This window comes from Vidua chalybeata, chromosome 2 (assembly GCF_026979565.1).
Source record: "Vidua chalybeata isolate OUT-0048 chromosome 2, bVidCha1 merged haplotype, whole genome shotgun sequence".
Taxonomy (NCBI): Eukaryota; Metazoa; Chordata; class Aves; order Passeriformes; family Viduidae; genus Vidua; species Vidua chalybeata.
In genome coordinates, this window is record NC_071531.1 from 59,208,267 (window position 1) to 59,280,355 (window position 72,089).

General features: G+C 37.7%; 2 long non-coding RNA genes across 2 annotated transcripts; one reads left to right on the forward strand and one right to left on the reverse strand.

The window, feature by feature from the left end:
- Positions 1 to 20,561: 20,561 nt before the first annotated feature.
- LOC128784130 (uncharacterized) lies at positions 20,562 to 35,487 on the reverse strand. The gene is made up of 3 exons (XR_008429370.1): positions 35,413 to 35,487; positions 28,076 to 28,163; positions 20,562 to 20,920 (listed from the first exon to the last, which is right to left on the reverse strand). It is a non-coding gene; the product is annotated as an uncharacterized LOC128784130 (long non-coding RNA).
- LOC128784129 (uncharacterized) lies at positions 35,465 to 45,656 on the forward strand. Its single transcript, XR_008429369.1, has 3 exons — positions 35,465 to 35,535; positions 37,989 to 38,173; positions 45,451 to 45,656. It is a non-coding gene; the product is annotated as an uncharacterized LOC128784129 (long non-coding RNA).
- Positions 45,657 to 72,089: the final 26,433 nt, after the last annotated feature.

Here is a 72,089-nt window from a genome sequence, read left to right on the forward strand (position 1 = left end):
TAGAAGAAATTAACCTCTCTCCAATTCTAATTGGTATACAGTAGCAAAACATGCAATTCTGTTTGTGTGTTATGAAATAATAAAAAGATACATAAAGAAAAGCATATTTCTAATGGTAATTTTAATTTTAAACTGAAATTTTGTAAAATATTGTAATTCTCTTTACAAATGGCTTTGGGGGAAACTAACACTTAAAAAAACTGGCTCAGAGAAAAATGGAAAATTTGGACATCTCCTGTGAAGTAGAAATACTCAGTTTGAACAACTTTTTTTCACTTAACACACAAGTATTTGCATAGATTATACTAGGGAGTGATAGAAATACTGTTCCTTAAAATCAATCAGTTGATGATGTGTAGGTACAAAAAAGATTCTTTTTGTGTGGTTTGCAATAAAAGAGACCATGCAATTTTGTATTTTACACTTAAAGACACTCAGCTGAGAATGCCATGCACACATTACCATCCATAATTTAATTTTGCATGTAATTTCATGCGCTCTGTGAATCCATCTCAAGCCTACTGTGTCTACAGAAATATCATATTTTGTAAGCAAATATCACTTAGGCTGCACACCTCAAGTTATTGTTAAGATAACCAATGAAAAAAATGCAGCCCAAAGACACATGTACTAATTTGATAAATTACTTCCACAGATGTATGTATCCCTTGACTAATGAAGACTTTAAACCCCTAAATAAGTGAACAAAGGAGTAATGTTCCCAGAAGCATTTGCCTAAAGTAATTTGAGGTTATTTAGCACCCAGCACAATGCACGAAGTCACTGTAAATTCAAGATTGCATGCTGGATTCTGTTCAGACTTTACAGACTGGCAGGGAACTGAAAGAGCAGTTCATCCCCTGCCTCAGTGATTTCTTATGGGCTAGTTTGCCATAGAGCTTGCAGGATTTTTTAAAAAGGTTTTAAACCAGAAAAAAAAGTTAACCTAGCAGGTGACATGTATTGAGGAAAGTACTGAAAACCATTGTGCTGTATCTTTCTTTTCCTTCCATTTATTTCACTTACAACATTAACACAAGGCTCAGATTTTTAGTAGATTGGCTTTGTAATATATCACCTGCCTTGTGACTCCGATACAAGGTAACTCTGCTTCCAGCTCCGACTCTCTGTTTAGATGGAGTTTAGAAGTGTTTGAGAAAAGAACTGCTGGTTAATCTGTGCAGATCCATTGGAGTAGCCAACATGTCAGGACCAGATTCTACCACAGGCATCACACCTGCCTGTATGTCCAATAACATATGCAGCCTTGGACTCTGCATGGAAATCCACTGAGTTGCTAGATGAACATTCACTGCACCATCCCAGCAAGCCTGCTGAACCCAGCTTAAACTTCCCCTACTGCACATGCACGGCTGCCTTGCAGCCACCATATGTTTGTCCAGGTGAATGGAAATTCACAGAAGACAAAACAAGTCATCAGAAGTCCTTGATGCAAGAGCAGGAGGCAGAAAAGACAGTTTGCGGTTTCTGGTAGTTAAGAGGTGAGGTGGCTTCACCTCAGAAATGGCCCCACTTCACAGACTAACCATCAACTTCACTGCAGTTGGGAAAACATTTGATATGTTCAGAGAACTGGAACTAAATAAATATTATGTTGTTTTTTTTTTTTCATTTCTTAATTAGACATGCTTAGGGAAACAATTTAGATGGACTAATTATAAACTAAATACTGCTTCACCAAGACGTTTTTGAAGTAAGGGAGGACGTTGTGATGCAGTCTGAAGTAATTATCAAGCATAATTGCAAAATTAAGAAGACTAGAGAGAATCTATTGGTTGTGAAGGTTGGAAGCTACAGTGTTAAGCAAAATAGCCTCTTCTAACATCTTCACATAGAGAACTGTTAAAAGGACTGACCCTTACCTGAGAGGAAACAAAAAATACCTGTAGATTGTAAGACTGAAAGCATGCATGAAGAAATCTGTAAAAAAAAAAATAGTAAGAAAATATTCTTGGAAACCTACTCAGTGAATAGCAACTAAATAATAGAATTTATTTAAACAAAAAAAAAGAAAACAAATATTTTATTTCTAAATAAAAGTAGGCTTCTGACATGATAATTTGAAAATTGTTATCAGTGTGTGAATTTCCTGTGAAGCCAATTTAAACTCTCCTCACAGGAATAAAAAGATTATGTGCTCAGAGTAGGAAAATACACACTTTCTTCAGCAATCAAAAACCATTTCCAGGTTCATGGTTTAACAAACCTATTTTAAAAGGCTTACAGTCTAGTGTAAAGAAAAAGTGTGAAAATAGGTAATTGTCTTTTTTCCTCTTCCCCATATATATATGAAATCTATTCTGTAGGGTGCAAAATTAAACTAAAAATTAGCTAAATATAATTGTAAATAAAAGTAAAGCTGCAAGAGTGTTAATAACACATTTTAAATACACAAAATACTTAATAACATGGGAAGCGTGGTTCACTTGGCAGATGCTGCCCGCTCATATGCAGCATTACTGCTTCCACTGAAACAAACTTGACAAGCAGACCTGATCTCTTGTTTAGATAACTATAGTATTTTCAGGGAAGAAAATATTTCTTCATCTTTTGGTATAGAAGCATCACCCTTAAATTTAGAAAACCAAGATGTATAAGTTTGTGGATTGCACCTCAGGCTTTGACTGGCATTGCAGTTCAAAGTCTGGTGCTCTGAATGCCAAAGTAAGGAAATTAACTGCACATTTAACATGCAACATTTTAATAAACAAGAAAACAAAGAAAAAAAGTGCTACTTTGGTAAAAATAGGAATCCATGGTTGGAACATGGTTGCCTAGAGAAACTGTGGATGTTCCCATCCGTCTCAGGTGAGGTTGGACGGGTCCGAAGCAACCTGGTCTAGTGGGTGGCATCTCTTGTGGCAGGGGAATTGGAACTTGAGGATCTTTAAGGTCTTTTCTAACACAAGCCTTTGTTTGATTCTCTGAGTCTATGAAGGAACAGGTTAAGATAATTAAAAACTCTGTCCATGAGCTAAGCCTTCTTCAGCACCTTGTTCTGGTGGGAGGGTGGTGTCAGTCCTTCTTGACTTTCCCCATGCAGAAAATGTTGTGACAGAGGTACCTGGCATAGAGCTATGTGTGGCCATAGGATGGCTACAGTTTTAGTGGCTAGCTCACTGCTCTTTGGTTGCCTTGGGATCCAGGACCCCTGAAGTACCCCTTTCCCTTATCAGCACTGGAGAGAGGCAGGAAGCTTTGAAGGCACAATAAGTCAAGACACCCAGCTTGGAATCTTCCTCTAGAAGTTTTTAAAGGCCTTTTCTTCATCAGAACTACTTCTCTAGATGTCTAAAATTTTTAACGGAAGCTCAAAGTCAGTGTTAAATGAGCTGGTTTTCCCTCTGGCCTTGTCCCAACACTCCTCATTAGCAACAGACACAAAAGTAAGGATAATATCTACTGTATTTATGTGTTGGAGATACTGTCTGCTAAAATCAAGAGAGGACCTTGAGAGCTGAAGGAAAGCTATAGAAAAAATATACATAAATAATGTATCAGAGAAAGTGCAGATTTAATAAGTAGAAAAAGTCATAGATAATAAATTTGACTTTTAAACAGGAACAAAAAATGTCACTCTTACTTGAGTTGGATTTTAATGCAATCTTCAAGGTGTAAGAAGTGTGGAAAATCAATAGCAAATCCCAGTGTCCTTATGCTGAGATATTCAAAATGTTAGCTCTAATGGGAGTGATATAAAAGCAGCCATAAACCAGTGCTGATCAGTTCACACATGTGCTGTAAAGAGATACAGTTCAGAATTTAAATACCTCATAAATCTTTTGGAAAAACCTTCCCCCCACTAAAATAGTAAGTTTAAAAAACATTGCAGTCTTTCTCAAAACTGAGGCCACAGATGTGAAGATAGATAATTTTTGAGAAATTATTTTCTCTTCTTGGGTAATTATCATTAATGAATGAAAAAAAAAATTCTTAAATCCTAATAAATCAGAGGCAGAATTGACTGACCATGCATCCAAATTGCTGCATTATTCACACTGGAATTACTCCAAAGATTAGCTACAAATTGAATTTATGGTTTCATTTTTCATAACTACTGTGTTGTGACAGATGAGAGGAATCTCTGAGAAAAATGACAGTGATGGACCCAATTTCTTAGTGCTGTATCTCCAAGACAGAGCTAAACTATCTCTATTTACTGTTAGGTTTTGTACAATCTATTTTGGCAAGCATAAAAAGCTTTTATGAAATACAATATATTCTATTTTATACATCAGTCAGTTAAAAAAAACCAGAGAAAACCTCAATATTTCATTTGAAAAAGGAGGCCAATCAAATTAAAGTGAAGTTTCACAGACACTGTGTGACGAAAATACCACTTTATATCTATTTAAAAGCTTGTACTCCATCATCAGTGTGCATTTTACTCTCTTCCAAGGGATCCTCAATGTCTGTGTAATACATAGAATATGGAAGAAAATTAACATATCAGTGTATCATGAAGGGGCCACATCACAACAAGGTTTGGGATCTTTGTGAGGGGGTTGTTTTGTGTTTTTCTTGTACTGTACCTAACAGAAATGGAGCTGGACTGGCCAGGGTATTGTGGCAATACAAGCTATAAATAATAATTACAACAATAATCTCCAAGTTCAACAAAGCTTCTGGGCTCGTACATAAAAACTGAAATACTAGACTACCAGATATTAGAGACAAATGTTTTGCTCTGAAATGACTCTTATGTATAACTTTTATCAAACAGAAAAATAAAAACATGGATTTTTTTCAGGTTTTCAAACTGGGTTTGTATAGTCCAAGCCTCTTGGGCTAGAAATAATTTAAAGCAAGTTTGAAATTACACTTAGGTCACAAACACATTTGATGCCTGAAGCTTTTCAGGGACAAAAAAATATGGTAAAATTTATAATGTAAGTTAGATAAAGTCAACACAAGTGCCACAGAAAACTGCAGTTTAGGTATTTCTAGCACGCTAACTGAGAACCTGATTTTTTCTTTTGTATTAGAAAAATATGGTTTAATAACAGCACTAACAATAAAGGGCCAGAGTCTTTTACACTTATATTAACACTCAATATCCTTTCCAAGTAATATCACTGTCTCTGGTACAATCTCCTAATTTTGAAAAACAGGATAATCTATCCCACAGCACCCACTGTTCATGGTGCAGGGTATGTTTTTGGTGTGCTTTACTTTTCCAGTACAGAGACTCATCTAATGATTCCATTATGAGTACAGAAATTCCAGCAGATCCACTAGCTTTCAGAATTTCTAGTTCTACTCCCATAATTCAGCTAAAAACATCACCAATAACAGTAACATTCATGATAATTTGATAGAGGTTTTCATTATTCAGTTCTCCAACTGCATTGGTATTTGTTCATTTTAAAAATACCAAAAGCCAGGGATAGAAAATACTTTGCTCAGAGTAATTCTGCCAAACAGAACCCACATCTCCAAAGTCTCAGTCCTATTCACCAGGGTCCTCTAAAAGTAGATATCCGGAGTATATATAAAGTATTTTATCCGGAAATTCATCCTAAACCATGGGGGTGATGAACCCCATCATGTGTTTCAAAATGTTGGTTTCCTGACTGTAGAAATAAATGCATCTGTTGAATGTACTTTGCACCATGCAGTCATATTTCTTCATAAGATAGGACAGAAATCTGGCAGGGGAAGACAGAAGATAGTGCCTGCTCAGGCCTTGCTCAGATGTGTAATGAGTCCATGGTGTGCACCCTGGTCCAGCAGCAGGGTAATTCTCCGTTCCCCTGAATACTCCAAAAGTTCCTTGTCAACTCCAGATACATTAAAAAAAAATTCCATTTGCTGTCCTGATATCATGATAAAATCAATGGCATAAATATGCAGCAGGAAAAATCAAGGAAGAAAACTTACCTGCCTTTGATGATAATTATATATAACTGTCAAAAAACTGTGTGGTTTTCAAAGCACTGCGCAAAAAAAGTTAAACTAATGAATCAACCCAACACCATCCTAGTTATCACAAAGCAAATTAGGTAATGTTAACTTTGTTTTACATAAGAAAAATAGAAAAGGAAGGACCTTATGTTTTAAACTTGGCATAATTAGAGGAGCAGCACATTTATGATTGCACACACATACTTTCTCTATGGAAAGAGTCCTAAATTGCTTATTCAAGGTCACAAAGAAAGTTTAAGGCAAAACAAAGAATAGACCAGTGCTCCCCCTAATTTTTAGGCCTGTATTTTAAATGAAAGGCTCTCCCTCAATATGCACATAAGAAATTGCTAGTCTTATTCTTTTAAGTTTTTCACTTTGGCAGATTCACAATCTATATGCAAATAGTTATGCACTGTAACCGCATAAGCAATGATTTGAACTGGCTGCATTAGGGAGCAGAATGAATTTGGCAACGGAAATTATAGATGTAAACATTTTCATGTCCACTCTGTCACAGCCTTAAGACCCTGGTTTGGCACAATGAAACCAATGGATACTGAATTCCAGTCAGAGTATGAGATGGACTGTCTCCTAGTTTTCAATTTGCTTTCATAATGAAGCATTTTTCATGGAAGAAACATGATCAATTTGAAGCAGGGATAACATTAGGTACCTCTAACTAGTATCTTATTTGACCTGACTGCTCTTTGGTTTGAACTTTGAAAATGTGGTTGTGTTTAAACTGAACTCTTTTATGGGAGCATAGTTTGCAAAGAAACACATAGAAAAACTTACAGCATTTTCTAATTTTCTCAGTTAATTTCTACTGTATCTAAAAAATTGGCAACTTCATTAACCATTTTTCAGCCATTTACTTTGCTATCATTTAATTTTCTATAATATTTTTTAAAATATTGAATATTAAACTGTTATTAAAGCAAGTAATGTTACATCATTACATGATTGCGCACAGTATATTGTCTGCTGTGATGTTTCTCTACGCTTACTAACTGTATAACTTTCTAATATTATTTGAAGCTACATATCTTGATATCCAACAAAAAATTATGTAACGCTGAACAGTTTAGAATACTTGCTTTTGTAATAGTTTTATGAGAAATGTACAAATTTAAGCCTTTTTATTTAGTTCAGAGGTGAAAACTGTATGAAAGGATCAATAAGATTAGAAGAATGGAATACCTCTCTCCTGTTCTCTATCTAGCTCCCTTTCAAAGTGCTCCTAAGAGTTCTCTTTCTCACTTTACAAGTTCCTATAATGAGTAAGAGCATCTATGGTACATGACTCTGAGGATTATACACATTTGCAGATCTGCATAACCCCATCTCTGAACAATGTGCTAGAACTCAATATCCTTTGTTAGGAGAGAAAAAGATAAAAATAGAATTATCTAAGTGGAAAAGTAAGCATTGAATGGTAGTCCCATTACAAGTCAGAGAGGGAAAATAAACACAAGTAACTTAACCACTGCGTTTACAGTGTCTAGACACTGCAGCATTTCAAATGCCTAATTTAGAATTTTGCTCAGATAGAGGCAGACTGCTCTCATGGCTCTCTGTTTCTTGAGCTGTGCTCCTAATGGTTTTTGCAGTTTGTAGCATTAGACTTTTCTGTTTTGTTCTGTTTGTGAGTTAGTGTGGTTTTGCTGTATTTGTTCCTGTTCACAACAATAAACACCAAAATATCATGGCAGCGGTTCCCAATGTGAGAACACTTGGAGCTATCAGTCAAAAATGTAACAAAGTCTTAGATTAAAGCCTTTACCATCCAATTTTTGAAACTCAGAGGAGCTGCACAGTTTAGATAAATCACACAGACATCTCAAGTCCCTGTCTGTGTGTGTCAAAAATGAACGTGAATTGCAAAGCTTTTTCAAAAAGTTACTCAACCAAGGGGTTCAAATGGTTTCAGAAACTAGCAGATTTCACCCCACAAAAATATGGTCACTGAAAATGACCAAATTCTGAAAGTCACATACCTTCCTTTGAGCAGAGTAGCTTGCTGTAAACACCAGTACTGACTCTGGATCATGTAAATTAATCACTGTAGTTCTGGAGTTTCCCCAATTAAACCTCCATTATCAGTAAAAGCAGCAGTTGCCACGATAACAGGATTATTTCCATTGTTTTCAATCTCTAATTTTGAGGTGATTTGTTCTTTCAGATCGTACTACATTTCCTCTTCCTTTAGCTTCAGAGTTATACATGACAAAAAAAATAATACATCTCCACTCAGAAAGTTCTCAAAATTGTTTGCTAAATCTCTGGATAAGTCCCTGTGTGAAACATAAACAACATATGAAGCCTTGAGTGAGCCATCTTTTTTTGGAGGAAATTCACAGTGAGAACAATGTTCCGGGACAATTCTCACAAGAATAAAAGTTACTGACTTTTTATGTGGTTCTCATTTTCACATATCCTGTCTTACTTCAGTATATCACAGCATGGAATTCCACTGTGTAGAATACTTTTCTAGTCAGTGTACACACAGTTGTTCATTAATTAGAAGCTCAGGATCTTCTTTGCCCCAACAGAATACAATTTAAGAATTTTGTACTATGGAAATGTGCTAATGAGAACTATAAAAGAGCAAATGCTGTGATACTCACTGTGCTTTCAATTTTCTTGCATTTATTGTGAACTAAAAATATATTTTAGTCTGTAAGAGCCTGGTTTTACTTTTATTAGGCCAAGGAGAGATTGGAGATTGACTTCAGTGACATCAGACATATTGTCAAATGTGAAAAAAACAAAGATAAACAAACTGAACTTTATTGATGGGAATTCACCAGTAGAGAATCAAATATAGTGCCTTGTATGCATAAAATGTATTTTAAATGCATTATACCATGTGATTAATAGACTACTTCCATATGGACAAATTTTTCTTTTTGCAAGTATAACCAACCTCTTAATCTCACCATTTCAAGTAGTTCTGTTTTTTTTCATCTAAGAGGAACTGGAAAAAATGAAGTCCTTTTCTATTAGGATCCAACATGCTCTGCTGTAGTTGTCCTATAATTGAAAGTAATGCTGAGTGAGGGCAGCACTCCTAGGTTTTGCTGCACTGTGTTATTCATGGATCAATTAAAGTTAGCAGCAGAACATTTATCAAAAATGTATCCAGACCAGTAGAAATTATGTGTAGGGCAGAGGAAAAAAAAAAAAAAAAAAAAAAAAAAAGGCAGTTCTTCATTTTTTAGGGAATTAATAATCAATTTTTATATCTTCAGTTAAATTAGGAAATCAATTTTTTCCAATATCTATAGATGTCATTTTGACATATAGAAGCATGCCAAAGTAAGACATATTTTAATAATTAGCTGAATTATTCTTGGCATGCCATGAACAATTACAGGATTAATAACTACCCAACCAAATAGTGTTATGTTGGAATAAATTGACCGACAAGGGTTTTCGGTTAGGAAATGAAGCTCAGATGGATCATCAATAAAAACTACTGCAGAGAACAGACTTTTGAGAACTTCAGTGTTTTACGTTTACAAAATATGGATGTGATAACTGTGCTTAATGACTGGAAGAAACAATTTAAAAATTCATTTAGATTATTTTGCTCCCTTTAATTGCCTGGTCAAAGCCACTGTCTTTGACAGACACACTAATGTGCCATGCAATCTATATTTAATTTTGTGTCCTGATCAAAATAAGAAAACCTGACAGAGCCCTTAATTAACTCCCTGGCTTCTGTACAGTTTTTACATTTGCAATTCTGCTGAGTTTACTGCAGGTGACAATGGGTTACTTATGGCATGCAACACCCTGACATAGAATGAAGCACTGTTTATTAGGAAGAGTGCAATATGCAAACTCAGACTGAAATTCAGCAAGGTATTTAAGTACATTTCTAATTTAGTGCTTGCAAGAAATCCCATTTGCTACAACATAACTACTACTACTTCCAATGAAGCCCACAGTTTAATACATAACTGAATCAGGATGTTAATTCACAATATTGGAGCTTTTCCACCTTTTTGTAAGAGTTAAGATTTATATCAACAGCACAGGAGGTTAAAACACATATTAAAGCATGGATGTTGGCACAGCATAAAAACTAGAGCAATACAGGTACACTGGAATGCTCATATGGACTTAGAGCCATGTTTTAATTGTTTCACTGAAGCTAGAAAAAGGAGTCTTACGCGAGGTGAACATTAGTCCAACCCTATAATTTTATAGGCCCTCCCAAAAAAGGACCACAATTAATTTTTACAACCATGGCTTTTTCTTTTTTTAGCCTATGAAAGAACACTCTCCAGTTTTTATGCTGTTTTCAAAGGGCACTCTTTCAGAAATGAATAAAAGAAAACTTCCATTAACTCTCAATAGCAGGTCATATTGACCCATTATGTCAAGAGGAGTCTCTGAAAATGCTGCACTTTTGTGGGCTCAGAAAGCTGACACAAAGCAGGCTCTTGCAATCCTTAAAGCTGGTTACTACACATCCTGTTAAACACAAAACTCTTGGTAGGGACAATGCAATAGGATCACAAGACATGACATTAGGAGGCTGGGCAGAGCCTAAGGACTTGCTGATTCAGACTTTTGTGGAGGTGGTATCAGCTGGACAGCCGCATGGACCACAGAGAAAGGAGGCAGTTGGACTGTGAGGCTGACTTGGGAAAGTTTCTCTGATGGCTGATCCGTTAGGGATGATAAAAGGCCTATAGTAGGTGGTAGTGGAGCTCCACTTCATGACAGGAGTCCCACTGAATAGGGTGGCAAAATCAATTCACAGGCAAAAGCAGTAGTGTCAGTAACTATATGCAAGGACAGCTTACTTACATTTTCACTTTTTTTCTGTATTTTAGATCTTTTGGAAAGGAAAGATATGCAGTCATAAATTCATTTTTCCTTCAATGTGTCCTTTTCCCCTCTTCTTAGGGTTCTGCCTCAACTCCCTACCTAAGATTCAGGCAAAAGTTAAGCATCTTCATTACTCAGATCAGACTGAACATTAAGTGCTTAATCATATATTTTCTTATGTCTGTAAGAGCAAACTGTCAGGCTATGCCATACAAATGAACTTGGATACTTTTCAATTTATTCAGACAAGACTTCCATAGGCAGCTGCATTGCTCGTTTGTTTTTCTAAGCCCACCTGCTATCCCAGCACTACCTAAATTTGAAGTCTTTATGAGTTTGATTCTTCATGTCTTCTATGTTCTTTGGAACCATGTGTTGCCAAGATCACTACACCTCCTAATCTACAATGTGACTTCCCTGTAGTTTAAACAGATAAGAAACTAGCACCAGAAAAACAAAAACAAAAAAAGAAGCCACCACACACACATGCACACACAAACTCTCCACCAAACAAAATAACCAACTCGGTTTCCAATTTTGAGGGGGGAAGAGGCTGGAAGATCACATGCTTTTTTGAAAAAGATTTTCATGTGACTCCCATATTGTATCTGCATGCTGCTATTATGCAAATAATAATGAAATACTACACCATTCAGCTAAGAATCCATTTACTCCAACAAAGGTCAAGTTCACAATACCCTGCAGACAAGATATATATAAAACTGCTATCATATTTATTTCCCTTCTAGATCAGTCCATTGAATTGACATACTTAAACAAACCAGCCAGCTAAAATTTGTCTCCTCATCTTTGCTTCTTTATAGTCCTCAAAGGAAATTATTTTAGTTTCACATTTTATCCTGCATATCCAAGCATATCCTCACCTTGTTGCTGTAGATTTAGAGACCATTATCATGCATGGTTATATACCTGCTAAATTTACTTTAGTCTTTCAATGTGATCTAAATTGTGTTTAATCTGCTCCCTTAATACTAATGGTGCTCTGAAAGGTGAGCATTTCACAAGCTGAGGAACTTTAATTTGATGCCTTTTGTAGAGCCCAAATATTCAAACACATCTTTATATGGATAAACGCTCTGTACTTTCTGCATCAATATTGTCAATGTATGTGTAACCTTTAGAGCAATCTTCCTGCAAAATTATTATTTTCTCCACAGGAAAGACAAATCACTCATTTGATTATGCATTTACCTGCTCAGAATTGTCTTAAGCTGTGGGTATATGACACAGCAGTTTTGCCACATATAGCATACTCACTGGTGGGGTTTTCTGGGGAGGAAGTTTTTCCACAACTTTTTTTCCTTTGGGGTATTTCTACTCTGATGGATTTGAGAATACTGTTCCCCAGTTTTTCAGTTGTAATCTCTTTTCTTGTTAACATAAAGGGGGTAATATTCTTTCCTCATTATTATTTCTGTCCTCTTTTGTCATTTATAACTTTTGATGAACACCTAAAACCCACGTACTTAACACAAACTACCCAGACAAAACAAAGATTGGAGAATACAGGGGTAAAAGCTAACTTTGAATCAAGTTATCTTTTGCTCTGCAACTCAACAAGACTGCACTAATTATTTTCAATCCCCTGCTTTTGTGTATTTTATTGTTTGTACAACAGCTGTACAAAGACCTCTTAACCAACAAGAATCTACTGCATACATAAGAGCAGGAGGGACGCTTTTGTTTGAGCAATTTCCAATAGAAGGGAAAAAGAAAGAAAAATTTAAAAACACTAACATGGAAAATTAACCCTGGTTAAAAAAAAATCATGTGCTATCTTCAGCCTTTTCCGCTCTAAAACGTATATATATATATTTAAAAATAAAAAATAAGGCACTCATTGGTGAGATTTGTGGTGTCAGAGAAGTACAGTTTTCTTTTCCTAGAAAGAAGGGACTGATCACCAGTGGGGTGGTGGTAAGCTGTAGGTGACTTTGAGGTATTGGGAGGTTGCAAGTGAAATATATATCATTGATACTTTAACATCCCAGGGAGGATGAAATCTAGATCCTGAAACTGGAACACCATTGCTTTAAGCCAGTAAGCTACAATGCCTGATCCACCCTGAAACATGAAAGGAGAACATATCTGCTCCAGCCACAGAAAATCTCTGGAAGCAATTGATTCCTTGTACTCTTAGCACAGTTTTTGCCATAAAATAGCTATCCTTAAATAGTGACTTAAAATTTTGAAAAGCTCATTGCCATTATTTTGCTCCAAAATATGTCTGGCTTTGATTAAACAAAAGGAAACTTCCATTGGCCTTTTTTTCTTTTTTTTTTTTTTTTTTTTTTCTCTTTTCACTCTGAGCCTGGAAACTTAAATTTTCAATACTTTCTGCTGTGAGTATCACCTGCCTTAGCATTCAGCACACTGTCAGCAGTTGTTAGCCCCCCTTGGCATATTTTTGTTTAACTTAGCTTATCATTGCCAGCCTTGAGGTTATGCACACACAGATGGCTTATAGGTCTCAGTTTTCCTTTTTTTTATTGTAATTGGAGCTAAAGAAGAAACTTGTAGCAAGCAATTTATTTTAAGAATTTCATTTTTATCCCCATCCCTTCTCACTGCCTATCCACTGATCTTGAATCTAGCCATCATTTCTATTTTACTGAATACATTCAGGAGAAAAAATTGTCCAACAATTGGATTGTAAACAAGTCAGTGGCACCCTTTGCTTTGCCAGATTCTAGTTGTTAGAGAAGCAGTCTGTTCAAATATTCCACCATTACTTGTTTCTTAGGTTGGCTTTAGGACTGAGTGCCTGGAATTGTGTGGAAATGCTGGCATTAATAAATGTGAAAATTTGCTTTTGTCATAATTTTTCTACATGTACTTAAGCTCTCTTAGCCTTTATTCTTTCCCTACAAGAGTCTCCCTATTTCCAAAGTTTTACTCATCCGTAGGGTTATGTTAGGGGTTCTACAGTGTACCTTGATGGGTACAAGAAATAAGAAAAAGAGGAGTACATCATGCCTTTATAAATAATGTCTAATATGTACAGTATATATTCACTTGACTCAATTTACTATTCTGAATGGGTTCCATGGCTTTCAAAAGAGAATGAAGCAAATGCAGTTTCTTTGTGAAACTATCACTTTTGCCTATGACTGCATTGCTTTTGCAGCATAATTCCTTTTCTGGTACCAAGAACATCTTAAATCTAACCTGAGTTTTAGGGTGGGCATGATTAGTGGCAATTCATGCACAAAAAGTCACTTGCACTGTTGACTGAGCCTACTCTTCCTTTTTTTATTATTAGCAAATTATTTTAGAATATTGATGTATTCTGCACAAAGAAATGAAGGATACATGCCAGTGAGTAAAAAAAGAAAAAATCCACATTAAAAAACACTAAAACCAACAAAGAAACAAACACACCCTATTACAGAAAACCCACACAGAGCTTTATTTGCTCCAGCAATACCAAAATGCTTGTCACAGAACTTTCAGAGTGGAAGAAACATAACTTTATGGAGTAGGAATCCATTTCAGAAAAAAGAAAAAGTAACCACCTTCTTTGGGCTTGAAGATCCCAGAAGAGTGCACTGTGGGAGGGAAGGGAGTCACTGCAAGTAGCTCTCCAAAAGAAGGCCTACTTTCAGTGGTAAAAAACTGTCTCTTTCCCATGTGCAGCAGCCAGTAATGGCTCTTGTAATGTGTTAGCTCTCTCTCAGAGCTACAAAGTGCTTGTTAGTGTTTTCCTTCTCCCTCCTAACATATCAATGCACATGAAGCATAATTAGTAGACTAGATCAAATAAAGCTCAGTAAACATGTTGTGATTTGCTATATATCTATCTATATCTATATATGTATGTAGATATATATATATATATATATATATATATGTGTGTGTGTGTGTGTGTGTGTATGTATGTATGTATGTATTTGAGTGTGCAAGTATGCTGGGCTTATTTTAAAAAAAGCTTTTCTCTTTTTTTCTCCATCTCTATTCAGAATATACTTCAGACTCCCCACATGGAGTCCGAAATATATTCTGAATAGAGAAGGAGAAAAAAAAGAGATGCCCCTCTGAGTACTAAAGAAATACACAAAGGGTTTTGAAATAAAAGTAAGATTTTCCTTCTTTCTCCTGAAGCCACTGGCCCTACAGTTTGGAAGCCTTTCCTTCCTAGAAGTCTCTCTTTCTTTCACTTTTCCATTGAAGCATTTTTTTCACTGAAGCTCTCAAGTTTTTTGTGTGTTCTCATGCTAGAGGCTGCTGATGACAAGTAGCCAGGATGTCTAGGCTATCACAGGTCATCCTGAGATCAGCGGACATGCTAATAACCCTTTGTTTAAGACAGATGTCAAAATAAATTAAATTATTTAGTGGCTTAAACAGTAGGAAATACCAGACAATACAGTCGGACCTCTGGAACTATAGGGAAGGGAGCAAACAACAAGCTGAATGGATATTTTGCTCCAACTGTGTTCTACTCCAGTGCTCCATTCCTTTCCATTTCATTAAATCACCTGCTGACACCAACTCCCACAAAATTTTGTAGGACTAATATGACATTTTGTATCTCTTCTCAAAGTGACAGAGACAGAAAGAGTCATGTGCATTTCACCATGGACAGAGGCCACAGGCTCTACCTTCTTTATAGTCTTGCTATGCATACCAGTCTCTGACCCCAATGTACCAGAATCTGGCCTCAGTTTTAGCATAAACAGGATTTGCCACTGAAAACAGGATTGCCTTTTCCTCAAAGCTTAGTTTTTTGTATACATCTCATAAGCCCAGAGATGTATAAATACAGATTTGTACATCTGACCACAAATTCTGTTTCTAACTACTGTTTTTTCACAGTAATGAAGTTATATATAATCTTAGGAAAAAAAAAAAAAAAAAAAAGAAAATGTTACCTTAAACATTTTTAGGCAATAGAATATCAATGGATATTTAGAACCATATTTCTCACATGTGCAAGAAGTTATCTCTTCATTGTAACACTGCTCTGACAGCCAAAACTGGCCATTAGCTCTGCATAAAGTAATTTGGGTTCTAAGTAATCATTATATTAATTATTTTATATTCACACAGATGACATCAGCCTTCAAAACAAACTTCTGCTTGCAGCTCCACCCAAAATCTGAACATAGCAGCAGATGTCGATGCATATTAGCATATGAACAGGTGATGCAGCCACTAATTCTGGAAGCCATTTCCAGACACATGAAGGACACGGAGGTGCTCAGGAGCAGTCATAATGGATTTATGAATGTGTCCAACCTGATAGCCTTCTGCAGTGATGTTACTAGCTTAGCTGGTTAGGGAAAAGCAATGGAAGTTATTTATCTTGACTCCAGTAAGGCTTCTGATGGTGTCTCCTGTAACACACTCATAGAAAAGTGGATACAATACAGGTTAGGTAGGCAGACAGTGATGTGGATCAAAACTTGACTTAACAGCCAGCTTAAGCAGGTTGTGAACAGTGGCACAAAGTCTGGTCAGGGGTTAGTCAGTAATGGTGTACCCCATGGGTCAGCTGTGGGTCAAATAGTGCTTAACTTCTTCATTAATGACATCAATGATGGGATCAAGCATGCACTCAGCCAGTCTACAGACAACATGGTACTGGGAGGAGTGGATGATACATCAGACTTGGTCGGGCTGCCATTTGAAAAGACCTCCCTAGGCTGGAGAAATAGGCAAGCAGGAACCTCATAGAGTTCAACAAAAGAAAATGCCAAATCCTAGATGGATAAACCCAGGCACCAGTATATGATGGTGAACAACAGGCTGGAATGCAGCTCTCCAGAGGAGGAATGGGCATCCTGGTGGTCAAGTTGAATGTGTCATCAATACTGCTTGCAGCAAAGGCAGGCTTATACTGAGCTGCATGAGGAAGAGCACGGCCAACAGGTCAAGGAAGATGATCCTTTCCCTCCTTTCAGTTCCATAGAGGCCACACTTGAAATCTTGGATCTATTTCTGGGCTCCCCAGTATAAGAGAAACATTAACACCGAAAGAATCCAACAAAGAAAGAATCCAACAAAGACATTAACATTAACACCGAAAGAATCCAACAAAGCACCAGAAGACGAGTAAAGTGTGGCAGTCTGTTATTTTACAGTTGGTTCTTCTGTAATATGCTTTGATATTCCTTGTTATAAGTTTGTAATGGTTCATTCTATGTATCCCATTTGGCTTCCCTAATGGTTCAGTCCTGAGTTGTTTACCAGAGTTTTCCCCGCCAAAATATATGTCAATCTACTTGTCAATCCACCTGTATACCTCCCTTGTTCCCTTGTGTCACCCCTGTCTGTCAAAGATAGCACACTCCTTTGGTTCTGGAGTGTTCCCTGCCTTTCATCCCTTCCTTGAAGCAGAATTGGATTGTAAGGCTTGCTCCTTCCCCATGTTGGCTTCTATTGGGGAGCCCTTACCCTGCATCCCTCCCCTAATGCCCTTCTATTGGTCACAGGTTGTGTCCTCCCTGTGTTCCCTCTACCCTTTAAAAGTAGCCCCTTCAGGTTCAGATATGTCATTTGCTCTGCCCCCCTTCAAGATTAAATCTTTGGAAATTCAGACAAGTGTCCCTCCCTTATTCCTTTGCCTCGGTTTCCCCGTGCCCTGTGCCTCTGCTGTGCTACCCACGCCGCAGCAACAGATTCGGCAGAGACTCGGGGGCAGTCACTCGCGTGTCTGCCCTGCAGCCACAAGCGGGACAGCGAGCCGGCAAACCTCCATCCCATGGCCACTGAAAGCCGGACACATAAGGGACTGCATGGAGCACCTCTGACAAAAGGAGAGGCTGAGAGAACCGGGAGGACAAAGCCAGGCTCTTCTCAGTGGTGTCCAATTACAGGTCAAGAAACAATGTGAAAAAAAATAAAACACAGGGGGTTCTATCTGAATGTCAGAAAAAGCATTTTTGCTGTGAGCATGACCAAGCACTGTAACAGACTTCCCAGTGAGGTTGTGGAGTCTCCATCTATGGAGACAGTCAAAACTCGACCCATCCTTGGCTATCTGTTGTAGCTTACACCACTCGAGCAAGAGGGCTGAACTTTGTGACCTCCAGGGGTACCTTTCAAGCTCACTTTTTGTGTGATTTTATGATTCAGTAACGCTGGTTATCAAAGAAAGGAGATATTGTAGAAAAGTTGGAGCTCTTTGTGCACCTTTTCCTATTGTTCCACACAGCTTTCTGAAACCTGTGAGCTTTTGAGAGCATGGTTTTAAGGTATTAATAAAAGAGTCCCCAGGACTACATTTTTACTTCAGATTCATTCTTGACCTGGTCAGTCCCTAAGCTGATGAATAGTGCAAGGAATCCCTGTGAATGGCAGACAAGCCTTGCAGTGAAATTTCCCCTCCTCCCTGCCTGTCTCTGAATTCAGACACTGAAAACAATCATATCAGCAAAAAACCTCACTCTGGCCAGTGCTACCTTGGCTCCAGCAGAATCTCCATAATGAGTGCTAATATCTGCTCTGATTTCTCACCTCTCCCCTTGACAACCAGGAGGGAAAATATTCAACACTTTTCCTTGGAGATGTGTATCTCCAAACTGTGGGAACCCAGAGGAAGAAAGCAAAAGCATCTCCTTCCACATATGGGATGGGCTGAGCTGTAGGTAGAACCACAGTTGGTCCTCCAAGTGCTAAAGGTATTTTGTGGGTCAAACCAGATACATACTGTACTCTGCCTAGTAATTTGGGAAGGCTTATTATCAGCAAACCCTTGCCAGACTATTTTACACAGCATCCTTGCCCAAGTTCTTATTTATCTTGCACATTTTAATTAAATCATTTCACTTTCATATCAGCACTAATTCTGAAAGAGGAGTCAACCAGTATTTGTTTATAAACAGCTTGTTATAAGCAAAGCACTCATTAGGCTTTGCCTGATAATCTCCACTGTTCATTATCACAGGGCAATTGCTATTGCTGTAACATTAAGCTTTAAATACTTTGCTCCCTTTATCTTTGTTAGTGATACATGTTTTAAATTATCATAAACGTGACACATCTTATCCTCCTTAGCTGACACAAATGCCATTTCAGAGACTTCTGCTATAATAGTAAATATCCTCCAAAAAGCCTCTCTGAAGATCATATCTTTCTTTCAAAAGCCTTTCTCCACATACTCATTAGATGAGTGAACTGAAACATAAACCACATCTGTTCTCCAACGGGAAGCCACAAATCTCTGCTGCCAATGAGAATCATATACTTTCTTAACAAACCACTTACATTTATTGATTTAAGGAATTATCCTTATTTTGAAAACAGTCTCCATAATATACATTATTAGTCATTTTGGAAAAGAAATGGAACAAACTGATTTTTTTCCACCTCCACACAGTATATCCCTATTTAGAAAACAACAGGCTTCATAAAACCTTTTCTCAGTGGGAAGTCCTCAACAAAACGAAAAACAAATGTTCTTAAAAGACACTACTGAACTGTGATTTTTCTTGGAAAGTTTCTATTTTTCTTTTATTGTACTGGAACAGCAGTGAGTTTATCTGAATGACACAGATAGGTGTAAAAATTGTTTAGGAGGCTGCTCTGGCATCTAAGTTCACATAAGCAATGAGTGATCCAGAATGGCTGCCATCCATGGCTGCCAGACCTTGGATCCTGACACAGCCAGTGCACAAAGAGTTAGGATACCTGAACATTATGCTTCCACCTGAATACAGTGTCTATTTCTCTCCTTTTTGTATAATACCCCTCCAGGCAGATTAACTGCAAAGCACAGTCTCCATATCAACACTATGTGTATGTAGCTTAGCAGAGAGCATTAGAGGAATTTCCATAAAAAACATGGGTGAAAAGTAAGATGAAGTAGAATAACTCAAAGTTTAGCTTCCTCAACTGATCACATATTTTACATTCAACAAAATCTTTAGTTAAAAATAGGTATGCTCACTGGCATAGATGTCTAGAAATGCCTCATCATGCCTTATCTGTCATCACCTTATTTAACCTTGTCATATCTCAGTATGCCCCTTTTCTACCTCAACAGGCAGTCCACTGCACCCTTGTCTTTGCTGCATTGCTTTATTTTGGGCATCTTTTGCCATGATTAGGAACTTGAAGGCAAAAATACACACAGGTCAATGAGCTAACAATAACTATTGGTTAATAGAACCCCACCAGGAGAGATTAGTCATATATTTGCCACCCCTGCCACAAGTTACCGGGTCAATCTCTTCAAGACAGTTGGTCACATGGGGAAGCATAAGACCATATAGACCTGCAGAATAGGCAGATCCTCAATCCTGCTGATGTAATCTTAACCTCAGTACATTTCCTCTCAGAGTTTTAGACCTTTTCAGGTCAGTATTCTTCTGAGTCCTTGACTTACAACTACTAGCACAAAAATTTTACTTCTCTCTGCTTTTGTTTTTCATATTTTGAGTGGCTTTAGTGTATGTATTTTTTCACAGCACAACAACATTTTTTCTCTGTAAATCTGAGCCAAGGTCACACAGCTGTGCTTCACAAACCCAAGCCCTGGAGCACAAACAGCTGAACCTGTGGGCTACTCCACAGGGTTACAAGCTTATATCTTTGCTTGCTTGTTTACTGAACCAAATGCATAGCTGGAACAAGTTGAAGATTATTTGTTCCATACAGACATCAACACAGCCTCCACACTAACCAGGAGCTGATTATCCAGAGAAGAAAACAAGCAAATCAGAAAACCAAAACAAAGAAAGAAGGGCACCGCTCAGCAAATTCGGCTAATAGGCATCACACAGATACACTGGAAGGCTCATAAAAAATAAAGACAGATACACAATCAATAGTATGACTCAGTAATTGCTTTATGCATGTGAACAATGTTTTCAAAAGTCGAAAACAATGTCTGCAACAGAGATGTTAGCAAGATGCAATGTTAAATTCCTCATATTCTTTAGTGAATGTCATAGTGCTGGGTAATGAATTATTCTTGACACTGCTAAAGTCTTCTGTTGTCTGAAACCTTTTATCTTTGGCAGTCTAAAGTAAATGGCAGAATGGAAACGTGTGCTTCTCAAATGTATCCTGGCATCTTCTTGCAGGACAGAAATCGGCATTTTGTTGACAATTTTCATAGAGCATTTCATACTGCATTGTCAATACTCCATCTAGTGAAATGTCCTGCATGCAAAAGTGACCTAAGCTGAAAGAAAATTAATAAACAAACATAATGCATCTTGCTGATTCTGTTCCCAGATGACACAATCCCTACCCTAAAGAGATAACCCTTGATTTTTTAGTAAAGGATAAGGTAAACAGGTGCAGCAGCCAGGCATTTACCGTATCAGAGGTTCTCAAACTGCTATCTGTGTACAAAAGGCCATGTGGCTTTGGACCTTCTGTCTTATTTTTTCAACTGCTTAAGCTCTTCAAGAGAGAATTAAAAATAAATTTTCTTGCATTCAACAAAAAAGAATGTTTTCCTAAAATTGCATTTACACTTGCAAAACAATTATTTGCAAGCTGAAATACAAAATGGGAAAGGAGTGGGTTATGGATCTATGAGTGAAACACATGTCTCACAAGACAATCTTAGCATGATTTCATTTACCTCTGATTGACGCTGTGAGTTCATTTCTTCCCAGCTTCCTGTGAATAAAGCTGCAAATAATTCTATGCTTTAATGTGTTGTCTCATGTGGGTACCTATACTCTGCCGCAGTGCATGCTACTCCAGTCAGTTTTACAATCCATCTGCACAGACTTTTAATGGAAAGAACACAAAAGCTGGATGCAACATTCATGATGATGAAGTGACAGATGCACATTCTCTTGTTTGCTGCTGCTTTGTGTGAAGAGCTCATTTATATGAAATCCTAGTCTACCTCCCTTACTCCCAGTGACTAGAGGAGTAGTTTTTACATTGATTCCATGGGACTAGTGCATATAAACATTTGTGTTTGAACATGTACAACTCAGTGTGACTTGCTGGCAGAAACTAGCATGAGGAAGAAGTCATCTGTGACTAGGAAAGGCTAGAAAACATAAAGCAAATAATATATACAGAAGGGAAAAAGAAGAAAAAATGGCAGAATCGTGAAGGAAGCATTTCATCTTCCTGTATCCATTCACAAGCAAATAATTAATTTCATGTGTCAAATGTGCATAGGAAGTCTCCTGGACTGGTTTTCACTTAAACGGTTTCAGCTGATATAGGTGAACATTTGTTTTACTGCTTGATTTTCAGTTACCACTTTTTTTTTAAGTTACCAAAAACATGTTCATGCCATTGCTAACCATTTAGTTTTAAGGAATTCTTTTTGAGTATGTGTAGCATTCAGTGAAAAAGTGCTTTAAGTACATTATCCTTCTGACTTGCTGTAGTGTGGTTTTTGCTTTAAGTTTGTGTTTGCCCACTATTCTCCTCCCTAATCTCCTCTCCTCCCGAGTTACCAGTCTCCCCAAGCCCTTCCCTAACTTCCTCCCTCCCAAGCTGTCTGTCCTCCCTATCTCTACCCCTTTTTCCAGAGTGTTCCTTGTTTATCTTGTAGTATTCGATACCCCATTTGTTGCTTTGTATTATCCCCCTCCCCTGCTCTCCCTGATAGGTTTATAGAATGTTAGTCCTGCCCTAGATTCCTCCCCTGCCATGCCCTCATTGGTTAGTTGCCCTATACCACTCCCCCTATAAAAACCTCTGCAGACGCCCCTGGGCTTTGTCTTGGGGTCCCAGGTTGTGGACCTTATAAATCCATCCAGTTTTACCCCAAGTCCCGTGTCGTCGTTATCTGTTCCTGTGCCGGACCAAGCAATAACTGGGAATAGCAGAGCTCACAGGGGGAAGGTCATGCCCCTGCTGTCGCTGCCCAGCATGGTACAGTGCACTGCAACACTGATTCTTCATTCCTTAGCAAGAAAACTATGAAAAATATCTTGCCTTTCAGAAAATCAGCTGAGTTAACTCTCCTTCATAAAGAAACTACTTAATTCTTCTGCAGATACCTCTCTTAGATTTTCTTTTGATATGTATTGAATTCTTACGCTGTCCCTTTCTCTATTCTTTTACAGGTAAAAGTGTTAAGGTCATAAATACATCTAAATGCTTACATACCTATCTAAGCACGTATTTGGGAACTGTTAGTATTTTGGCTTCATTTGTGTTTCATAAATTTTTTAATGGGAAATTCTATGATAACTTTTTTTCTCACAATTTTTCAATCAGGATTGAAACCTTTATTGTGTATTTCCTATCTCAGTTTGAAAAGGGATTTAATGCTGTTTAAAGGTGATGTAAGCACACCACTGTTCTATACCCCAATCAATTATGTCAGTGGAAAAACTTACTTCTGTTGATTTGGTGGGCTTTGATTAGATGTCTACAAAAACAAACAAACAAACAAAACAACAAACAAACAAAACCCCAAACAAAAAAAAAAAAAAACAACAAAAACAAAACAAAACAAAAAAAAACCAAAAAAAACCAGCAACTGTGACTTAAGAATGTCCAATACCACCAGTAGGCTAATCTTCACAGTTCATGACCTTACACTGTGTATGATATATTCAGCTGTATGCGCCAGAAGTTATTCAGTTAATTATATGCCTAAAAACCTCTTTGGTCACAGTTTCCTCCATTAGGCTCAATATAAGATGTAGGTAGTGATCCTTTTCACAGAGGACATATTTTTACAGATATGCTTAGTTTGCATATAAAATAAAGGTGTACTTTGATCTGTACATTGTTTCAACAAATGCAGAATAAAATGAAGTTGAAACTTGATGTTGTGAACAGTGATATAAGTCATGATCATGTATTAAATTGTAGTGTCCTGGAGCCCAGTGTGGAATTATGATGGCTGTCAATTAGCTGCTTTTGGAATCATCCTTCATGTGCAAATACAAAAGGTCCTACACTGCTGTCTTCTTCACGTTAAAGGCATCAAGCTCGTGCTGCATGGACACATTTGTGACAATCTATGATAGGGAAAAAGCCTTAGAAAACTTAATGAATAAAAATAATGTTTTCTTTTTCTCTATAAAATATTTTATAACTAATTTTGTAATAAAATAATGTCAAAGCTCTGTGAAGCTGAAACCAGAACACATATAAGCATATGCCAAGCCACTAGAAAAAAGCCCTCCGTGCCAGCAGAAATTAGAGTAAATAGGGACAGGTGACAAAAACGTACAACTGTTTCTGTAGCACTTTTCAATTTTCAATGTTTTTATAGTTATTACTGAGCTATCCTGCTTGGCACTGTAAGGTGTTAATGGCTACTAGCAAGCCTGTCTTTGAACTGCAGACAATCACAGACATCATTAAAGCTATTGAGAGTGTTAGGCATTTAGGCTTAAGCGTAAGAAACCACTCATGTACTAAAAGTGCTGAAACAGTAGATGTGACTGTCCAGAGCCAGACAGAAACCTGTGATTGAACTAACTCAGGGAAAATGAAAAAGCCTCCTTTCTCCCATAATTTTAAATCTAAAGTCTGACCAGCTGCTTCCCTCAAGCTTTGAGCAGCACAACCATGAAAGGAATGTCAGGAGACACTGAGATAAACATCTCAAAGCAAAGCCACTAATGGAGGGAGAAGATGAACTTCTGGGACAGCAGGATTCTCCAGGAAACACGGGCAAAAAACCATCTCACATCACCTTGAAAGAAGTTGGAGGTTGAATTTGAAAAAAGGCATTAAGTCTTACAATAAATCCCTTTTCTAGCACATCAGAACAGGAAGGTTGCTGAAGAGCCTATGCCTACATCTATTTCAATCAATGAGACTGACAGCAGGGAAGAAAGGTCAAACACTGGACTACTGTAGTCTCTACTCTTTAATTCCTTGTTCATTCTTTGACCCTGTTTATATTTTCCCCAAACTACTATCTCTAGGACTAGTGTTCCCTAGGGCCCCAATAAGCAAGCTGGATGTAAGGCAGTTGGTACAACTTAGCCTTGGAACATGGAATTCACCTACTAGGTTTTGTCTCCTTTCCTTAACAAAAGGCAGAGTCCAGAGTGTCAACAGAATCAAGGAGTGCACAATGAAGAAAAGTCCAGAGAAAAAAATAGTTAAGGAATTTTCTGTTATCTACATTGCAGTGTAAAGGAATCCGAGGAAGTTTGTGTTTCATTCCACTTTTTATTCAGAAGTTCTGTCTTAGATCAAGCAATTTGCTGATTTTATTAAGAAAAAAGAGGTTATGAATCAAATGGATCAACTGAATAGTCACATATCATCTGTCTTAAATGAACTCAAGTTGCAATAGCTGAACAACTTACCACTGCATGTCAATTTTCATTTAAAGCTGCCTTGTTATCAGAAGTCTTGGGAAGTAGCTAATATGGCATTAGTTTTAAGAAGTTACTGGGAAAACCTGAAAACTACAAACCAATAGATCTAGCATATTCACTGAATACATACAAGTAGAGCAATTAGGCTAGTTTATGGGTACACGTGACATGTTCTAAAACAGAGGAGTCTCTTTTATAAGAGACTTTTATGTCACTTATAATGATGACAAAATCCACAGGAATCCACTGAGGGTGTCCTAAAGCAAGTAGAAAACAATCTAGTGCAATTCCCAAAAGACATGTGTCAGAGTCCTTTGCCAAAGGTTGTTTAGGAGCCCAGACTTACATAACAGAGCAGGGAAGGTCTTCACTTATATAAATAGTTGGTAGAAAGGAAGAAAACAATGTGGGAGTAAATAGTCAGCTTTCCCAGTAAGAAGGAGCATGAGTTGTTTCCCACAGGAATTTGCACAGGTGCCTGGACTGTTTAAAATATTCATAAACAATGTAGAAAAAAGGATGAAAGAACTAAGTTCACTCACAATATTAGGTATTCTAGATTTACTTTGGAGAATAACAGAAGTGCTGCATGGGTATTATAATACACCTAAATAAAACACAGTGAGGTACTGTTTCCAGCCCTAACCCAAAAGGTACAGGCTGGTAGTAACCCGCATAATACAGTACTTTCAACTGGCTTTATCTGATCTTCTTATAGCTACCTTAAAAAGTATGAATTGGGTTTGTTTCTTTTTTACATTTATGTTCAAAGGGAATAAAAAATGTGAGGGCAGAACTAGTTTATCAGAGTGGAATTTCTGTAGCAAAAAAAGCACATACTGATTGTACACTTGCATTTGGCTTGAAGGTAGGTATGGATGTTGCAGAGTAAAAAGTCTGTATTATATACTGCTGAAAAACTATGTGGGATGGAGTGAGCCAAAACTAGAGTTTTTTCTTCCAGCACATACTGTCTCCAAACCTTGAATGGGCTTTAGTTTGGAGAGTACTAGTTGTAACAGTTGGCAGGAACCATTTTCTGACATGCTAAAAGATAAACAGTGGCCTAATTTAGGGCTCTCATGGCCTCAGACCATGGCTGATGCTTTCCTGCTTTGTCATTTGTCAGCATGGTGTGGTGACCCCCGACACTCTTTTAGATAAAGCATGGTTACTGTTTGGAAGGGAAGACAATTGAGCCAGGATGCTTTCTAGTATAAACCAGAAACCCAACTGATGCTGTGAAGACAGCAAGGAGGACAGTAAGAGGAAGAAGGCCAGCCTTTTTTTTTTTTTTTTTTAGTAAGAAAAGAGCTTAGTTCTATTTCTGTAAGCAATGCCCCACCTTCAGGGACAAGTGATCGTATTGGATCTATTAAGTTTTCCAGCATAGATAGATGATAATCCCAGGGGCACAGTGTTTGAAAGATTTTGTTGCCCTGATTCATGTACTAGGATAAATTCAGAAGGACTACTTGACAAGGCAAGGAAGTAGTAAAATCCAATATATGTGACTTTAAAGGGAGGATCATTGGAGGAGGAAAAGGTCCTAATTTTATGTATGAATGAATGAGTTCAGAGATGGATAATAATTACAGAGGTATGAGATCCTGGTCTTACAGACCCAGGGCAAACTCACCTTTGTGTTCAGTCGTAGTTGGGGGTAAGGAAAAAAAAAAGTAAAAATTAGGAATTATTAGAAAGGCTGATAGCAGTCTGAAAAACACATTCAAAGGTATGAAACAACTTCTATACAGCACTGGAAAAGAGAGTATGATATGACATAAGTCTGTAAAACCACAAGTAGTACAGGAGGATGTCTAGGATAAGTACAGCTAGCTCTTCTATACCAAATCTATGGGTCATCAAATGAAACGAGCATGAAATTGGTGCCTTCAGAACAAATGAAACAGAGTGCTACCACTCAGTCTATGGGCTTTAACTGCCAAAACCTTGCCCCACAGCCCTCACCATATGCAGGTTCAGGAAGCAGCTGGGCAACCTCACTGAAATCTCTAAAGGAAGTCTTGTCTCTGAGCCACAAATTACTGGTCAGTAGGAGAGTATACAGGGAAGTATCAAATATACTTGTTCTGGTCTTAATCTCTTTTGCAGGCCTCTGGTTTTGGCTGCCATCAGGCACTATGACAGATGGACTTCTGCTGTGGGTTGGAACAACCATTGCTACATTCTTGTACTGTAACTGGGTTTTACTACTACGTTCAGAGGTGCAGGACTTTCCCCAGACTCTTTTCAAATAAATAGGACTGGTTTTTGTACAAACACACAAAACTGATGCTTGCAATTGATTTCAGAGCATCCTGACAAAGGTTAAAATATTGACTAACTCCTTGAAGCCAAGCAACTGTACACACTTTACATACACACAGATATACACAGGTGCTGGCTCAAATGAACTCACTAAATCTGTGTATCTTTGCTACAATGCAGGGAAGCTAATAAAAATTAAAAAAAAAAAAACAAAACGAAAACAACAGCTGGCATATTCTAACAATAGGTTTAAAAACACTTTACAAGTTTTAGTATCCTCTGAATGTGTTTGCAAATATCTTGCAGGAATGTTTAGCCAAAAGGACTTGATTTTTATCAGACAGGGAGTGAAGCCAGAATGTCTGCCAGTGTGGTAATCTGATGGTTGGGCAATTTTTGTCAACCAAATGTGTGTGAAGTGAATTTGAAATGTACAAATTCAGAGCCTGGCAAGAGTTTGAAGTCATGTAACTGTCACCACTTCCAGTAAAACCTGAGCTGCTCACATTCGGCTGCCAGACACTTTGAATAAGCTGCTGCCAGACAGCCAGCTATCTGAGACACCTTTCCATGCAAACACTGGATCAGAGATTTCTAAAACAACACGATTATTCCTGAGTCTCAGCAACCTCAAGGTAAGAAACACAGAACAAAACAGACATTGCATTAGAAATAAAACAGCTCCAGATAACAAGTATGGTAAAAGACATTTACACCTTGCAGTATATTCAGCTGATTCAGTGCCTCTTCTGCATGTTATAATGGTGCCTGTCTGGGGCAGAGAGATCACTTACTTGTTTATGCAGGATTCCTTTCAGTTAAAACCTTGTCTTCTAAGGAGGTTTTTGCTACTTTTCATGTATTGTAGATATGAGAAGAACTCTGAGGAGGAAAAAAAGAGTTCAGAAAATAAGAGTCAGTAGCTGCTAAGTGTCATGTTTTAGCCTTTTAAGTGTACCAACAAAAGACCTTGATGCCTAAGTAGGTGGGAAAAGAAATTTCAGGAATACCGAATCCTTCACATTTTAGCACAATAACATGACAAAATGACCTGTGACAAATAATTTTGTGCTCTTCTAATGTGGAGTCACTGTGATTAATAGCCTTTAAAACCTTCCATTTCTCTTACATTTGATAGGGGTGCCCTAAGGGGTTGGTTTTAGGTTAAACCACAGAGTGACACTGACTCATTTGAGGTCTCTTAATGCCTGTCTAGAAGCTGCTGGGTCTGGAGCACCTACTGCTAATGCTTAATGTGCTTTGCATTAGCACCTCATGTCAGGAGAACCTGACATTGGCAGATAAATGGATGCTTTACAGTGCAATGTTCCCTTCTGCTTCTTAACTAATCAGCAGCAGCAGGAAAGGCAATAGAGGGGATTTGACAAGGTTTAATCACAATTCAATTTGAAAACAAATAAGTATAGCTTGAAACCTCACTGGCATAGTTTTTACAATATCTTCTAAGCCTCCTAGCCTATGGAAAACAAACCAAGGCAATTCAAAACAAGTAAACTAATGATGATAGAGCAGCTGGCATGTGAAGATTAAAGAACACTTCACAACTTCACAAACATTACTGTCAATATTTTGCTGAAGTGGGAATTATCCATGGTTCATACATAAGGAAACTTATGGCACAGTGGAGTTGGAATCATTTTTTGAAAGGAAATCCCCAGTGCTAGACTGCATACAACCACACACAAATGTGGTAGGCAAATTGCTTACTAAAGGTAAAATTGTCACTTGTTCACTTTCCATGTTCTCAACTGAGAAAAAAATAAGCTTCACTACAGCTTTTTGTTCCTCTTCTGGCTATGTGAATTGCTGAATGCAGTCTAGAGAGATGGATATCCTAAAAATGCATAAAGGGAAAGGATACAAAATTGTGCAAGTGTCACCTTCAGGGCACTCTATCATCACTGCCAAACTGGATCGCTTGGGCACTGGCTGTCAGTACCAAGCTGTGATTTATTCAGAAGGCCAATGATTGGATGGTGCTTTTAGGCCTATTTTAGGAAAGTTCAGTGTTAAAATCCAGCACTAGAATGAGGTAAAACTGAGTTTCTTGGTACAGAGTTTGAATTTTCTGGGTGTCACTTCTCTGCTTCATCCTGTACAATGACCTCCCACCCTTTTTCTTAGTTCAGCATGAAGCGATATGCGGAATAAATAAATAGAGTCCACAGCTTGGGGTAGTGATGAAGTGGATATGTATGTCAGTGCCCAACACAAGTGAGATAGCTCTCCAAAACTTGTGTCCCAAGCCTCAGTTTGACCCACACCTTTATTCCTAAGGGTGTTCCATATGCAATACATTGCACAACTTTTTCATGAATATTTAACCCCTGGCCCTGCCTGTCCCCACCTCTCATGCTAAATAAGTCCACGCCCTTCTGGGCACCCGTGGTTTGCTGTGGTGGTTGTATGGGGGTCTCTCGGTGGTCCTGACGCTGAAGATTGTGGTCTTCCTCATGACTGAACTTTTGAACTTTTCCTCTCTGCGCGTGCGCTTTCGGTCCTTTGGTGCTTATCCAAGTACGTCTGTCAGTCTTGATAGGCTTGGAGACAGAGGAGCTTCTTTATCTGGGTTCTTTGCCTCCTCTGGTATTGTTCTTTATGCAAGAAGCTTCAGAAATTTGCATTTTCTTATGCCCTTTGTGCCAGGCAGAGGTTTCTTAAGTAAAAGGTTAAAATTCAATACATAACTCTACAAGCTAAAATGTAAGTGCTTAGTTCATTTTGTTAACATGAGTAAAGTCCAAAAATCTCTATTTCAGTCCCTCCTTTTCTTACAATATAATACATTCTTTTAGTACAGGGGTCCCGATTTAAATTCTGACTTACTATCATGACAGTCTTCCTTTAGCAGGATTTTATGAGTTCTAGAGAGGGAAGTTAGAATGCTTACGCATTTTAACATATTTTAATTTTTACATGAGTGTTAAAATAGACATCATTAAACTTATAGTAACTAAAGTTAATAAAGCTATAATGGGGTGACATAAAGTGTTCTAAACAGTGCATTTCACTAGTTATGACTTGTGTTTATTAGTTAGTGGGATACGATTGGTGCTGAATATACAAAGTTAGTAAGGGGCACTTCGTGCGGTCTCTTGTATTGTGGTTCTAGGGCTTTTTTGTAAGAGACTTAACACATAGGAGGTTAGTGACATGTCTTGGGTAGACATTTCCTTCTGCACCCCATATGGTTTCTCATCAAGCAATTCAAAGGGGCTCAGCTTTTCTTTAGTCTTGGGTTTGGTTTGAATCCGCAGTAGTGCTAATGGGAAGCACTGAGGCTATGACAAATTAGCTTCTTCTCCCAATCGTACAATTTGTCATTTGATCAAATGATTACTTGACCACTTGATGGCGGGTTATATGGGTGTGAAATTTTCAGTCTATGCCAAAGTATTGGCCAATCTGTTGCACCAATTTTGCGATAAAATGTGGTCCGGGACTCCAAAGCGTGGTATGATTTCCTGTACCAATACCTTAGTTACTTCCTAAGCTTTAGAAGTCCTGGTGGGGAATGCTTCTGGCCATCCTGAAAAAGTATCTGTTAGTACCAGTAAAAATTTATACCCCCCTTTTCTTGGCAATTCTGTGAAATCGATCTGCATTGCTGTCCCGGCCCATGACCCTTCCCAATCTGGCCAAGTTTTGGTTTGGGAGTATTTTTGGGGTGGGTCTGGAGGCAAAGGTCACACACATTGTCAAGTCACTTGGGTGATAGTTGCTCATAAATGTCTAGCTATGATCTTTTCATTTAGATATTTATATAGAGCATCAATGCCCCAGTGAGTTTTCTGGTGTTCCTCTCTTATTAGGGACCATAATAAATAGGAGGGTATAACTAATTTTCCTTTTATGGTGGCCTGTCCCTCTTGGTTATAGTCTCTTTTTTCAATTTTTTGTCTAATTTGTTGTATTTTGGCTTACTTTCGAGGGAAATTTGCCCGTCTGGAATCAGGGCTGCCTCAGTTATTACCTCAATTTTTGCTGCTTCTTTTGCTTCCCTATCCGCCAGCTCGTTCTCTTCTTCCAATTCTGAGTTTATCTTCTGATGTGCCGTAATGTGTATGATCACTACTTTCTCTGGCAGCTGGACTGCTTCTAGAAGTCACAGTATTTCTGATGCATGTTTAATATTTTTCCCTTGAGAGTTCAGCAGTCCTCTCTCTTTCTAAATGGCTTCGTGAGCATGCACTACTCTAAATGCATGCTTTGAGTCCATGTATATGTTTATTTCTTTCCCTTTTGCCAATTCTAAGGCCCGAGTTAGAGCAATTATCTCGGCCTTCTGCACAGAGGTATTCGTTGGTAGGGGCCCAGATTCTATTATTTCCCTGCATGTAGTAATTATGTACCCGGCATGCCGTTTGCCACTGATGATATAACTGCTTCCATCAGTAAACCAGACTTCTGCATTCTCGAGAGGGGTGTCCTTCAAGTCAGGGTGGCTGGAGTAGGTGGCTTCGATGGTTTCCAGGCAGTCATGTTCCACTGGTTCCCCTTGTTTTCTACTGAGGAAGGAGGCTGGATTGACAATGTTAGTCATTACTATCTCTACATCATCTTGCTCTACCATAATAACTTGGTATCTCAGGAACTGCTGTGGGGAAAGCCAATGCCCACCTTATACCTCTAGCACTGCAGACACCGTGTGAGACACTAGCACAGTCATTTTCTGGACTAGGGTGAATTTGCATGCCTCTTGGATATTCAGCATGACTGCTGCAACAGCTCTGAGGCATCCAGGCCTTTAGCTGCTGCATCTAATTGCTTAGAGAAGTAAGCCACTGCCCTCCAGTACAGGCCGAGGTCCTGTGCTAAGGTGATTCTTTGCTTCTCATGGGAGAACAAAAGGAAAGGCTTACTCACGTCTGGCAATCCCAGAGCTGGAGCTGACATGAGGGCTTTTTTTTCAGTTGGTTGAAAGCCTGCGTAGTTTCCTTTGTCCATTGGATGTCCCTGCTTTCAGTTGCAATCCGGTCATATAAGGGCTTAACAAACAGTCTGTAGTTATAGATCTATAACCTGCACCACCCTGTCATCCCCAGGAAAGTTTGTAGTTCCTTTACAGTCTGAGGTTTTGGGGTCTGGCATATTGCCTCTTTCTGGCTTTGGCCCAAGGTACGTTGTCCAGCACTGACTTCGTAACTCAGGTAAGTTACTTTCTGTTTTAGCACTTGGGCTTTTTCTTTGATACTTGGTACCCTTGGAGCCCCAAAAAGTTCAAGAGGCTTACTGTCCAGGCCACGCATGCTTCCCTTGTCCGTGTGGCTATCAGGATGTCATCTACATACTGTAGCAGCTTCCCTTCCTCTGGACAGGCTTCCCAGGTCTCTAATTCCTTTGCAAGTTGTTCTCCAAACAAAGTGGGTGAGTTTTTGAATCCTTGTGGGAGTCTGGTCTATGTAAGTTGAGTTCTTCGCCCACTTTTAGGATTTTCTCATTCAAATGCAACAATTTTCTGGCTGGCTTTGTGGATAGGAAGGCAAAAGAAGGCATCTTTTAAATCTAAAATGGTAAACCAAGTTAGTTCGGGTGTTAAGCAAGTTAATAATGTGTAGGGATTGGCCACTACAGGATACAGATCCTCAGTTACCTTGTTCACAGCTTGCAGATCCTGTACTAACCAGTATGACCCGTCAGGTTTGTGAACTGGTAGGATAGGGGTATTAAAATTGACATTCTTTTATTAATATTTTTACATGCTTTTGATCATTTACCTCCAGAGTAATTTCCCTATTTTTAAATGTAATGTTGCTTGTAATTGTCCCAGCAAATCTCTGCTTAAAAGTGGCGTAGGGGAATTGGTCATATATAGAAATTTGTGGATCCCCTACTGATTTCCCAGTTTGTATTTTAGTGGCTTAAAGAAAAATGCCTTTTCAGTTTGGCCAGTTGCTCTTCTAACTATAGTGTATTCATCTCCTATGGGCATCAAGGCTGTATTTAGAACTGAGTACGTTGTCCTAGTATCAACTAGGAGTTTTACTTCTTTCTTCACTTCTCCCAGCTTTACAATTACAACTAGAAGGCCTGCTGGGGTAGTCTCTTCTGGTCTCACTTAAATAACATTAGTTGTAACAAGGTATTATATTCCAATGTACCTATAGGAGGCTATCTTGCCTCCTCCTTTAGACAATATCATGGTCATCAATGGAAGCAATATTTGATTAAACTTTTTTTTTTTTTCCCCACACCCCCTTTGCTTACTATTTCTTTCTAGTGTGCTAAGACACATCTTAGTGGGCAGGTCTTGGGTGCTTCTTTATTCTATTTTGCTCTCATTATGTCTTTTGGAGCAAACTTAACTTATTTAGTTCTGAGTGTTCAAATATAAGTCACAGATAAAAGGAAAAGAAAACCTTTTCTCTTTTTTTGTTAAAAAAATTAATAATTATTTAAATTAAAATATTAATAAAATTTATAGTTATTCAAATGGCTGAATTAAAATATTAATAGCCAAATTAATAATCAATAGTACTTCTAATATTGAAATATTATGGTATTAATTAATTAACCATCATTTGTTGTTAATTTGTTGTTTGCCCAGTCCCACATAAATTTACAAACTCCTAAGGGTCCAATCCAAACTACTGGGGAGGAAAGAAAAGGAGAAAAAAATTTCCTTAGTTCTTCCTTTTAATACTAAGGCTGTGCCACTCCTTTATCCTTTCCCAATCTTCTTCAAACACGTCCCAGGTTTCAGGGACTAGGTGGCTTTTCCCACAGATTAAATTCACTATTTCACACCTTGCTTGTTCAACCCCTGGGTTATAGTATCTCAGTAATTCAGGGGTACATGCACGACATGTGGATCTCCGTCTATATGAAATACAATACCACCTCTTCTGACACTTCAAGCATTGGAGGAGAACCCAAGCTGTGTGCCAGTCTGGCTTCCAGCAAAAGGTTGTCAATCGACACGCGAAACAGGGGATTACCCCTTCCAGACCCTACCTCAAGGGGTTCCTAAGCGCCCATTCAACTGGCGGTTGTTCCCAGTCAAAGGCTAGATAGCAACTTGTTGAACTTTGGTATATCCCTCCCAAGAACACTCTGTCTCTCCCTCCATCTTCCCGTTCTATGACTACCCAGTCCCCTGATAGATGAAGAGACTGACTTGGTTCAAGCTGAAACCACCTGTGGAGAGCCTGTCTGGGAGGCCGGGCTCCCTCAGCCTGGGCTTGGAGTTCTGTAGCCACTGTGGGCAGATTGCCTCTTACTTGTAACAAGAACTAAACAGCAAACCCTGTAATGCAAAGGATCTCCCACTGACAGCTTTTAACACTAAAGGGCAGTGCTATCGCACAACAAACACTTAACTCTTAGCCCAGCCAGGTTCGCTGGCTACTTTTGCAAGCCCTTTACCAACCAGCAATGCTTGTAAGTGGTGCTTGTAAGTCCTAACTTGTACTACGCTCCCACTAGCTGCACTATCAGCTAGAGGTGTTCAAAGCAGCTCCTCAAACCACGGCTTGTGCCTGCGCGCCCGCTGCACTATAATCTAGGCTGCGCCTAAAGCACTTTTGCAAGCCCCAACTTAAGCCCCGCGCTGCGCTCCCCCCGCTTGTCAGAGACGGCCCGTGCCACACATGCGCACTGCCTGCTCCATCAGGCAAATGTGCCCATCTGCTCCATCAGACAGTGCCAGCTGAGAGCTGCCCCGTGCATGCACTCTGCCCACTCTGTCAGGTAGTGTGGGCTGAGAGATGCCCCACACATGCGCTCTGCCTGCTCTATCAGGCAGTGTGGGCTGAGGGCTGCCCCGCGCATGCGCTCTCTAGCACCGCCAGGCCATGTCTCTGTATCTTAGTAACGCTGCACCGCGCTTCACCATTTACTCACAGATACACGCACAGACACAAGCACGCACGTCTGGACATAACAGAGACACCACACCGAAATTGGGACACACCACACTGCAATGGGGACACAACACACTGAAATCACGATTTTTCCCTCCCCGAGCCGTGCTATCAGCTGGGAGGGTTCTCCCGCCGCCGGTCTCTCCCCCAGTGGCGTTCTGCTTGCAAGCCCCTGGGCAAAACTGCATGCAAAAACGTCTTTTTGTGACTTATCAGTGCCAACCTTAAGAAAAGAAATTAATACATACCACTTCCATCTGCTTGTCGATGGGCCGTGGTCTGCTCCCCACAGTGTACAGCCGAGGTGCAGAGTTCCTCCGGGGAAAAGCCCCGCGGCGCCTGAGGGTGTCTGCTCTCAACTGGACCCACGGGTGAGCTAAGCAGTCCCTTCGTGGTCACCAACTGAAGTGATACGCGGAATAAATAAATAGACTCCACAACTTGGGGTAGTTATGAAGTGGGTATGTATGTCAGCGCCCAACACAAGTGAGATAGCTCTCCAAAACTTGTGCCCCGAACCTCAGTCTGACCCACACCTTTATTCCTAAATGCAATACATTGCATATGCACATTCCATATGCAATACATTGCACAACTTTTTCATGAATATTTAACCCCTGGCCCTGCCTGTCCCCACCTCTCATGCTAAATAAGTCCACGCCCTTCTGGGCACCCGTGGTTTGCTGTGGTGGTTGTATGGGGGTCTCTCGGTGGTCCTGACGCTGAAGATTGTGGTCTTCCTCATGACTGAACTTTTGAACTTTTCCTCTCTGCGCGTGCGCTTTCGGTCCTTTGGTGCTTATCCAAGTACGTCTGTCAGTCTTGATAGGCTTGGAGACAGAGGAGCTTCTTTATCTGGGTTCTTTGCCTCCTCTGGTATTGTTCTTTATGCAAGAAGCTTCAGAAATTTGCATTTTCTTATGCCCTTTGTGCCAGGCAGAGGTTTCTTAAGTAAAAGGTTAAAATTCAATACATAACTCTACAAGCTAAAATGTAAGTGCTTAGTTCATTTTGTTAACATGAGTAAAGTCCAAAAATCTCTATTTCAAGCAGAAGAAACAAGTACCCTCAAAAGCAAGTGTAGCTATAATGATAAATTATTTTACTTCCAGTGGCACCCTGGAAGATTTATCTACTGTCAAAGACATAGGTATGACATGCTTAAGCTTTGACAAATAATGTTTCTGAGATGGCATTGCATAAAAGTCAGGAAATTATGCTCTCATGAAGATTTAATGGGATTCTTGTCTACGTTGTAATTAGGATGCAGCATTTTAAATGTTATAAACAACTCCTTTCCTGTTATTTTGTAGCAATGTACTTACATGGGCAACTCCAGAGTATTTTCTAACTTTCAAGAATTTAACACTGTTTTAAAAATCTTATGCAAGATCTACATTAAAATATCAACCAACAAATGAAAACACTTTTTCTTGTGTTTTTTACAGGCAAAGAAGTAAACTTGATAACGCATTACTTCAACAATCCACATAGATAGGTGATAGGTAGATAGATAGATAGATAGATAGATAGATAGATAGAGCGGGTGAGCATATTTTGACCTCTGGGACTACACCACAGCAGCATAGACTGTTTTCATGGCAACCTACTAAATGGCTCCTAAAGAGCTGTACTAACCAAAGCGGTGATGTAGAGATGCATTCATGCACTAAATGAAAAAATTGGTCATGAGGGAGAAGTCAGTCCAGGTGTTCCACTCTCCTTTTGTATTCCACAGGCCTAGAGAGCTTTGGTATTATGGGAGCAGTGTGCCTTACCTTTCTTCAGCAACAGAAGTGCTCTTCTAAGTTCATGTATGTGGACCAAAAGCTACCTGGAAAGAGCAAAAGCTGAAAGGAATTTCATGCAACAGATAAAATACATTTCTGCTGCTCTGAAGTATTCCTCCTGCAAAGTTAGTTTGCAAACAAGAGAAACTTCTCAAGGACATTTACAATAGACTGCTATGGACAGACTAACTGATGTTAAAACTACTAGTTTTTTCCATAGGATAAGGCTTTTATGATATTCCTTCTTACAAAGTCTCAAATCTTCTTCATCAGGGAAAAAACAAAAACAAATAAAACACCTTACCCTTTTGACTGGAGGGTACTTAATATAGTAGTGGTATGCATTTGTACTGGTGATGCTTCATGTGTCTCCTCACCAGTCCTGAATGATTTCAGAGAGTTCAGAAAGCTGATGAAGTATGAAAATACACAAATGAGTTTTTTGGAGGCTGCTCCTGTCCCAGAAATGAACACATGAATCAGGAGTTTTTACAAATAAACTGCCAATTAGAGATGTGTAAGAGGGAGAGGGGATTTTAGTTTGGTGGACTGAGGAGCCGTTTCCTAACTGAGGAGTTATGTGGCTTGCATTGCCTCCAGCTCATTAAAGGGGAAATCAGTTTTACAGGAGACAAGCTGACTAGACTAGCAATAATGGCATTAAACTTACAACAAAAGGGGAGATTAAAAAGGTGCAGCAAATAAACACTCATTTAGCACAGACAAGTTGTCAAGAACAAAATTAATCAAGACACTGAATGACAGAAAGAAAATAAATTCTTTAATTGCCTATTCATGAATGGTAGGAGCTTGTGTGGTAAACAGGAAGAGTAGGAACTACTTGTACTATGAGAATGAATTTGACCTGTTCAATATTACTGGAACTTGAAGGAAGATTTCTGTGATAGGAACGTTAAACTCATTCTCTCTAAGCAATTTAGGAAAACTGCAATGGCAAGAGAAGAGGAGGCACTATGTGGCAATAACTGATTTCAACACACTGATAACTATGTACTAAATGCCTTTGTTTACAGATCAATCTCCCTTGTCACAGAGACTGTGACAAGGACAATTAGATGCAGGCAGCTACTTACCATGAAACTACCTTGTGGAGGAGGATGATTACTCCCTTAAACCCCTTCTAAAAGGTCTATGAAGAGGAAGAAGAAAAAAGACCTTTTGTACTGTATGAGCTTTTAAAAAAATAGGATTTTCACAGGTGAGTATCTGGTTGAAAGATGTATCTCTACAGGCTTGACATTTCCAGTAATAATATACCTTTGAAATTCTGAAAAATGATTGATAAAAATTTCCTCAATCAAAAAGTTTTGTGTCTCTCCTTAGAGAATTCTGTACAAGACAGCTGAAATAAAATTCATTCCAGGACTCAGAGTTAGCTATTCCTTAAATGAAAGCAAGAACTTGATTCCATTAGCTGCATAGAAATAGAATGCAACACGGCATCTACTCTAAAATGGCCACATTGAAACAGGACAAGTTTGTGCCTAATAAAAAAAGGAAGAATTTCAAAGGAAAAAAGTATGTAAGCAATATCAAAAATATTTAAAAGTACTTTAAGAGATGATTTAAGAATTGCTATCAAGTCTATTCTATCCCAGTCTAGCTGAAAAGATGAAGTCAATGTGAAATTTTAAATATAAACAGGTTGGACAGGGAGCCAAGAGAGAAAATGGATTAGATCATTTGAATTTAGGATTTGAATGGCTACCAAAGACAGAAGAATATAGGAGGGATTCTATGGCTATCTGAATACTGAATTTAGTATGCTAAAAGGAATGTTTAATGTATCTGGTGCAAAAGCAACCTTACAGAAGTGTTTGTCCATTGTTAAATGGAAAGCATGCAGTTGTCAAAAATAATACAGAAGAGAGTGAATTGCAGAATAAGTATTTCAGCTCTGGGACTGTGAAAAAGCCAGATGTAATCATATCATTTGAAGACAGAGATGAAATGTTACACTTAAAACAACAAAGGCAGCATGTTCCAAGTACCAGCTATCTAGGCTGCGTCTTTTATTTAAAATGCATGTAGGTACATTAGGGAAAAAAATGAGCCTAATAAGCTTTGTTAGGCCATTTATTATTATTATTTGGAATAAATCTTAGATTTCTGAGGCAGATCCTGAGCATTGAATGGAATTTGAAAATAAGTCTCTATTTTGCTTTCAAATGGTGGACATCATCTACTTGGATTTCTCTGAGGCTTTTCATAGAGTTTCCCACAGTCTCCTCCTCAAAGAAGCTTATTTTGCATGAAAGTCTAAACAAAACTTCTGTGTGGTGGGTGGGGAACTGACTGACTGACCAGGAGCACACAGAGAGTGGTGGTAAAGAGCTCCTTTCCAAACTGGCAATCTATCACAAGTGGGGTCTCCCAGGGATTAATACTGGGCCTAATGCTGTTTAATAATTTGTCTGGATGACGGGATCAGGTGCACCCTGATGAAGTTTGCTAAGGATACCAAACTGAGAGGAGAAATGAGCACTTTGTAAGGGAGAGCCATCCTGCAGGAAGATCTGGGTAGACTGGAAGAGTGGGCTAAACAGAACCTTATGAAGTTTAGCAAAGATGAATGTAAGGTCTTGCACCTGGGAAAACATTCCAGGAGTCTGGCACAGACTGGAATCTGCCCAGCTGAGGAAGAGCTCTGTGGAAAGGGGTCTGGGGGTTCTGATGGACAAGCTGCTGAATACAGGTGAATGATGTGCTGCTGTGGCAAAGCAAGCTAACAGATTGCTGGATTGTATCATAAAGGGTATCACCAGCAGAGATAAAAAGTTATTTTTCCACTCTGCTCAGCACTTGTCAGGCCACACCTGGAATACCGTGTTCAGTTTTGGTCTCTGCTATATGAAAAAAATATGTAGATAGGCTGGGAAAGGTCCAAAGAAGGCCTGCAAAGATGATGAAAGGACTGGGGAGCCTGGCATGTGAAGTTAGGATGAGAGAATTGGGTTTGTTCAGTTCCAGGAAAAGACTTTAAGGGAAAACTGTCTTCCAGTATTTAAAGCATGGCTACAGCAAAGATAGAGACTCCCCTTTTGCAAGGAGTCACATGGAAAAGGTGATGAATACAAGTAATTACTGGGTGGATTCCAACTGGAAACAATAGGAACATTTTTCACAATGAGGACAGTGAGCCATTGGAATATTCTTCCCCAGAAGTGGTGGATTCCCCTAGACTGGACACTTATGATTCAGCTGGACAGGGTGATTGGCCATGCTTTTGCCAAGAGTGGTTGGACCAGAGGATCCTTGAAATTCCTTCCAACCTAGTATTATTCTATGAATTCTATGATAAATGGGGTAGTCTAGGTAAATATATGCCTGTCTCTCTAACATAATTCTTGGGAAAATAAATAGAACATCTAATGGAGAAATTGAGTAATAAAGAATAGAAGGTGGCATATTTAATGCTACATGCAACATGTTTTATGGACAAAAGAACTTGTCAAATTACTGAAATATACATTTTTTATGGGTACAGAGGCACGAGGTAAAAGCTGCTAGATTTCAGAAGAGAATAGCACAAAAGCAGGATGGCAAACATTAAATTATTTTAAAATAGCTAAAAGACAAGGCTTATAGGCAATTTTAAACTGGAAACATTGGGAGCATATACATTTTATTTGATGTTTTTCTAGGTTATGTTCCGGATTCCATGTTGCTAATACATTTTCACAATAACTGAGAAAAAACCAAAACTGATCAAATGTGCATATGAAAAATGTTGAGAAAATAGGAAACAATAAAGAGAAAGATTACTCAAGCAAATCCATTCTAAGCCTCTTAGTAAACTTAACAAGGATATTTTTATCAGGCAATGGACAAGACAGACTCCACTGAAGTTATATGAGACTATTCCTGAAAGCAGTTTCTGTGCATGAGACTAGATTTGCAGTCGGATAACTTTGGAATATCTATAGAGCAATGACTAAAATTGTTTGTTTGATTGGTTGGTTTTTGTAGGAAAAGAAAGTTATTGGAAGTACATTGTACTTCATGCATAAGAAAAGCTGAGATTCCAGTTTACAAACCAGGTACATATAAATCATCAATCTTCCTCTTCACATGTAGTCCAGACTTTCTAGTGTAGTTCTTTGGGAGGAAGGAAAAAGATGGGAAGAGAGGAAAATGCCACAGCTAAAATTAAATGGTCAGTTTTATTCAGATCTTGGTCCATCAGCATCCAAACTAGGCAGAAGTCAGAACACACACTGGATTTCCCTTGAATTTTTTTTTTTTTTTTTTTGCATTTAAATGTCCTTCTTATGGAAATTCAATGCAAATTGTGGAAGAGAAGGATGCAGAGGAGACAGACAGAAAGGGGAGACTGAGTGCTGCACCAACCCAGCTTTTTCAGCACAGGCAATGAGATAGTGATCAACAGTTTAATCTGTATTGAAGAGAATTTGTCACAAATTTATTTCAAGTTTCCCTACCTGGATTACTTATTTATTTGCTGCATAACTTATTAAAAATAGTAAAATCTCAAATTTCCATACCTCTGGTGATTCTGTGTCCATAATCCTTTGTTGCTATTTAGGTTTGCAATTTGATTGGCTCAAGACTGAGAGTTGCATAAGGAAGAACTGACCCAGAGACATGAAATGCTTAATATTACACTGAATGGCTGATTAACAAAAGGCAAGTTTATCAGCTGGGTGTTTGCAGTTCTCTGGCATATATAATTTTGGAGGTTCTTCATGTCAGAATTCTCCTATCATCAAGCTAACTTGATTCTTGTTTTGGTTTGAAAGCAAAACTAGTGAGAGATTCTAAGTCAGAAATACAATTTATTAGGAAAAGGAAAAAAAAAAACAAAATACATGTAATAATACAAAAGAAAAAACTACTGATAGAGTCAGAATACAACCTGACACCCTTTTGGCCAGGGTGCTGGTAGCAGTCTAAATTGGAGTGGCTGCAGTCCTCCTGGAGTGGCAGATGTGGTTCTGTTGCAGTAGTGATCTTGTAGAAAGGTGTAGTCTTCTTTTGAAAATCTAGTGGAAAAAATCCAGCTGTTGCTCTGGGAATCTAGTGGACAAGCTGAGTCTGGTGTCCCAAAATCTCAGATTATATCCAGTTAGGAATGCTTGCCTCTTCTGTCTGGGCGGAGCATCTCACAATAGGATGCTCTAACTTTTATCGGTCATGCAGCGATATTCAATAGGCCATTAACAGCAGATGTCTCCCCGGGGGGAGGATTAGTTTGTGGAAGAGATAAAGAAAACTGCCCATTTAACAAAAGATAACTGCCACACCTAGAACAGATGACAAATAGAATACATACTGCCTTGCAATCTAGGGCAATTCTTCACTGTGGGTGTATTTACATTTCTTTAATTTGCCCAAGAGACATGTTTCCTTAACAGAATAATGTCACCATATGCAAGAAATGCAGCTGGTTTGTGGATCTACCTCAGTGTTAAACATTATGAACCCTCTTATTATTCCTAATAACCACCCATTAGTGATGCACTAGATCATGCTGAATTACAGCGAACTCAGCTTTTTTCTTGAGCATTTCCCTCCCACAAAAAAAAAAAAACAAAAAAACAAAAAAAACAAACAAAAAAAAAAAAACAACAAAACAAACAAAAAAAAAAAAACTAAAAAAAAACCACCAAACCTGTATTACCTCTCTTCATATTTCTCATCTGCCTCCCCTCCCTTTTTCTCTGGGTGAAAGCTCTTTACGTCTTCTGATCTTAGACATAGACAGGCACCACCTTGCAAACACACAGGCCTGAAAAGGACATGCTGGGTCTGTGTGCCAGTGCTTATAATATTTTCACAATTAAAATTAAAATACGTCTGCTTTCTTTGTTTTGACCCTATAATTATTATTGAAAACCTGTTCTTAAATGCCATGTGTTAATTTTATCTCTATTTGTCAGGTTAAATGTATTCATGGTTAGTTTATATCCATCTGTTTTTCTGCTGATGCCATCTCCTGAGTTAAATAATGCACATAATAGTTTTATGGACAGTAACATGTTCTTCCTTCCCTTTCAGTTCAGAAGGGACAGCAGTCTAAACCAACATAGCTCTCTTCATAATGTCCCATAAAATCAAATTCCCACTTATATCAATATATTTCTAGGACTTCTGTGTCCCCACACCATATTAAATGCACCTTTCTTTGAAGCAGGTGGCCAGAACTGAATATTGCTTTTCAAAGAAGGTCCCTTAAGAGCATGGCCTTAGATCTCTCTGATCTCTGTTTCACTTTCATATCCCAGAACTGATTTAACTTTTTAAACAAATACATCAAACCAGCAGCTCAAATTTATACTATTTTCAAGATTATACTGTTTTTTCTCATCTGTTTCTGCTTCTGACTTACAACAGCCCCCCTCTTATTATTAGTCCCTAAAATTGGTTTGTACTTTGTTCTATTAAAATTAATCTCATTTCTATTGTTCTTCTTCTCAAGACACTGCAATTTTTTTGTTACATAAAATCCTGGTTCTCTGCTGTGCTGAAAATGCCTCTGAACTTTGACTTATCATTAAATCTTGTTAGCAAACTGTAACTTTATGTGGCACCTACTCTTCCACAATAACTAAAGTGTTCTACTTTCTTTACAGCTGGTGTTGCAGTGTGCTGAACTATAGCAGTCATGCCTTTCTGTAAGAAAAAGCACACCAATCAGAAAATATCCAGGTTCTTAATGACTCACTTCTGGGTGAAATTCCAAGTTTCAGTGCATGATCACAAGTTAACCTTGCACTACCATATTACTGTAAATGTAAAACACACAATATTGTTGTTTCACTTCAGTTTCAGCACAAAAAATAGGCTTACAATGCTATAAAACTTGAACATTTGATTGTTTTCATCCTACCGATGCACTGAAGCAAAAAATAACATTTTCACTATCTTTTATCACTAAAGAATGCTGACTGCTCCAGGGAATTAATCTACCTAATGCATTCAATATCTTTTCTTGCAAATTTTGTTTCAGAAAGTTTGTTTTTATTTTGGAAAATGCAAGTAAGGGAAAGATGGAGGAGATGGGAATAATATTTTCACTTGGTTGCCACATCTAGAGTTGCCTCTTCCTTTTCTCATGAGCTCAAATATCTCCCTCTTGAGGGTTAATACTCATTATTACATTTTCTGTGAATATCCAAATGCATGTGACATTTGGTTAGAGTTTGTTCTTTCTGCTGATAAAGAAAGCACATGCCCTTGAAGTTAAGGATGAATAAAATTTTAAGTCCTTGTGCTAAAGAACAAAACCTAAACAAAGGGATAGTTGTGGTGCAGCTTGACAGTATGATACCAGGATCTAATTCTTATTCATCATAAGACAAAACATCTTTCAGTTATTGTTGTCTTTGACTTTACCTCTTGGACTTCCTTTTAAAAGATGAAACACATCTTCCTCTTTATACTCAAGTATACAATAGGTGTCCTATTTTAAAAGAGAACAAACAATGAACCAAGAGAACTGGGAGGCTGACAGCAGGGAAGTCCATCCTCCTGAAGGCAAAACACACTTCTTTTTTATTAAAGTGTGTCATGGTCATGCTAAAAGGTATTTACAGCCCTCAGTCACAGTGTTTTTAAAACACCTGCTGTGTCAAAATGTTCTGAAGATGGACTACACTAAGACGTGGAAAATCGATCTTCTGTTCTTCTTTCCTTTGTCTATTCCTATCAATCATACATTTCAGAAACCAATTATGCCTATGATAGCAGAATATATTTAGCATTGCAGTATTTGTGGGCACATGTAACTGACAGCCAGTGGTGAGGGAATTCATGTGCACATATTTAAATATCTGAGTCATGTAGTACAATTTTTGGCTGATTTTGCCACACTCCAGGATCATCTTAGCTTAACCAAGTAAAAATCTTTTTATATTTTTTTGATAATGTGTTCATTTTATGAAAAGGATCTATTCAAAGGCCTTATCCCAGGAAACTCTGAGGACACTGTAGCACAAAGACTAAATATGTACCAGGCTCAAACTGTCATACTTGTAACATACCAAGGGAAATATCCGAGCAGTCTTCATGGCTTATGAATCATTATTGTCAAGGTATTTCTAGGAATCCCATGACATTTACATATTTTCTTTCCCCTAAAAGTACTGAAGGATAGGTTTTGAAAGATTATCTATATTTTAACTTTGCTATTTTTGTTTTCTTTCTTTTTTTCAACCAATTATGTGTTCTAAACTTTTGTATACCTTTTAACTGTTAATTTGAGTATCCGCAGTATGGAACAGCTGGCCACACCTAGGGGCAAGGAGACAGATTACATATCGAGTCAAAGGGAGAACAAATACTTTTAACTGTTAAAAATTCAGGGGTGTTTGTCCATTCAGGTAGCAGGATTTTCTTGGCTTACTGATGAACTATGAAGAAGACACTGCATGGCTGATATACAGCTGCCAATTTAACCATACATGTTCAGTAGTTATACACATAGCTACCTTTTTTTTTTTTTTTTTCCCACAGGGATGCACAGCACCAGTTGTGTGAATTGGGGTACACTGGCCATATTTTGCATAATGCATTTGTGAACATTGTTTTGTTGCCAGCTGAGAGGATCACCATGGGAAACAAAGAACAAACCCTTCTGGAATACAGCTACTCATTTTGAAATAAAAGCTGATTATTCCTTTCTTGCATGACAACCTCTCCAAAAGCACCTTTTACTATACGCATGAGCATCAAGGTTTTATTTTTCCAATTTCCATGGACTACAAGTGCTTTTTACTAATACAAATGTGAATAGAATATTCTGGTATGCCTTGACATGCTGTACTAAGCCACAAATAAATAAGCAGTCACAACAAATTTTCTCCCGTATCATACCAACATTTGATGTGGCACAAATATAGCAATATGACTGAGGAAACTTCATGCTTAGAGAGAATATATGTTTCAAATAGAAAGTGTAATCTCATTTATATTTTAGTGGGAAACAATATATGCACAGGTAAAATAACTAAAAAGCAGAGATGAACAAATTCAAAGACAGAAGAGGAATAGAAAGAGAACTGTATATTTTTTTCACTACCAAAATAAAAAAAATCCATAACATACTTAGCAGTTTTGCTATTCCAATGTTTTTTGAATAAACTTGCCATTAGACAAGTTTATTAGACAAGCTTGGACATTAGATGGCTACCAAAATGCAGGTGCATAGTGCCATCCTGGATTATCCAACTTCACTTTCATCTGCCCTTCTTGGAGCAGATGAATCTCCTGTAAATTCTGTGCCACATCTTCATGCTCCAGGCTGACATGTCAGATACTCTTGCTTGCACACAGTGACCCTACGTATCCACGTTAGCCAACAAAATCCCATTCTGCACCTCTGTCCCACAACTGGACATCTAAATTTAGCAACTCACAAACTCAACATGAATTGTACCTGCTTGGAGCTGTTGGGGATGTCTTAGGATACCAGAGTCATAGTACTGGCTGACATAACATGTGGCTTGAAGGAGATCTGTGCCCTCCTGGAGCAACCCCAAAGTTTTCTCACTTTAGGACCTTAAATAGTACTCAACACCTATTTCTTGACAATCAAATCAGACCCATTAATTTCTCCAGCCTTTTCCAATGTATCCAAGTATTTTTCATCAGGACTGTACTTTGTATTCATTTATAAACAACAACAAATATGTAAAGCTTATAATAATACAAAAATAAGATCACATTAGTTCAGCAACAGTCTGGCCCTTTCTAACTTTTTTGCAGAGGATTTAGCTGATTTTGTCATTTTTGGTGTGCACAGACCATACAAACAAAGCATTTAAAGTTCAAATGCAGAAATTTGGCCACCGCTACAAACAAATTGACTAGCCTTAGCAATGAAATGTTAATTGCTGTCTGAGAGATTCAGTTCACAATAAAAGAGCGTATAGTGCTTAATCCTTGCCAATTTAGAAAGTTTTTAGCAGATATGATTATCAAAAGAATGGGTATATGGGGTGTTTTCATATGTAATATGCAATCAAAGAGTCACCAACAGCCTCACCTGCAGGGAGGGATCTGTGAACACAGAGCTGCCATACCTAGTTGATGTTATAAGTTTCTTTTTCCCTGAGGCAGAGACCTAACAGCTGTATTTGGTAAAAACATAATCCTTCTTCTTCAGGTTCAGTTTTCCAGATAATTTATTAATTTCTCAATTGTCCAGCCTAGAAATGTTGGCCATTACACACTACTATGAGCAGTAACCTGTAAGAATGGTCCTCATACAAATTATACTTGATCTTCCATACTGACTCAATACAAAAAGCAAGCCACTGAGATTAAAATGTCAAACTGGAAGACTTTATCCTGTGAACTGAAGTTACTTAGAGGAAAAAAATGTGTGGCTAGACCAGAGTTTCTCAGCCTTTGTATGGTGAAGAAGAAGACAGTATGCAAGGAAGGCAAAGCACATGCAGCCCCTGCCTTTTACAAACTCTGCCTTAAGCCAGACTCAAGTTCCACAGAAAACACTTGACACAGAGGAGAGCAAGTACCAACTATTTCAAATAAATTAGAAAATGGAAATGAGAAGTAAAAATACTGTAATATTCCTACTGTAACATTTCTGGTATAAGGTCATCTGAGATCTTATACCAGCTGCCCACTTCAAACACCCAATCCAAGTTTAAAATATGGTCTCTATGCCCAGAAGAGTTCCCACAGGCATCTTGGACATGTTTTTTGTGTATGTACACATCTGATACACTTGTTTCCAGTCTATAGGCTCAGATTTTGCATGAAACCAAACTCACTGCGCGTCCAACATAAAGTCTCCCTGACAGTCCACAGTAAGGGCAGCCACATTTCAGACTTGACACCTGAATACAGCGGTGTTTGGAATCTGACACTGCACACCCAGATCAGGAACCCTGAACATGAAGCCCCTTCATAGCTGGGGCTGGACCCCTGGGGGATGGTAATATGCTACAGAACTGAGCAATCTTGTGGGTTTAATGTGTGCTCCTACACAGGTGAGTGAGGTTCATCACTCCCCACTGACTCCATGTTGTCTCTGCAGAACAATAATTTTATTGCATTATGAATAGCTTTTAACTTTGCTAGGATGAGGGCAAGATTTGGGGCTGGACATATGAAAAATGGTTTAAATCTGATGGAAAACAGATGTTTTCAGATAATTGGCAATTAAATTATTTCTGATGTTGACACGTTGCCATCAGATTTACAGATTAAAAGGAGTACTTTTTCCTACTCAACCGATACTAGCCATTCTGGCAACTCCTCTTCTGGAACATTTAATGCAAAAGGATGTGCTCTTTTGCTCTTTACACATGAAAAACGATTAGTAAAGAAATCCTTTATGCCCCAGATGACCATGAATACAAGATGTTCATAAATATGTTTCCCCTTCTGACATCTGTACTTCTCACCACACTGGTTTTCAAGTGGATGCAACATGCTGCTAAAGGGCAGGAAAGCTGATGAACTATTACTCCATAGCTGTTTACTACCAGTGAAAACAGAAGGTATCTCAAACTTACATTTTCTGGCCTATATTTTGTGAATAAATCAGAATACTCAGCGAAATCAGTGAAACTCAAAGATGCTTATATTTCCTTGATAACAGCTCATTAAGATTCTTTTCCACCTCAGTTGCAGAGCTGTGACACTTGCACCAGAGCTCTATCAGATCCTCCAGGCTGATATCATTTCAATCAGAACGTGAATTTCATGACTGCAGAAGGTCGTCAAGTCAAATACTGTGTCTGATTTTTAAAAGGGTTGGATAATTTTATGACCATTAATAACACTTGCAGTTCTGCATGTTAAGACAAGGTAATCAAATGTCATGCTTCAGAGTGTAGGCTGTTTGCCATATAGGTCAGGAAGAATATTTTCACCAATGTACACCATTGCATAAAATAAACTTGCAAATAAAGTTCAGCAAGTGAAAACCTTAACATCAAAAGCTTTACCTCCTCTATTAAGTCTTTTTTATATTTGTGTACTACATAAAACAAAGGAAGTGTGAAGGACCAAGCAGCTTCAAAAAAGCATTCAAGCAAATGTGGTCTCTCTAAAAAGAATCAGATGTGAATCTACTTCACAGTCTTTTCAGGTGTCATGTAAGTTCCAAAGATTAAATTTCTAGCCCTCTTTGGAAATGTTTCTTAGCATAGAATCACAGAAAATAAAGGTTGAATGGGATTTTGGGAGGTCATTGAGTTCATCTCTGTTATCCAAGCTTGGATCAACTAACTTTGTACCAAAGAGATACTTATCTAATCTCTCTTAAGACTTCCAGTGATGGACATTCTACAGACTTTTTTTACCCAGAATTAGAACTTCTATGTTATTCTCAACTCATAATTTGAATCAGGTAAGTTATGTTATAAATACAACATATATGTAATTTGATGTAAGCGCAGAATGCTGTTAAAACTATATTTTGTCAATTTTTTTTTTAATTAGCTGCTAAGTTTTCACTGTTTCTGAAAATTACCAAGGACCTTATTACACCTGAGGGTAGCACATACTACCTGAAATTAGTAGTTTGTGGCTAGAGTGCATTCTCAGCTCTATTTGCTGAAGTCCATCTGCATGATATTATCATATTATCAGTAATTTATTTTATTTATACAGTCTCTATGGTCAGTCCATTTCTCAACTTTTTCAAAGTCACTTCCCCAAATCTACAGACTTTATCTTTGAAATTTACAAATCTGCCCCAAAAAGGCATGTTTTTATGATGCATCACAGGAGTCATAAAAGTACCTGTTTGCTTTTGGGTTTTTTCATTAATAAAAATAACATATAAAAGATTCAGCATAAAATAATATATTTAACTAACCAGCATGGAAATTAGATTTCCACATCAAGGAAGTCTGAGAGCTTTTGCAGAGAAGCACAAGGGAGTCATGTTTTGAGCATGATGATAAAACTTTCACAGTTTAATCTACCATCAAGTTTAAAAAAACTTCAGAAATGAAGGTAGAAAGGTTTAGGTTTAGTTGTGACAGAAGAACTATGTCTACCTTTTTAAAGAGTTCTGCATCTGACAGTGACTTAGACTCTGACAGGTTGTCTATCCAAAAATATGACTCATTGATATATGCTATATTTTATCTTTTTGATTTAGTACAAAGATTCATGAAGGTCACTTTAACAATGGCAATGAAGATTAATGTCATTATCACTATAATACCAAAATTAGTTTCAGGAAATTAGTTTCTTTATTTCCAACTGGTTTTCCCATAAATTTGTCAAAAAGGAAATCAAATTTTTGAGAAATTCAAACTTGTTGGTACATTACTTTGGTCTATGTATCCCATAAGGATTTTAAACTAGATGTCACACATATGTTTTCTTTTTATAAATAGACAAAATTTTTCTTTTAAAACATTGATTTTATTTATGTATTATTCTAGAAGTAGATGAACTGAAAGAAAAAATGGGTAAAATTGTTGGCCAGATTTTTTAAAATTATTATTTTTTATATACTTTCTAATTTATTTATTTGGTTTCCTTGGAACATAAAGAATGGGAAAATAAGTTTCAGAAATTCCTTTTTTTAAAAGAATTTAAAATTTAGAACAATATATATATGAAACTATAAAATACAGATTGTTATTTTAAGGTAAGTAACAGATAGACAAACTATTCAAGCATCAATAATTCTAATGTGCAGTGACTGTAGCCTCCAATTCTTTGTTTTACCTGGTTCTGCTCTTTATAATTAATCTATTATCCTCAGTTTATGCAAGAGGCATGGGGCAGGGGCCGTTATTCTGCTCTAAACCTGCCTGACAGAAACTGAAAGTCTTTAGTCACTATTGGAGGACCAAAACAGCATAACAGTGCAACATGGGGAGCACAGATCATGTGGTCCTACAACTAGAAGAAGCAGTCACAGCAAAATTAAGGAAGGGGTTTGAGCTTGGGTTTAGGAATGTGTCAGCAAGCTCACATGAGTTTTGATTCCAGGGCACCCAGATTCTGCCCTCTTGATGTGGCAGAAAATTATCTCTACTGCCTACTCCTTTTAACAAGATAATCTGCAGATTTTGAGTGCACAGAACCAGGTTCTTCATTGTTCTTTGGGAACAAGAGACAGGCAAACAGTTTATACTCAGTCATTTTAAAGTTTAAAGAATGCTCTTTTATGTTTTCTTCTGAATTGATGTTAATTTATATAAAAGCATTGAAACCTGCTGGGAAAGTATCTTAATCTTTAGCATTTGGTTGCCTTTATTTTATCCCTTTTGTAGGTCTAGACAAGTTTATTTGTGAATTATTTAATTTGAAAGTATCTCTGAAGTTCAGCATATATATAATGGAACATATAGACTGTGAAATGTTCCTGGCTATCAAGCTGAGGACATTAAAAAATACTGTGTTGTCAGCTAGCTGGGCTAACAGAAGATCAGACAGCCAAATTAGAGCAAGTGGTTGATTTTCTTGTGAAGATTGATGGGAATGACAGAATAATAGAGGACATGCAGTTAGCATCAGATGCAAAGGGAGTCACAACATCAGGAAAGGTGCACAAGCTGTGAATTCACAGCAAAAAGTTTACTTCTAAGGCATGACATGAAAAAAAATGGAAGTCAGACGATAAGGCACTAAGTAAATGTCTGGAAAAGAAGCAAAGGTAAGGTGAATACTTAGAACTGAGTAAGTGGAGTAATAGTCTTGGAGAACTGAGCCACTCAATATCAGAAAGGCTGAGAAAGGCTGGGGAGAGGAGGTAGTTTGTGGCTTAACATGCAAGGAAACTGTTGAACATAGAGATGTATTCATAATAGAAGGATCAATTAAGCACTTTATAGTTAGCCATTTCTGTCAAATAAGCTGAGATAAAGGAGAAGTATCGGTCTACAAAAGCTGAAAATATTACTATAAGTTTTATAAGAGGTTAGAAAATTATGAATTAGCTGATATAATTGGGAATTATCTGATATTCTGCTGGTGATATAAGGTAAAAAGATACACAACCAAGAGAGATTAGAAATGTTACCTAGAAATAGAAATATTGCTGTAGCCTTCACTTGACAGAATGTGGCCAAAGAGCACTTTAATATTTGCAGCTGTGCTTAGGGTACTGAAATATCTTGGTGGCTGCACTCCAGGTGTCACTTGTCATTTATTGTAGTTGCCAGGGTGCAGAGAGGGATTTAAATGAGCACACAGATGAAAGGAGTAGGACCAGGACCTCAAGGACAATAGTTTGGGAGCATGTCATCAAGCTGATTCAGTGAGCCTGCAGAGTCCATGGGTGGGATCCATCCCAGACAATCAAGTGTTGTTGATGTCAGGTGGTTCCAGAGGATGAATCTTCAACATCCTCCTAAGAGGTTGTGGTCAGTAGCTCTCTGGAAGTAGGTCTCTCCCTGCAGTGACAAAAATTAGGTGCTGGGCCACCCTGTCTGTCTAAATTTTAGATTCCCAAGTTAAATCAGATGAGTTCCTTGCAGGCTTTGGCACAAATGTGCAGCTTGGGACAGACACTCAAATCAAGCCAGAATTATTCAGTTTCTATAGTGACTGAAAGGCTGTGGTTTACCTCCTGTCAGAACTCACAGCATGCATTAAGCCAAATGCTTGCTGGTAGGGATGGTAAGTACAAAGGAGGTTTCTAAAAACATATGAAAAAAGTTAAAGTCCACCTAAGGTTGGAGGATGGATATTACATTCAGGATAATAAAAGTACCTGATAGAAATGTTAAAATATTCTTGCAGTGAAAATATCATGCAGTGCATAGAAAAATTAAGTTATATAGTGATTATAGGGATCATGAAGGGAAAACCTGCAATTTTATCTGACAATTGTGGCAGTTAAGTGTAATTTATAGCCAAATAAGGAGTCAAATTATTTTTGGCAAAGAACCTTTAGTGAGGTTAGAAAAAGTAGATCATGGCAACCTTTTAGAGATAAGAGACACCTCCTGAACAAGGCAGAAATATTGATCATGAGGCATTTTAATTACATTGATAATGATTAGGATAACAGAAATGCAGTTATAAAGAAGAACACATTCTTAATTGTTACATATTCTCAGTGCAGATGTTGTTTCAAGTAATTCCTTGAGCAGGTTTTATAGTCCAAGGCTATTTCATGTCTAATACTAAGAAATGAGCTAAATATAAGAAATCACATTTAAGACACAGAGCATCCTGGATCTACTTATCAGCTTATTGTGGAGTTCAAAATACTCATGAGAGAATGCTGTGTACTAGAAGTGTTTTGACTTTGAGAAAGAAAGCTGAATGCTCTGAGGAATGTTGATTGGAATTCTATAATGTATGAGAAATGTCCTGAAGAAGGCAGGAAATATAATATTTAAGAAACAACTGATGAGAAGGTAATTAAAATTCATCTCAGGCAAACAGCTGTTCTGCTGAATAGAGAGTAGAATGTCAAGCAAATTAATGAAAAGAGAATAATAAGTCTAACTCAAAACTGAAAATTGGAGTATGCTTCTTCTCAAACCTTCTAGTTCAATTACATGGCTAAAAGTGACAGCATTTTTCTATTATCAATAGAGAAAGTCTAAGATAAACAGAACTAGGATATAAAAACACATTGCCAACAATTAAAAGCAGATTAAATCAAACACACCTCTTGCACACCAATTAATTGAGAAAATGGCATGAGTGAATTGCCTAATATTCCAATCTTGTTTATGCTACTGTTAAAATTCTTGATCTTCAATAAAAACAAATCAAGATAACAATTCAGCCATGAAATCTCACAAGCTTTATGATTTATATTGGTTCTTTCCTCTTCTCAGACCATGCAGCAGCTCACAGTAGGTCACGTCCCTACCATCTAGGTCAGAGACAAAAATACTTGGCTGAATAGAACAAGAATTTCTGGGTATGAGCATCTCCTGGAGAACAGCATCCAACAGATATTCTGTATGGACATCTTCTCTTCAAATTTAGAAACCTGAGAAATGTTCATCTGCATCCTGTATTCTAATACTTTGAAGACCTGGCCAAATGCTGGTTTATGATCAACCTCAGTGTCTTTGTCTTAATTCATCAGACATGTCCTAGGTCAGAAAATTTATATTCAACCATGACATCCAGAAATTATTCATTCTGTTTCTGCTTAAACAAAATCACTGACATCCTGCAGACCAGATTTACTAGGAAGTCATAAGATATTAAGTCTTTTCAACTTAAAAATCTGGGGTGTTTTTGTCAGAGAGCAGAGCTCTCCAGCATGCTAATGCTTTCTTGGTTTTGCAGAAGCAGGAACTGCTGGAAGGAGTTTCAAATGATTAATGCTGCTCCCAGTACAGAGCCCAAGTACATGTATTATACACAAATGCTTACTTTGAATGAAATGATTGCTGTGTTTTTGCCCACCAGTATTAGCAGGATTCCTCATCTTAAAGACATCCTAGATCCCATAAAATCTGGGCTCTCTCTGGTGTCATGTAAGCTCCAGCTCTGGCTGTAATTGCAGTTTATGCTACAGAGCCCTTACATCTGAAAAAGCCTGCAGCTGTTTAATTCAACTGATGTGTATCATTCTAGAAAAAAAAAATTCTAAGGAATAGAATATCTGAGGAAAATTTTCTTCTTATAACAACTGTAACCACTGAGATTTCAATTATATGAGCCCTTGTTTCATAATTAAAACATAATCTCAGTCAGTTAGTATATATACATCTTGGTCAGCCTCACAGATGGGTGTGGATCTCTGTGGAAATTAAATTTGTGCCAGCAAAGAGGAATCTGTAAAATTTTCAATCTGTAAAAATGTCAGATGAGATGTGAGACTGAGGTCTTTAAGAGAGGTAACATGAGTTGAACACACCTCTACCTTCTCACTGTCTTCACTGTGAAGTGGCAGAGGACTGGTCAGATATATGGCATTATTTGCCAGATATATGGCATTATATGATGGCTTCTCCTTTTGCAAATCAGATTCAGAACGTTAACTCATAAAGTTAACCCATTGTTTTGGTAGCTTCTTTAGAAATGATCCTGTTCAGAATAATGCCCTTACCACAATTTGGAAACAGGGTGGTTTTTTTTTGTTTTGTTTTTTTCTGGGTTTTTTTTTTTGTTTTTAATATTACATTGTATAACTAATATTTCTCTGCTTTCTAACATTTCTATCACATTTACCCTTTCACAACATCTTATTCATAGCTCTGAGGTACCCTTATGGTATTAAATCAACTAAGATATCAGTTCCAGGTGGAAAATTTACACCCGATAGTATTTACATGCATGACCTTGCATGAGATGCAATTAGATTTCATCCCACTTTGTAATTTTATCTTCTAAGACAACTAGCTCTCCCTGTGTTAATAGACCAGACTTTTTAATTATGGTGCCTCCCAGCTTGCATCTTCACATTCCTCCCCACAATTTTCAAATGGAATATTAACTTTTATATCCGTTCTTAAATCCCTTTGAGGATCTCTATTGACAATTTTCCTTTCAAACCAGGAATCTCACTTCCTTACATAATCCCTTGTTGTTTAACGTTTGGCCAGTTTGTTAATTTTCACATAATTACAGCTGTCTTCTCCATATGAATTCATATTTTCCTATGTGGCATATCTACTTCTTTTAGAACATCAAAGAGATCTTTTGTTTTTTTTACCCCTACTGGGAACATACACTATCTTATCAAAAAGTGGTTTAAGTTTGCTTGGCATTCTCATTTTCTCAATTTTCATATCCTTCACAACTTGTTTTGGCATATTGTGAAGAGCACCATTTCTCTCTGAATAGACTCATTACCTGAAACCTTATTATCTAATTTTATGAGCTAGTTTTCACAGTTAATCTGTTACTAAGACCATCCAATTGATTGTAGTAATTTACTTGAATTAAATGTTGCTGTTCCTGTTTCCATACCTCATTTTAACAGGCCATACTGGCTTGCCCCTAGAGATTTATCAAGTGCTAGTAGTCAGGCAAAGTAGGTCACAGGTGGCTTTAATGTTAGCTAGATAGTATCCACCCACTACAATATTGCCTTTTTTGTGTCACACCCTCTTTATTTTAAACAGCTAATAAACGTTTCTTTTAATTTCCTTCATGAGCATAAAATAAACTCAAGTTTTGGCACACTTTGCATTTCAGGATATTAAAGCTGTAGCCTTCTTTACTGATTATATTCTTTTTTCATTCCTTCTTAACTCTTACCTAATCATTAAGGTCCTGTATATAGTGTTATTTTACATGCTTATGTCTGGAAATCATGCCAAAAATCTGTATTAAAAGAATACATGAAGAGCCATTACAATTTTAAGTAATTTTTTGGACCAGTGGTATTTATAAAAAATCTTTTTCGAAGGTGAGGTGTGCTTTAGTCTCACTAACTTCACCAAACATTTTCCTCAATTCCCCAAGGTTGATTCTTTTTAACAGAAATGGCCCTTTTTGCTTTCAATCCATTTGATATGAACTGAGAGCTCTCTAGATCCAAATTTATTTTCTATAGCTAAAGATGTTCATAACCGAAGCTCAACTGTATATTATTATATGGATTTTGAATGTGAACATAGCCATCCATATTTTATTTCTAACAACTTCTCCAGAGAATTTGTTTTGAAATTCATCCAAGTCACATTTTGATACCTTAGCACTTTATGTTTTTTCAAATCTTTCCCCTTTCTCGTCTTTGCATGCATCAGCACTCAATATTGTTACATGACTTCCGTCCGTACTTCTGTTTTCTTCTTTTAGAACACATACTTTAATTTTATGTATTAATTTTATTTGGATAATTATTGCACTGTATTTCTAACAACAGTTATTGCTTATTGTCTATCCAGCATGCCAGTAATGTCTGCTTTGGTTTTTTGCCTTAGCATTCTACTTCAAGCATTTGCATTGATTGTTTCTTGTTTCCACCTGCATTTTAACTCCTTTGTATGGTTTGTTTTTGGGGCTTTTGTTTGTTTGTTTGTTTTTTTAATGAGTAAATACTTTGAATTTGCTAATGGAGAGGTAACATTTGAGGAAATCTTATAGCCCTCCAGGCACCACAAATATTCCCCAGTTATAATTGGAAAAAGATTAATGTGGAGCTGTGCCATCCTCCTACAATACCACATCATCTTGGAACACTTTGCTCCTGTGAGTAATTTTCTTCAGAAAAAAAAATCACATTAAACAGTAGGTGTCCAAACTAATAGCAATTTTTCAGTTCAGATTTTGTGTTAGGTTTTGCATCATTTTCCGTCACACAGCACACGTAGTAAGATTTATCATATTCCATCAACCAGTTTTGCTAAATGTCAGGCTTTTAATAAAGGGAAAGGGCAAAAAGTTTTAAAGAGTTTGCGTTGCCTTGTTAATCAGCACTTGAAAAAGTTTTGAAGAACTCAGTGACTCATTAATTTAAGAGCAAGTTTCTGGAAGCTATTACATATCTGAAATCCAAATTTTCTTTTAACAATCGGGGACCTCAACTGCTAGATTTCAAATGTTAAAATGTATACTTGTATGTGCTGCAAATCTGGTTTGCCTAGAAAATATATGCAGGCAGCAAAGTAATTTGTCAATACTGACTAGAAGAAGCTATCACAAGAACAGACTCTGAGCAGTGCCAGTGCCTCTCATAAAACTATCTCCCTACCTATTCTACAGGACAGTAGCAGCCATTACCAGCTATTAAAAAGTACATCCTCACTCTTAAAGAGATGAGGCAGGACTGACAGTTCAGCATCACCAGGCAAGTACAGTTGTTGCTTGCCAACCATAACATGATGGACATAAAAAGTCTAAGAAAACCAACAGATGAAAACTTTTACTGTCATGCATTGAAATTAAAAATAACCTCGCCACTTCTTTTTGCTGTAATTCATAATTCCTTGTGAGTTCCCTCACAGCATCTAGCATACAGAATTGAACTCCCCAAAGCCTCTACACAATGGGTAATATTATTTCATCTGAACAGTTCAATTATCCACTGTGAGGGTACTTCAGTAACAGCTGTTCAATGGAAGTATGGGTGGCAGAATCAGACCCTCAGCTTATGTGCAGTTCAGCATCCCTCCACTGTTTAAGTAATTACATCACTACACATTTTCAAGAGGAAATGCAATTTTTGCTAGCAATAACTCAGCAACTTACAGTAAAGGGGTAAAAGCTTTGAGCAGACAATTCTGGGTGTTGGAGATAGTGCAAGTGATAAAGTGATGTATAAAATGATATGATAACAAACACTGACCATATCTCTGATTTTTGTTTAGTAGCAGACAATATCATCATTCACACAGCTGTGAGCCATTCAAGAAGGTATTATCCTGTGAGTTCTGACATCAAAAAACTTATCGCTTCCAACCCTACAGTAAAAAAGTTTAGTAGGTAATAAAAATGAGCAGGAAATTTCCAGAGTGTTCTGAGTTGACAGCAGAGACCAAATTTCCACAAAGTGGTACAGTTATATATAATTTATATCTCTCTGCAGCATCTAATCCTCCTGAGAAGATTAATCCTGGCAGAAGGCATGCCATGGAAAGACTAAATACTTTGCCTCAGGGTCTGCAGTTTTTATTTCTTCCACAGGTTCCTCAGGAATCCTGTTTACAAAGGCAAAAAAAAAAAACAAACTTTTTTTTTTTATTTAAGTCATTTTGCAAATCTTCTAGAAGTCCCTCTCTATTCCTAACTAAGATGATGCCCCTAGTTTTGTTCTGTCCTGATTTTTCAATGAGCTTTAAGCTAGATTTCCTGATTGTCATTGCAGGACACGCTAATAGCTAATAGCTAATAAATAGAAAAAGCTCAGCAGTAGTCTGTAGTATAGTGAAAAGCATAGCACATCTACTGTGACCAAGGTTCAATTCTACCTGTTCACACTGCTGTTATCCTAACACTGCAAGAAGTCAATTAGTTAAAAGGTAGCTATGGAAGAAAAATCGATACTCAATACTCATATAAACAATATTCTTGAGTTCTGTGTAAATAGCAGCATTGTGCAAACTGCTGTGCCAGAGGTATCCTTTATGAACTCAGTCCCCAGATCCCCATTATGTAAAATGCTGTCCTTTCATTTCACATTGACAAAGGAAATAAATCATGGAAGATATGGTCACTGTTGGAAACAGAGTAAAAAAACCCACCAAAACCCAAGACCAGGATTCAGTTCTGGACTGTAGACACCTACACATAAATATGGACCATCTGCTAGGTTTCTGAGCTCCTATTTTAATTGGAAGAGCTCCAGTCCTCTATTTAGCATAAACTTTGAGTGGTATTTGAAGCACATGTGAGAGTCATGTCTGGCCTGCAGCTCCTCTCCTCTTTCCTGTAAGATGTTGTATTCTGTGTGGATATTCTGGCTATTTATGGCGTCTGAAAGTGACAAAAGATGTCTGCATTCAGGAAGCTGAACTGAAGTCCTGGTTGACATGGTTAGTGGCATCTGCTGAGCCAAATCTCCAGGTTTGACTGACCTTATCGATTACACCTCCCTTATCTATAATGAAGCTTTAGTCTCCCACAGTAGACAGCACTTGCATAAGTACATGTGTGCATTTGAAATGTTCTCTGTGCATCTGGACTGGCAGATGGAGGACAGGGTGCAGCATGAGATCTTTGTATTTAGGCACTCATGTCACGTCTCCTAATTGTGTCGATATCTGCATATGGATGTCTTAATGTAAGGGCTAAGTCCTACCCAGGTTAACTGTAGTTTCCTGTCACTTCAGCCACATACCTAAGCCAATAAATAGCTAACTTCATTAAAACTTCCTTTTCAATGAAAAGAAAAAAGAAAATTTTTCAATCATCTTTGAGGCCATAGGTTTTCTTGAAAGTCTGGTTTTCCATTCTAAAGTAGCTTCAATATTAAGTTAATCGTCCCTCTACGGTCCCTCACTGTAAAATGGATATTTTTTATACACCTTTGTGCCACCACAGTCTTGTTTATCTTTCAAATCTTGAGCTCTTTCAAGAGATCAATATATCCCTTGTCTCTCAATTTCAACTGGACAAATAATGGAAAAATATTTAAAGTAACATATTGTTTGGAAACAAATTGTTGAAAAAACTCTGCAAATATTAGATGACTTGACTGATTCACTCTGACAGCCACTTTTTTTTTTTTTTTTTTTTTTTTTTCCACTTAATTTTTTTTTTCTCTCACACACAAGTAGACAAACAACAGTGTGTCACAATCCGCTTGTTGCGGTGTGTCGTGATGGTTCTTTTCACCAATCCCAAAAGTTCAAAAAGGCAAACAGCAGGGGACTGTCAGTTAATCACAACAAATGCACCTTTATTAGGGGCCAAAACAGTAAATGCGATAGTGGGGGATCAGAAAGGAGATAAAAGGATAGAGAGAGAGAGAGAAGAGGGGGATGGGAATAGCTATCAACACAGGCGAGATCCTCAGTGGTCCAGACGATAGGGATCCGTCTGTCATGTTGGGGAGTCTCCGAAGTTCTGGTCAACTTAGGGGTCCAGTTATAGTCCACAGAGGAAAAGAGGGGGGAACAAGTGTAACAACGAAAGTCCATTGTAATCGCCACAAAGGAACAGGTGAGTCCACAGAAACCACCAAAGCAAGACGAACACAATGAAGAATAAACCTATTGAAATTACTGAAGGGAAACAGGTCATGTCATTAGTGGTCAGACCACCAATTTCCCCTCCTCCCTATAGTAGGGGTCTCAGTCTCAGTCCTTGGGAGAAGGGTTCTCATTCTTTGTTTGTCACGGTGGTAACGAGGCAGAGGAGGGGTCTTCAATGAAGGACCACAGGAGTCACCCCCAAAAGTTCATTCGGCTTAAGAACGGAGATTTGAAGCAGGCCCCGTGTCAGGCTGTCCCATGCTGGGTCCATGCCAGGTCTTTGCCAAGTCCTTGCCAACTCCTTGCCAAGTTCTTGTCAGGCCTTATTCAGAACAGCTAACATGACAGTTCAGTGGATCCACCTGCACTGTGTCCTGTTCTAAGCCGGAGCTGTAGTGGGGGGAGGAAGGGATTCTTTCTCGTGGCAATTGGAAGACAGAATGGAGAATGAGGGGGCTTCAGACAGCCTCTTATGCAGTGCAGCACAAAAAAATTCAGCTCTAAAACACAGCCCCACAAATCTTGGAATTACAGCTTTCATAAAGCTATAGTGTTCTCAGCTATCACATCTTTTAATGAGATGTGTTTGGTCTGGCTCACAGTTGCTGAAATACTGTCTCTGTCATGGGTACACAGATAGCCCTCTTCACTCATCTATCATTCCTCATTCCATGATTATTTAATGTCATGATTCCCTATGAGGAAAGTGTATACAGCATATTCAGAACTCAGTACGAGTGGGTGATTTTTTCATGAAAGAGGTTGTATTTCCTGACTTTCACAGAAAGAAGGAAACAATCTTTGCAGCAAAAGATCTTTTCACACAAATTCGCAAGGAGGCTAAACTGTAGAAAATTTACTGTGCTAGTTTATTTCTGATACATATGGATTTTTTTCTTTCCTGATTATTGATTTTTCCTGTACTTTGAAACTGTTCACAGCAGTGAGTGTTAGCAGACATTTTTGGCTTTTCTTTACTCTGAAAAGAAAAATTCAGTCTTATCCACCACCTGCCCAACAACTCTGGGCACAGCAGTGTCCCATCCTTTGGATGACTCCAGGAAATGCTACAGTTATAGTAACCACCTAGGGTTCTTCCCTGCTTTAATATTTTTCTTCCTTTTCTGAGAAATATGTCTGATAGAAACTCAGTTTCTTGTTTCCTAACTGTATTTTTTTAATATAATTATGTAAGCATCAGCTCTACTAGGAGCTGTGAGGTGGCCTGCTTCCCACACAGGTGTGGTAGGTGGGACTGGGAAGTGAAGTATTTTAATTGTAACACTACACCTCCCTTTCTGTAAATGACACTGCCAGTCTGTTTCACTGTGAGTAATTTAGGACTGGAGTCACATTCACCTAGAGAGATCTTTTTCCTTGCTGAATCCAGCATTTTGAATGTTCCATCAAGTTCATCTTTTTCAAGAGCAATCCACTTGGAGACAGGTTTTCTACTTCAGCTGTTACCCAACACAAAAACTGTTAAGGACCAATCTTTTGGATTTTTGTGTGCAGGAAATTTCAGCAATCATGGGAAGAGTTGCACACATGAGGGTGACTCATGGTATGAAGAGCTTACCAAGATGGACCCAAAGTACATCATTACCTGGGAGTTGGTATCTGCCAGCTGACCCAGTGGGACACAAGAAACCATGGCAAACATTGGACTGCTTAGTTAGCATGCCTAGGATCACTGAGCATGGGGAAGACTGCATTTAAATGTCACCCTCCCCATATATAATATATTTACCCTTATAATGGAGAAGCTTATTTTTTAATTTATTTTTTAAAATAGCTTTAGGTAATACTTCTGGTCTACATAAATAGGCAGGAAGGTTGTAATTAAGGTTATATAAGGTTAAAAACATTATACAATAACATATCTTTGAGAAATTTGATAAGGCCTGTCTATGCCACCATAAACATACTAAGTAAAGCCTTTGTATTAAGTTCATTTGAAGGAGCTTGCTAAGAGCTAAGGCACAAAACAGGGGAATTGAATTACAGTGGCCTAATAAATTATCATCCATTAGGTGACTTTCCTTAATTGCCTGCGGGCATGTTTTTAGTCCACCCCAGTTGTGAGGTAATAAACGTTAGTGGAAGGGACTTTAGAACATTCAAAGCAAATAGGACAGTGAGGAGTCTAAATAGTTTGTTGGACTGGTGCCCATGTCCTCATATGATATAAGATAGATCAACAACTGATTTTTCAATTCATGTTTGTAATATTATTTGTGATATGTTACTTGAACCGCAGGCAAAGAGCAAAAGGTAGAAAAGCTGAGGGACATCAGGAAGAAGAAAGAGATACTGATGAGTTGCAAATTTGGAAAGCCTAAAAATCCTTCTCAAAACGGGTTTGAATTTGCCAAAACATACTAAAGTGTGGGAAAAGAGAAGAAAAAACAACCAACCAAGCAACTAACAAAAACAACAACAAAGCCAACAAAACAAAACAAAGACTTGCCAAGATAGAAGGCAAAGGTTTTTCAAACTGCACTATCAAAAAAATACAGATTAAATACCTTTATTGAAGAAGTACTACGGTAAGCACTTTGTGCTTACCTGATGGTATTTTTCATTGGCTAGCAATGGGAATATGGTTTTGTTTGTTTAATACAGTTTATCTATTTTTAAATCTATATGGATATTCTTATTGGTCCAGCATATCTCTAAATAGCAAAGTTAACATAAAAATTCTATTGTGAACATTTAATTAAAAATTAAATCTCCAGAGTATTTCTGACTAGATAAAATTCTGCTTTATTTAATTCATGTGAATCTATAAAGAGAGCTTGCTTATCATTTGAATTTCCATTCACAATATTTAAATATTGAGCATTCCTATCACTCATGTCCTACCATGTCATGTAAAAATACATTTAGCAGTACGTAGTAACAATACATCTTTGGTCTTCACAGTCTTATAATGAGGTGTGACTTTGCAGTAATTTCTTATATGTGGAAATGGATTTTGGTGTAATTACTGTGTAGGAAACAACGGGTAGTGTGATTAAGTGTTGCTGTTTCTGAAGCTGGGCAAATATTGTAAAACTGTAAAATTAAAATTAAAAAATCTCATGGTCTTACTTATCTGGATTCTTTCAGACTTCTGATGTCTGCTTTCTGTAAGAAACTTTACTGGAAAATTATTAGTTCACATGCTTGGATAGTCATGAAAATGTGAATGATAAACGTAGACATGCAAATATTCACATAATATAACATTTATATGTGAAGGGGAATACTATTTGACACAGATAAAAGAGCTATTTAATGAGCCATAAAAATATTTCAATCATACTATTTGTAGCTAGAGTAAAATGTACACATATTACTGAGTTCCAATCACAGCATCACTGCAGATGCTACATCAGATACACCTTTTTAAGAAATAAATACTCTTTGGCATAGCAGGATTAGATCTTGAGTCACTCAGCCAGAGCTTTACTAAATGAAAATTTGGCTAGATATTTATCAACTAACACTCTATTTATGCCCCTTCATTCACTTGTCTTTTCAGTCCCTCTTTCACATCCATTTCATTCTTCACTGCATGAAGCCATTGTTGAACTTTCTAAATAGCCGTCACTTAAAACATCCAAGTTTTAAGCATGCACTTACACACACGCACATTGTACACATATTTGTACATACATTCATAGTACCTGTAGATAGCTACCACTAATAGAATAGCATACATGAAACATAAATTCATATTCAGTAGACACAGAAGTAAAACACAAATTATTAGAAATGTGCTGTTAGGATTTGTTAAATGCAAGTATTAAAATGTTTCAACCTAAAAATTTAACACAGATTTGAATTTACTACAGGAAAAAGAGACCTTTCAATTAGTGAAGTTCATTTTTGTGTGACCTCCCAACCTCTCTACAGAACTATCGTCTCCTTTCATCTGTTACCCCAGTGTGACAGGCTAATAGGGTACTATCAAAAGACCTCTGTTCTCTTTCCCTTTCTTCTGTTCCTCAGCCCATTTCTTTTGTAAAATAAGAGTATTTTAAAATTTAAATTCATTATTTAAATTTCACATCTTGAAATTTCAGATTTCAAACTGAAACAGTGTACAGTCTTAAAATTTAGTACTCAAATTATATGTAATTTAATTGCCAAATAATAATGTCTCACAAAGTGTGAAAGAATTGTCTTTCATGCATACAAATGTCTGTAATCAGTATTTCAGAGAACCATAGAATGACTTGTGTTGGAAGGAACTTTAAAGACCACTTAGTTCCACACCACCTGCCGTGGCAGGGACACACCTTCCACTAGACCACCTATCTCAAAGCCCCACCCATCCTGGCCTTGAACACTTCCAGGGATGGAGGAATCACAGCTTCTCTGGGCAACCTGATCCAGTGCATCACTACTCTCACAGTGAAGAATTTCTTCCAAATACTTGTTCTAAACCTACCCTCTCTCAGTTTAAGGCCATTCTCCCTTGACCCATTGCTAAATGCCCTTATCAAAAGTCCCCCTCCAGCTCTCTTGTAGCTCTCTTTAGGAACTAGAAGGCTGCTAAGAGGTGTCTCTGGAGCTTTATCTTCTCCAGTCTGTATTTACAATGATCAAATGCAAAAAAGCCATAAAGAAGCTTTTCAGCACTAAGATTCTCCTCACTTGTACTCCCTTTGAACTAAATTTTCATTGCAAGGTGACCTCTGTACTGCCATTTTTTAAATGGATACGGACAGGCAAAGGAACGGATAACAAAGTGGTACAAGGAAGGAAGTAATAGCAGGAAAGAGAGAGGGAAGGGAGAACTGGGGAAGATGAGAGGGACATAAAATATATTATAGAGTCTAACAATCTTAAAAAATATCTAAAAAAATTATTATATATTCTGGAATCAACAATTAATATTTCTACAGAACAATGAAATCAAATGCTTGTAAATTGCCTAAAAGTAGGTATGGGATGCAAAATAGTCAATCACACAATATCCAGCATGTCTCCAATTCAATGCAAATGTGAAAAGACAACTGATGCAAACATGTATTGGATAAAGCAAGTTCACTAATGATGAGAAAGTAGCTCTGTCTTTAAATGGGCTTACCCCCATTCACACTTGTTCACAGTTTTTCAAAGCAGGTAAATGTAGTGGGTGCAGAGAACTACCAGGATGCTGAGCAGAAACTGGACACTATCTCAGGACAGAAGAATAAAAGAGCTTTTCTTGTTCAGTAGAGTAAAACAAGACTGAGAAGGGATATTACCATAAACATATCATAAAGGGACAGATGTCACTGGGTGAAAGACCTGAAAAAGCTCAAAAATTATGTCAGCACAAAACCAAAAAAGTGTAAACTGAGTATGACATATACTTATGCTGTAAGTTACAAGGTTGTGTGATGTGTATTTTGCATTAGCAAGATAACGGATTCATGGCCCCAAGGGGCCTGGTGTGAATTCTATGTTCGCAACCAAGTTTTACTTTTAGGAATTTGCCCACAACTACTGGAAGTTTTACTCCTGGGACAGGCAGTCACCACACTGCAGTTAAACTGTCATGGTGAGTTACAGAGAAAAAGGTATCATGTCACTTAAGCATAATGATGCGGCAATTAGCTTTTCAATTAAACTCTCTAAATATGCGCCATGGAATAATTAGAAGGATGCAAGAAATTTAATCTCTTCATCCTGTATTAAAAAATGGGGTAGTGAAGAAATGAAAAATATTTGACTACTCAGAAAATCTATTTGTCTTCTTTATTCAGCGTCTCTTTCTATTGATCACTATCAGTGATGACAAATAGCTTGAAGCTGTGATCCTGAATTGATATTTAATTAAAATGAAGATCTATTCTAATTGTATGGTAAACACATCAGAGTTCTGTATGTAAATAATGTCAACAGATGTGGGATAAGAGAGGAATTTTAAATAAGTGTTAGAAAGTTTGCAAAGGGGCTAGGGAGCAAATCATGCAGAGAAAGCAATAATTAAATTCTGTGTCTAATTTATTTTTACACTGGATTCCACTCTTATTACACTGAGGTTTAAAGACTGATTTCTTATTCTCCCTGCTAGAATGAATAACTTACATGTACGATATGGGGTTTTGGGGTAGTTAAATCACAAAAGTAATGTTTTCTTCATCGAAGTGTGAAACCTATTTGTAGTATGAGTAGACCACGTGTCTTCATGACATTGAAACTTACAAAATGAAATTACTGAAGTGCCTTATAGAGAATAGTGTTTTTCAGAGAACATTTTGTCTCTCAAGCCTGGTCAGCAATTTTCTGTCACTGTGCCCTTTCTCCAAACTCATATATATCATTAATGGGGAGAGCTGAACTGGTCTACTCGGAAGTCTCAGTCAGTTTTCCTTTATAAGATCCTCTACAGGCAGATAGGAACAGCCCCACATTTACAAGCCCTGGTTTTCATGGCCTCAGACACCCTGCTATCTTCTGGAGGCATAGCGCAGAGGAATTTAAGCAATTCAGGAGGTTTCTGGAGTACACTGATGATAATTTCCCCTTCTGAGAGATGGAAGAGTCAATGAGAAGAGGTGCTGGGCTGGACTTCATGCTCACAGTGAGTGGCTTGTTGGGGATGTGAAGGTCAAAGGCAGCCATGGCTGCAGCAACCATAAGATGATGGTGGAATTCAGGGCAGAGGGGAGAGTGAAAAGCAAGCATATACTGCTGGAGAGGGGGAATGTGGAAGACAGCATCAGACTGTTCTCAGTAGTGCCCTGTAACAGGAACAGAGGCAAAGGGCAAAAAAGTGAAACACAGAAAGCTCCTCCTGAACATCAGGAAGCACTTTTTACTGTGAGGGTGACTGAGCACTGGCAGAGATTGCCCAGGAAAGTTATGGAGTCTCTGTACTTGGAGATATTCAAAAGCTACCACATTGTCCTGGGCAACGGCATTTAGGTGGTCCTGCTTGAGCAGGGCTGTTGGACCAGATGATGTACTGACCTCTTCTTTTCCCTTCTGATACAAGAAATACCTGCAACGTCTTCAACAGGTTTTGGCAGTATCTGTTTGGACAAATGGTTTGTGAATAGTCCTCGTACATGAGTGAAGAAAAACGTGCTCAGGAGTAGAGTGTATGCATACACTCATCACAGCTTTTATGTGCTTTGTCATTATTTAGGAAAGAGATTGAAGAGAAAAAAATGTTTGAAGAAAATTATCTCTTTAATTATGTGATATATACAGCAGTTTTACCTCTCAGCTGGAATTCTAGGATTCAAATTATATTCGGTAGGAAGTCTTCACTGTTTTTTACTGGCACTGAAAAAGTGCTTGAGAAAGATATGTGTCTATTAAATCACAGTTCTTGAATTTTATTCATTTTAGTAAGTGGTTATAAGTAATTTTTTAAATTCTCATTTTAAGATTTTTATTTACATACCACTTTGTGATGTAATTTTTACTTTGAAATGACAAATCTTCACAATGCAGTCAGCTGTAAGCAGAATTTTTATTCTTTCTTCTTATCACAGCTGTGCTTAGCCATACTATAATTACATTAACTGCTCTGTCATATTTATCTTTACAAGGACAAAAAGCCATCAAAGGTAATCATGTCTGTAGTAGAATGCAATGCCAGCATGTTACTACCCTGTGAATTATTTCTTCTACTGCAGGATATTAAAATAGATCTGACTTCAACCCAGTAACCTCAGTTAATGTCTGTGGGAGTTACTTTTCCACTTTGTGTCTCAAATCAGAGAAATGAGATTGCCTTGGCCAAACAGTAAGGTGTGAAAGCTCCACTAACTTCAGTCATAGTTTAAACAGGAAGAAGGTATAAGTCTAAATTCTAGAATTAAAAGGTTTTAGCACCAAAAGCATTTTTAAGGTACCACAGACATGTTTAAATTATTACAGGGAGTTAAACCATGGGAAGTAAATGTACCTTTTAGTGAAAGAGCTTATTTTTCTGTGGTTTACCTCAGTCAGAGACATGGAAAGAATAGGAAAAGAGTCAGGCACTGTGTTGTAGGTGAAACACATTCAGCTGGATAGCTGGCATATATCTCATTCTTAGGGTGTGGTTCCTGCATGCAAAGATGAGGTTTGGGGCACATCTTCAGGGGTGTGTACATGCATGTGCCCTCACCCACATCCCTGTATGGCCAGACTGTCTCTCATCAGCAATCTGACTGATAATATAGTAATCATTAATATAGCAACACCAGCTTTTTTCTTTTACATCTACTGTAAAACCTTGGCTGGATTCCTGCTTTCATATGCATTAATTTACCCTCCTTCCTAAGGATAAATATATAGCACATTCAATTTAGTTCATGTACTTTTTTACTTTCCTTTTTTTTTACTCAAGATATCTTTTGTCTCACCTACTGAAGGGTGTAAATATGTTTCACTCAGTTATAGGGAAGTCCATGGTAATTCACTGTTGCTTGAGGCTCTCTGAGTTATACCTCTTTCACTCCCATGACAAAAACATAATATGGGTGCTTCAGGGGTAATATTTTCCATGGCAAGATGTACCTGGAAAACTATACAGCACTAAAAAAACAGAAGAAGCCTCTCATAGGTCAGCTTTCCTTCCTGAAATTTTGAACATTTCCATGATACTCCACACTGAAAATGTTGTTTCTCTGGGTGAAATTTTGTTTGGTTGTGAAACACAGCCCAGTACAAGTACAGTTTGACTTCTATGTTTGAAAGAATAGAAACACGATAGCATGCTATCTTATTTTCAAGTCAGTAGAAATAAGGCAATAGTTTATCTGGGGATTCCTTCACTACTTAAATGTCTACATGGGTAAAAGTTTTCTGGAAATGTAATGGTATAATTGTTTTTCATCAGAAAACACCTGCTGGAAAACAGGCGAAATGCATTGTGAAAACACAAAAATTTGCATTACCTTTCCTTATAAATTGACATTGGAAAGCCTTCAAATAAGACTAATATAGAAATTCTTTACTGTTTCAAATATAATACCTAGTTCTGTTTCAAAATTAGCTGTCATGCAATGTTAATTATAGATGCTAGGCACTACTTCAAAACTAAACCGGACTGCAAAGCAAAATACATTTGAAACACTATATATTAATTTAAAGAATTAAAATTCTGGTATATCCTGTAAGTGTTTATTTCACTTTCTTGTCGTTCTTGTGGATGTTTAGATCTGCAGAAACACTTAGCTTTCTACCAGTTAATGCTCTTAATAAGTGAAAATTAATAATCTGTTTCTTCTATAATTTAAGTCATATTATTGGTTTGTTTCATTCTCTGACATTATAAATTATTTTCTAATATTTTTTAGTATTGATAGAAATGGGCCAGGAGACCAGCTCCTTTTTTTTTTTTTTAAGGCCTTTATTAAGTGATCAGCTCTGGGTGGGGGCCCGAGGGGTCGCACACACCGCTGCTGTTCCCTTCGGCGACACAGAGGAGGAGGTGATCAGTTTTGCTTTGCAGCAGAACTGGGACTCCCATCCTCGTGGGCATGCCTAGAAAAAGGTCTCCTGACTCGTCGACTAGGGTCCTCATTCCAGTCCGGTTACCCTTAGGTGGTGATGATCTCCAAAACCATGTTGCTAGAATAGGGGGACTTTTCCCCAACAAGTTCAGTCACTTGATTTTCCAAATTTCCACGTTGGCTCATTGTTTCCAGGGTCTTTTTTTTGGATTTCCTTCTGTTTTGCTTAATTTGCATATTACCGGGGCTGCTTCTGGCCACCATTTTGGGAGCAGCGGAGGCAATACCCGAGGGATTCAATAAGGGTACAGGTAAAGGGATTTAACAGTGGGGAAAAGTAACGGTGGGGGTGATACAACAAGGGTATAAGAGGATTGACCATGAGGGGTACAACCAGGGTGGGTGTGGGGTGTTAACACAAGGGGGGTACAACGAGGGTGCCTAATAACATTTATCAGCTTATTACAATTGTAAGTATTTCAACAACTTTAACTTTACTGAACTTGTTCATAACAGTATCATAAGGTGTCAGGCATTACTCAGAAAGAATGAAGACAGTCCCTGATTCAATGAATTCTCAATATATTTAAATATTGTAACTGCAATATTAACAATTATTTTCCCTATGTACCACCTCTGTTCTGTATTTTATCAAGACCAAGATGTTGTGTTTATACAGGATCTGTAGAAATTCCCTGTAAAGTGTTTAATTCTGTTCCTTCTTTTTTTTTTTTTTTTAATATGTTGTTGTATCTCTTAATAATTCCTTAATTTTGCATAATAAAAAATAACGAATTACATGGCTAAGCTGCTGATTGTTCTTCAGTTGTAGTAGAAGCACTGTAGATACTGAATAAAATGTGCTGATTAATGTAGAAAGGGAAACAAATGGGTCTGGTAGAATTAGGTTAGCAAGCAGTAGTTAATTCTGGTAAAGATACATTTTGATTTCCAAATCAAACAGATACAGTAAAGAAATCCAGTATGTTTAGAGGAAGGCAAGGGTAAACCTACAGATATAGACCTAGATACTATGAGCTCTTACTTATATTTGGGGAGCCATATTGAGCCATTATCCACACAGATGGGGGTTCCATAAAAACAAAGAGGGTGGGAATCTTAGGTTCCTTTCTTTCACACAAATCCATATGGATACCAGAAAAAATCAGTACAGAGCCTAACTACTACCTGACAGCCAAAATACATACACATAGCTAAAAAAGACTTTTAAAAAAATTGGGCTGCAAATAGTTTTATAAATTAATTTGGTCCTTAATTACTATTTCTATTACATCTCTTTTCTGCACACCTCCAGCTAGTAGCTAATATACAAATAGGAAAAACAAAGGGATTTGGAGGAATTATTTGTGAAGTGACCATGGAGAGTATATTTTTGTTTTGCAATGTACATCTCATTCTAACTGCTACATTCAAATATAAGGAAGAAAAACATTCATGGTGATGCATGCATCAGTTCAGAGGTTCTGGTTCAATTACCACATAGTCACAAGTCTTTACAAATCACTAAATACTCAAAAATGACAGAATAGTGAATACACAAAGAGAGAAGGGAAGAAGAAAGACACAACAACAATTCATAGCCTTTTGAAGATTATTATCAAATAGAAAGAAAGTCAAAGCTTCCCAAGAAAGATAATAACCACAAGTTATTTGTCCATCTCCAGGAATTGCAATAGTAATAAGTTTGGTTTTCAGCTTCAGAGGATCATTTCCCAGCATTTTAAGGGTAGGTACAAGAAAAAATACTCTTCCCATCAATTTCTATTATCTGAATATGAGCAGCACAAATTCTTATAGAGTAGCTAAATATTTCCCAATAGTGTAAACAAATTAATTGCTTTAAAAGATGTGTCTCTTGTTTTAAATTATTACCATGGATACAAAAAGCCAGAGACTAAAGAGATTTTCTTTTAAATGAAAAAAAAACAAAAGGAAAAAAATTAATAAAAAATTCAGTCTACCTATGGAATATCTAATCCGAGATGTTCACTACCAGATGCTGCTTCTTTTCCCTATTTTCTCCTTCCCCTTTATACTTGCTACTAGCCAAATATAAATCCCTCCTCCATCTTTATGCTTTCTATCTTTGTTTTCCCCCCTGGAACCCCTTGAACGATGGACATTTCCTGCTCTCCCTGCTGACGGT